This window comes from Perca fluviatilis, chromosome 6 (assembly GCF_010015445.1).
Source record: "Perca fluviatilis chromosome 6, GENO_Pfluv_1.0, whole genome shotgun sequence".
NCBI lineage: Eukaryota > Metazoa > Chordata > Actinopteri > Perciformes > Percidae > Perca > Perca fluviatilis.
Window position 1 is genome coordinate 26,458,016 of NC_053117.1, and position 60,948 is coordinate 26,518,963.

A 60,948-nucleotide genomic window follows, 5' to 3' on the forward strand; every position below is an offset into this window, starting at 1 on the left:
TGAAAAAGACTTAAGGTGGGGGGTTTAGCCGGGGGGCTATTGTAATACCATTTCAAGACATCTGTTCTTTTCTTTTATTCAGATTGACCCTCCCACTCCCCTCCACACACACTCACACACTCTTTAATGTCAACAATGCCCTCAACTCTTCATCTAGCATCTAGCATTCAGTTTGCATCAGCACCACCATGGCTGAGATTGTTTCCTTTAATAGAGGCATCGGCAAGATTAAACCATAAACTTTCTATTTTATCTGAGTAGATTCCTCTGTTGCCCTCCAGTGGTGTGGAGTGGGACTGTCACATCCTGTACGTGGCAAACTTTGGGGAAGGAAAAAAGAGAAAAAACAGGTCATTTATTTCAAAGAACATTTAAGCTCTGCGGCCCAACATCATGTATGAGCCAGACACACCCACACGTACACACGCACCACTGACACATCTGGAAGCAATCGGCTGCAAGTTGCAACCTTTGCCATGAAATGTACCTCGTACACACACACACACACACACACACACACACACACACACACACACACACACACACACACACACACACACACACACACACACACACACACACACAGTGAGCTCCTTTACTGTACATCCTTTTCATTACAGGCTAGACCAGAGTGATTGATTGATATAAACGTGACATATGTGAATCTAACATCAGTATAATAGGAATTGTTTGACTGAATTTTGTCGAAATATGTTTATTTGTGTGTGATGAGAAGATTAAGACATGATGGTAGGTTGATTTGGTTACCTCCGGACAGAGCCAGGTTTCCCTGTTTCCACTTTTAGTGCTAAGCTAAGCTAACCGGCTGCTGGCTGTAGCATCATATTTATTGTACACAGATGAAAGTGGTATAAATTTCTCATCTAACTCAGAGCAAAAAAGGGAATAAGAAATGTTTTTCAAAATATTAAACTATTATTTTTAATCAAATATGGATTTTCAGATAAATATTAGACCTAAAATAATGTACAATTAATACAAAATGCATGATAATTAGCTAAAGTAAAATAAATACAGATTAGTGTATCAGAACTTCCATTAGTTTTATATTGTGACCCTTTGGAGCCCTATCTTAGGAAGAATTGAACTTCCTTACTTTATATAAGATATAGGGGCCATTTATTTGCAGAACAAGACTTTACTTTTTACTTTTGTTAAGTACATTTTGCTGTCAATAATTCTGTACTCACTTGTTTTATTGGTACTTTTACTAAGAAAAGTATCTGAGTACACATTGATTTAGTTAATTTACTTGTTAATCACACAAGTAAGTTAATTTACTTGTTAATCTGATACGCTCACTCTACAGGCCTTTATCTCCTGCGTTTGTGTCTTTATCTGTTGTTTGTTCTGCTGCTTTTGTCACAGTCAAGTTCGAACAAGTTATTTTTTGCATCTAAACTTTCTGTCTGTTTCTTTTCGTTCTGCATTTCTTTGCGAGCTGGTTGTCATTTCTCTCAGTGTAGAGTTTTAGAGCTGGGGGAGGGAATACAGGCTGAATGAATGAGTTTCTTTTAGAGGTTCGCTTCTTCCATCCCTCCCTTGTTTCCTCCCTCAAATTGCCACCTCTTTCTTACTCCCTCTCTCCATTTCCCTCCCTCTCAGTGAGAATTCCTCCGTACCTGTCTGAACAGGGAGAGTCGGACCGCTGTAGGGCAGAGGAAAGAAAGAAATAGAAAGAAAAGAAAGGGAATCAGGAGAAAGAAAGTAGGAGAAACAAAAGGCACATATTTAAAGAGCACGGAATAGAGGTGTGTTAGAGACAGTTTTGGAACGGACACAGAGCGAGAGACGAGTTTATCAAGGTCTCGAGGCTTCACATTTGCTTTTTTCCCTGCTCCCTGCTGGGCTGTTTTTCAACTTTCTGAGACCCGTGGCTATTTTGGTCCGTCAGTGTCGGAGTGGTTTGGGATGGATGCCATCATGCTGCAAGAAAAACTGGTGGAACGGCTGCTGTGCCCACGAGTGAGAACAGCCAGGCAGAAGGTAAAATAGTTGCATTTATTTGGGTAAAATAGACAAAAAGAGTGGAAAATTATCAGGAAAATTTCAAAATAATGAAAAATATAGAAACAGATTTCAGGATTACTTTACATATACATAAACAAGAAGCCCTATCACCTGTGGACTCACTGCCAGCATCTTTTGGTGCTATCTCTGCTTTTCTGTGGAGATGTGTGATACCTCCAGTGACAGATTTACTGCTGAGGTGAAGTGTTTTTATGATTACTCACTGATTTATCTACAGCTTTTCTCATTCTCACATCTCTGGCTTTCTGACAAGTGTGTCTGCCATGCACTGATTGCACCGCCTGTGGTTTTTGTGTGTGTTTTTGTAAATGCGATCCTCACCCGAGAAGGCTGTCGGAAATGCCTATGACAAGTTATGACAGCTTATAAGGGCTCTGACTGTTTGTTTGGCTCTGTGTTTGCAGAGTGAAAAAAGAGCTTTTCAGGTCTGTTGAATGTAGCTTCTGTCTGTGTGTGAATGCTCTCGACGGGCATCGAGTGCATATTTATATCTACACATGTCAACACGTACTGTCGGGTAAAGATGACGTTCTGCCAGATGCAGCAGAGAAAACCTGCAGGACTGAGAGCTACTGTGTGACACAGTGAGCGACTGGTATCCTGTGGCTCTCTTTGTGTGTTTATGTGAGAGTTTTAGTGGAAAATCTGAGACGCTGGTTTATTCTCAGCTGCTCGCAGTGGAATGCTGTGCACATGTTTTTCCATGCAGTTGTAGATTTTCTGTATTGTATTATATTTCTGTCTGTCTGGTGAGGTCATTTTTATTACATCAGGAGCTGATAGATACATTTAGTTTTCACATTAGAAAACATATAAGCACTATTACAGTTATTTGGTGTCTGCTTTGCTTATGATTTTTAAGCTGTTGGCTTTTGATGTTTTATTGTAGACCTGGAACAATTAGTCGACTGTTAAATTAGTCAAAATGTATTAGAAACTTTTTTGATCATCAGTTAATTGTTTAAATAATTTTTCAAGCAGAAATGTAAAACAGTCTCCGGTTCTAGTTTCTCAAATGTGATAATATGCTACTTTTGTTTGTCTTTTGCAGTGGTGGAAGAAGTACTCTGAACTTTTATTGTAAAACGTAAAAGTAGCAATACCACAGTTCAGAAATACAAGTTACAAGTTATAGTCCTGCATTCAAAATTTGACTTAAGTAAAAGTGCATTAGCTGCAAAAAATACTTAAACTACCTTAAGTAAAAGTACTCATTATTCAGAGTGGCCCATATCAGAATAATGTGTATTATAATATTGCATTGTGCAACTTTATACAATAAAGGGTTATACGTATAGGACACCTACTAAGTAGGCTAGTTCTGGTCAAACTGTCTGTTCACAGTTCTAAATTAATGCCCTGAATAAAAAGACAAAAAAGAAAAACAGAATATCTTGTTAACAACACTGTCTAGTCCTTCAGTGCCTTGTTCTCTGAACACCACAGGATAGCACTAACACACAAGCTGCAAGAATTATTTTACAGCGATCATCTCTCATCCCATTCACTGTTCACATAATGTGACTGCAATGTTGCTGCAATTAACAATTATGTTCATTACTGATCCATCTGTTGAATATTTTCTCTGCTAAAGGATTAACTGTTTTGACTAAAAATTTCAGAAAATAGTGAAAAATGGCTGTCAAAATGTCCCCTGACTTGTTTTGTCCGACCAACAGTCCAAAACCCAAAGATGTTCAATTAACTATCACATTTATAGAATTTAATCTTCACAGATGCGAAGCTGTAACAAGAACATTTTGATTGTAAAATGAAACAATTACCGGTAATCGATTATCAAATTAGCTGCCAATTATTTTTCTATCAACTGATTGTTTGACTAGTTGTTTTAGCTCTACAATGATTTTCAGATACATTGATAATAAAAAAAAATCATTAGTTGCAGCACTATGATTTGATACTTTCCTCCTCAAAGCATGACTTCAAACTAAACACCTCCTTCTTTTGTGTCTCTTCTTTTTCTGTCCCAGGAGAAACAGTATGTGGGTTTTGCAACTCTGCCCAACCAGGTCCACAGGAAGTCGGTGAAGAAAGGCTTCGATTTCACACTGATGGTGGCAGGTCAGTTTGTTGTCAAAGATACAAACATGACAGAAAACCTACTTGTACACCTAGCTAATTTACCTAATAAATCGGCTTCTTAGTTTATTTGTAAATTGTAAACATTGTGACCTTCTGTCCGTCTGTCTGTCTGTCTGTCTGTCTGTCTGTCTGTCCGTCCGTCTGTCTGTCTGTGCAGGAGAGTCTGGTATGGGTAAATCCACCCTGGTCAACAGCCTGTTCCTCACAGACCTCTACAAAGACAGGAAGTTACTGAATGCTGAAGGTGAGTCTTTATGATGTATTATCTCTCTGCACCAGTCATAATGAACGCACTGCTCTGGTATTATAGTAAACCAGACCACCGTTTGTCTAACATTTAACTTTGTCACTCAGCACCACTGAAGAAGTCCAGTTTAGTTTGTACATTTTCTAATTGATTAACTGGCAATTAATCTGCAGACAACCCACACCAGTAAAACTTCATAAATGTCTCAGTTAGTAAGGCCTTTAGTAAACCTGTTACTAGGATACATCTGTGGCCAATCCTTTGTGAATGTAGTTATGACTTTGTTTTTATAGAGGTAGTAATATTCATGCAGTTTAGAGTGAGGGAAATATCCGATTATCCAATGTAACCAAAGCTACTCAGTTATTTAGTCTGACATTTCTAGTTAATTATTTTGTAATATATTGTGTGATCTTTGGGAAATGTAATTTAAAATTTCCCCCGTTTACAATGTAATAACAGATTAGATGTGTTAGCAAGATAACGTTGGTTTTATCAAGTAGTTCAGTTAGCTATGCAATAGTTACACCAGGCACTTCATGGGTGTAAATATTTAGTGACACCTAATCTCTACATAAGAGGTAGTAGTTTAGTTAAGTGTAACAGGTTTCAACTCAGGACCAGCTGGTGCACCCTGCTCTAGAGCACCAAATATCTATCAATTTCTTGCTGAAAATAGTCCCCAACAAATGCACTATTTAGTCTTTTAAAAGAATTAAATATATTAATTACCTGTTTGGTAAAGATTTGTAGTGTAGTATTGAAAAGGTCTTTTCATGGGATTTGTTCAAAACCCTTATCCTTTATGCCAGATGCATTTGTAAAGCAGCTTTGTAATAAGTTTAATAATGTCTATCAATCGTGTCACTATCGCTGAGGGCACACCCCTCAATTACTCTATCAGGGCTTATGTTGCACCATTCCCTGTCATGTTCCACTTTATCCCTGACATGCTGTTTCAGCTGCTTCACCTCATTTTCTCCCCGTCTCCTTCTCTGTGTGGGTGCTTTGCAGAGCGTATCAACCAAACTGTGGAGATCATAAAACACACTGTAGACATTGAGGAGAAAGGAGTCAAGCTCAAGCTGACCATCGTCGACACGCCGGGGTTCGGAGACGCAGTCAACAACAACGAGTGGTGAGCTGAAAGACCTGCTGCTCTGACATGTGCTCGATTTAGCCTGCACGCTTGAATTCACAATGCCTAGAGGAGCTGTTAATGTAGTCTTTGGTGTGTGTGTGTGTGTGTGTGTGTGTGTGTGTGTGTGTGTGTGTGTGTGTGTGTGTGTGTGTGTGTGTGTGTGTGTGTGTGTGTGTGTGTGTGTGTGTGTGTGTGTGTGTGTGTGTGTGTGTGTGTGTGTGTGTGTCCCGGTTAGCGCCAATCACAGACTACATAGATCAGCAGTTTGAGCAATACTTCAGGGATGAGAGCGGGCTGAACAGAAAAAACATTCAGGACAACCGAGTCCACTGCTGCCTTTACTTCATCCCTCCATTTGGGCACGGGTAAAAACAAACACACACACACACACACACACACACACACACACACGCACACACACACATAAAACAATGTTTAACGTCAGTGACCAAGTGGAATAATGTATCATGACAATTCCAAAATATTTTCTACCTGTTTTAATTTGAAAGACTTTACTCTTACTTCACTCTCATTCTCACTCTGGATTTCTCTCCACAGGCTGCGTCCTGTGGATGTTGAGTTCATGAAGGCTCTGCATGAAAAAGTGAACATAATTCCTCTCATTGCAAAAGCCGACTGCCTCACGCCCAACGAGATAAAAAAGCTCAAAGACAGAGTGAGTCCCATGACTGCAGCTCCACAGTGAATTCAGCATGTTTTACTGTATGCAGATTGTTCACTGTAACCATTAATCGGATGTATCTTTAGATACGAGAGGAAATAGACAAGTTTGGGATCAAAGTATACCAGTTCCCCGAATGTGACTCAGATGAGGATGAAGAGTTTAAACAACTTGACAAAGAGCTGAAGGTGAGTCAGTCAGAGACCTGTGGCAGAGTTCTGTTGGTTCACTGTTAAGTGGAAGTCACTGTAACATTGGCCACAGATTTAGGTCTTTTCACTTCTCTGGGGTGAAGGAAAACGCTTTCTCACTCAGTGTCCTAACCAGGATTAAGAGAACACAACCTCTCTCTGAAAATACTTACAAGACACCAAAAGAAATGTTTTTATATGTTATTTGTTCAGCTGTGTGGTCATATTTTCTTCTAAGTTTTATTTCCCAACATACAGGTCTAAATGCTGTTATAAAGCCATCATTTCACTACCAGGAATACAATTCTGTTGTGCAAATAGTACATTTCTTTATTTTGTTGGCTAAAGAGTAGTTCAAAATAAATATATTGAGTCTAAAAATACTGCAATCAGCTGATTAAACACACTTCTGCTGGGGGCTAAAACCTCACTGTTCTCAATGGAAGCTACAGCCCTTCCTCACTTACCTCCTCGTGGGATGTCCAGTCTTCCAGCAGTCCCGATAATATCAGTTTTATGTACCAAGGTTTTGAGAGGTCTGACTTAATCTTCACTTACAGTGGAAGTGATGGGTGGTGATGGCGCAGTGGATATGACACATACCTTTGGTGTGGGAAATCTGGGTTCATTTCCCACTGCGATACATCAACCACTGTGTCCCTGAGCAAGACACTTAACCCATAGTTGCTCCAGAGGCGTGCACCCTCTGACATACAGTGCCTTGCGAAAGTATTCGGCCCCCTTGAACGTTTCGACCTTTTGCCACATTTCAGGCCTCAAACATAAAGATATAAAACTGTAATTTTTTGTGAAGAATCAACAACAAGTGGGTCCCAATTATGAAGTGGAACGAAATTCATTGGCTATTTCAAACTTTTTTAACAAATAAAAAACTGAAAAAGTGGGCGTGCAAAATTATTCAGCCCCTTTACTTTCAGTGCAGCAAACTCTCCTCAGAAGTTCAGTGAGGATCTCTGAATGATCCAATGTTGACCTAAATGACTAATGATGATAAATAGAATCCAGCTGTGTGTAATCAAGTCTCCGTATAAATGCACCTGCTCTGTGATAGTCTCAGAGGTCCGTGTAAAGCGCAGAGAGCATCATGAAGAACAAGGAACACACCAGGCAGGTCCGAGATACTGTTGTGAAGAAGTTTAAAGCCGGATTTGGATACAAAAAGATTTCCCAAGCTTTAAACATCCCAAGGAGCACTGTGCAAGCGATAATATTGAAATGGAAGGAGTATCAGACCACTACAAATCTACGAAGACCCGGCCGTCCCTCTAAACTTTCAGCTCATACAATGAGAAGACTGATCAGATATGCAGCCAAGAGGCCCATGATCACTCTGGATGAACTGCAGAGATCTACAGCTGAGGTGGGAGACTCTGTCCATAGGACAACAATCAGTCGTATACTGCACAAATCCCCTCTGGCCTTTATGGAAGAGTGGCAAGAAGAAAGCCATTTCTTAAAGATATCCATAAAAAGTGTCGTTTAAAGTTTGCCAAAAGCCACCTGGGAGACACACCAAACATGTGGAAGAAGGTGCTGTGGTCAGATGAAACCAAAATCAAACTTTTGGCAACAATGCAAAACGTTATGTTTGGCGTAAAAGCAACACAGCTCATCACCCTGAACACACCATCCCCACTGTCAAACATGGTGGTGGCAGCATCATGGTTTGGGCCTGCTTTTCTTCAGCAGGGACAGGGAAGATGGTTAAAATTGATGGGAAGATGGATGGAGCCAAATACATTCTGGAAGAAAACCTGATGGAGTCTGCAAAAGACCTGAGACTGGGGCGGAGATTTGTCTTCCAACAAGACAATGATCCAAAACATAAAGCAAAAATCTACAATGGAATGGTTCACAAATAAACATATCCAGGTGTTAGAATGGCCAAGTCAAAGTCCAGACCTGAATCCAATCGAGAATCTGTGGAAAGAACTGAAAACTGCTGTTCACAAACGCTCTCCATCCAACCTCACTGAGTTCGAGCTGTTTGGCAAGGAGGAATTGGCAAAAATGTCAGTCTCCGATGTGCAAAACTGATAGAGACATACCCCAAGCGACTTACAGCTGTATCGCAGCAAAAGGTGGCGCTACAAAGTATTAACTTAAGGGGGCTGAATAATTTTGCACGCCCAATATTTCAGTTTTTTATTTGTTTAAAAGGTTTGAAATATCCAATAAATTTCGTTCCACTTCATGATTGTGTCCCACTTGTTGTTGATTCTTCACAAAAAATTACAGTTTTATATCTTTATGTTTGAGGCCTGAAATGTGGCAAAAGGTCGAAAAGTTCAAGGGGGCCGAATACTTTCGCAAGGCACTGTATATAGCAATTGTAAGTTGCTTTGGATAAACGCATCAGCTGAATGAAGTTCAGTTTTTGGTCCTCAAAGCACTGAAACATCCCATTTGAGAGACCTAACAGCAACATACTGTATCTGTCCAGAAACTGTTTTCTCAGGAATTACTTTGTAGCAACAGGAGAGGTCTGTGGACTGAGTGTTGGAAAAAAGACAGTGCTTTTTAAAAGTGATTTTTTTTAGTGCTACAAACACCACAAACAAAGAGAAATCTCAAGACACATACCTCATAACCTTGGCAGTGGGCACATAAAACTATCTGCATGGCTAGATCACACAGTTTGACTTGTCAAACAGGTGTAACAAGTGACTGCTTTGCATTGTGATAACTGCAGCCACGGAGCCATTGTTAATGTTGTGACATGAATCCACTGATCAGCTGGGAAAATATGTGCAAGAAAAATAAACAATTATTACGTGTCTCAACAATTACAGTCACGCCTCTCTGAAGCCGCTCAGTAAGCTTTTGTGAATGTGTATAACTCTGAATATGAACCAGGGCGCAGCTTACTCAGTCAGCTCTCCCTGGATAGATCAGGGTAAGAAAAACAAACCCACCCTCATGTCTCTGTGTGCAGGAGTGCACCCCGTTCGCTGTGATCGGTAGTAACACAGTGGTGGAAGCTCGAGGGCAGAGAGTGAGAGGGAGACTGTACCCCTGGGGAATTGTTGAAGGTATGTTTGTATGTTCACTCTCTGTGCAGCTGTCATCAGCCTGCATCACAGTTTGAATGGCATCATTTTTTAGAGATTATTAATTGATTTTAAGTATTTCTTTTCTCAGTGGAGAACCAGTCGCACTGTGACTTTGTGAAACTGAGGAACATGCTGATTCGTTCACACATGCACGACCTCAAAGACGTGACCTGCGACGTCCACTACGAAAACTACAGAGCGCAGTGCATACAGGAGATGACCAGGTATGTGGAGACGTGAGAGAGAGGATGTTTTGTAAGTATCTCAGATAACTGCAGATGTTTACAGATTTCAGTACAGTTTTGTCTGCTTCACCTCTTCTTCTTCTTCTTCTTCTTCTTCTTCTTCTTCTTCTTCTTCCTTCTTCTTCTTCTTCTTCTTCTTCTTCTTCTTCTTCTTCTTTTTCTCCCCAGTAAACTGGCTCAGGACAACCGTATGGAGAGTCCCATACCCATCCTGCCGCTGTCCACCCCGGATGCGGAGACTGAGAAACTAATCAAAATGAAAGATGAAGAGGTATGTGTTTTGATTTCAGTTTGAAGATGTTCTATTTTTCATGAATGTATCCCAGATGAGTTACAGGTCTCACTGGAGGGGTAATATGATTTCCCTGTCTCAGTACAAGATGGCCGCTAACTTAACTGTGAAATGATTGCATGAAACTCAATCCCGACTGAGGGAATAGTTCATTTAACTTTTACAGCCATTTAAAGATCCAACTAGTAACATGTTATGTGACTAAAAGGCTGTTACTTGAAATTAATGACTTAAGTTCATTAAACTTATTTTCTCTAAAGCCATATCACATCATCATTTTAAATTAGAACTACTAATACGTAAACTGTTCTGTGCTACTTCAATACTTTATATTCAAAAGAGAGTGGGTTAACTCATTTTATAGTGTTTTACTATTATTCATTTCTAAAAAATAAAAAAATTATATGCATAATTATATCTAAAAAACACTTTTATATATTCACATATTGTTGTCACTGCTACAGATATGTACATACCGCATACAATTCAATTCAATTTTATTTATAGTATTAAATCATAACAAGAGTTATCTCAAGACACTTTACAGATAGAGTAGACCCAACAATTCCAGTAATTCCCCCAAGAGCAATTATTTGGTGCAACAGTGATGAGGAAAAACTTCCTTATAGGCAGAAACCTCAGACAGACCCAGGCTCTTGGTGGGCAGACATCTGCCGGTGCCGGTTGGGGGTATGATGAACAGTGGCAATTATAGTAACAATAAAGATAATGGAACTATGAGAAATAATAGTTGTAGCAGTTCAGGGCGTAGCAGGGCGTAGTAGGGCACAGCAGGGCGTAGTAGGGCGTACAGAACTGATTAGTGTGGCTAAAACTACAAATATGTTGCAGAACATCTACTAAAAATGAACAGCCTGGTGTGGCAAATACTTGTAAATTCGCATACAACTATTATCAAAGTAGTGTTCAATGTTAAAAAACAATGAAAGAAATACACCCTGTCAGTCATTAACCTGAACAACTCAAAACAATTACACAATCTGAAATGTCAACATCATCAAAGTCAGTCTTGTACATGTGCTTTTACAGTACACATACACACAATACCTCTTTATATTGATATATATCAAATTGTTTCTCCATTTCAAAGTATATTGTTCTTTTCTCTACCTATTATTATACCATTGTGAATCCAACAGATTCTGCTACATCTTTGGACTTACTTAATATGTATAATTTGGGACTAAAATCCAACCTCTCATCAATAAAATCCTGACTGAAATTATGTATTTAGTGCCAGTATTATTGGTCAGCCCCAAAATATGTGTCCCTGCCATATATTTAAAATCCACAGCAGTGATTATTATCTTTAAGCCAGTCTGTATGAACTTTAATCTATTTTAGAATTAAACACACACTGGCATTAGATACAGGATTTATTTATGAGTTTAACCAAACATCCTCTCTGTCTGCAGCTGAAGAGGATGCAGGAGATGCTGAATAAGATGCAGCAGCAGATGCACGACAAAGACTAGTCTCACCGGAGCAGAGCTGGGCTGCAGCGCCACCTGCTGTTTCTCCCCTGACCGACAGTGAGACCTTCAGACATTGAACATGGATATCGCGTGTTAGTGGCAACTCTGGCTGTACATTTATCCTCAGTTTGGTGCTTTGTATAGTTTGTCTGCCTGGACGGTTGTTTGTCAGAGCATTTTTTTTTGTCTCTGAAACCATCTGTTTGCCCAATTTGAGCCCCTCGCTGTGGTTTAACAGTCTTAACATATATAATATAAATGCGTAATTTAAATTACTACTCAGTGTGTCTAATTTATAAATGCAATGCTAAACTTTTTGGATATTTTGTCAGGGTATGATGTGTACAAGATGTTTTGTAAAGAAATTTAGTTTGTTGGTAATGTTAAGATTTGATGGATATTGTTTTTTATTATGTGTTTGTGAGTTTGTGTTTGGGTGCGTGAGTGTTTGTATTTCATGACATTTCCTCCAGGTATCCGTCCATAAAACTCCATTTTATTCACAGTGACTATCCTTTTTTTAATCCAACTTTTGCTCTTATTAATTTGCTCTCTGATTGTCATAAATACCTTCATGTGACATTTTTTCCACATATGGCAAGTCAAAATATTCTCTCCCAGCAGTTTTATATGTGCTGGCTGAGCTGAAAATGCACTTATTGCCAGTGGTTAACTGTGAATGGCGATCCTTTGACATAATGTGAGGGTCAGTGCGTGCAGGGTGCATGTACAGGCATGCTGCCATTACTCATATACGCTAAATGCTGTGGGCCTATTTTTACTCCTTTATAGCCGATGCCCTCTGCTTGTATTAAATGCATCATGATCTACAGTATGTTGCCGCTGCGGTAAAAATAGATAAATAATGAGGAGTGGATACTGTGTCCATGCTTCGGTTTTAAATGTCTCTTTGGAAGTGAGGTGTGTGTGTGTGTGTGTGTGTGTGTGTGTGTGTGTGTGTGTGTGTGTGTGTGTGTGTGTGTGTGTGTGTGTGTGTGTGTGTGTGTGTGTGTGTGTGTGTGTGTGTGTGTGTGTGTGTGTGTGTGTGTGTGTGTGTGTGTGTGTGTGTGTGTGTGCTGAGGAACGTACTTATTCTGCCTGAAAGCTGAGCTCAGCCTGTGCCCCATTTATAAAAGTGTGACAAATAAACTCTTATTTCTCGTCGCTCTGCATAATTTCTCTGAATATTACAGAGTTGTACATTAAGGTCCAGTAAGCGCAGCTTTGACTTCCGGCTGTCACTCTCAACGGCAGCGCTCAGAGCTGGAGCTGCTGCAGGAAAACATTATCTGCTGATTCATGTTTATCTCCTGAAGCCATTCTTCCTCTGCACTGCACACAACGTCTTCTCCCTGCCAATCAGAGCAGACACAAGCCGACATAACATTAGTATGAATGATAGAAATATCTGTATTTTCTTTAGGAGGACTTTGACACATCCGTGTTTGTTTTATATGTAAGATTCATTGGTGGAATGAGCACTCACATACACTCACCTAAAGGATTATTAGGAACACCATACTAATACTGTGTTTGACCCTATCCTATCAATATGGGCCAAAATGTCTACAGAATGCTTCCAGCATCTTGTTGAATCAATGACACAAAGAATGAAGGCAGTTCTGAAGGAGAAAGGGATCCCCCACACCATTACACCCCCACCACCACCAGCCTGCCCAGTGGTAACAGGGCATGACGGATTCACGTTCTCATTCTGTTTTCGCCAAATTCTGACTCTACCATCTGAATGTCTCAACAGAAATCGAGACTCATCAGACCAGGGAACATTTTTCCAGTCTTCAACTGTCCAATTTTGGTGAGCTTCGTGCAAATTTTTGTAGTGCATTTTCTATTTTCCTATTTTTAGTGGAGATGAGTGGTACCCGGTGGGGTCTTCTGCTGGTGTAGCCCATCCGCCTCAAGGTTGTGCGTGTTGTGGCTTCACAAATGCTTTGCTGCGTTCTTCGGTTGTAACGAGTGGTTATTTGAGTCAAACTTGATCTTCTATCAGCTTGAATCAGTCGGCCCATTCTCCTTTGACCTCTAGCATCAACAAGGCATTTTCGCCTCCCAGGACTGCAGCATACTGGATGTTTTTCCTTTTTCAGACCATTCTTTGTAAACCCTAGAAATGGTTGTGTGTGAAAATCCCAGTAACTGAGCAGATTGTGAAATACTCAGACCAGCCCGTCTGGCACCAACAACCATGCCACGCTCAAAGTTGCTTAGATCACCTTTCTTTCCCATTCTGACATTCAGTTTGGAGTTCAGGGGATTGTCTAGACCTGGACCACGACCATGTGATTGGTTGATTAGATCATTTCGTTAACGTGAAATTTAACAGGTGTTCCTAATAATCCTTTAGGTGAGTGTATTTTACTTAGTAAAATGAATACCACAGTGTAGAAATATTCTGTTACAAGTAAAAGTCCTGCATTCAAAATCATACTTAAGTAAAAGTACAAAGCATCAAAACCGTCAAAATATACTTAAAATACTGAAAGTAAAAGTACTCATTATGCAAGATGGGCCATTTCAAAATGTATATAATATAGATTGTATCACTGGATTATACTAATTGATGCATCACTACATCACTAATGTAGCAGCAAGTAAATGTGGGGCTAATTTTAAGTACTTTATATACTGTTAGGTAGCTTGTGAATTCCCCCTCTGAGATCAATACACTTATATTATTCTATTGTATTACCTCATAATTTATTCATTAATTGTATGTTATTAATCTGAATATGCAAAGTAACTAAAGTTATCAAATAAATGTAGTGGTGTGTGTGGCCGGGTTGGCTCAGTTGGTAGAGCAGGAGCACATATACTCAGAGGTTTATACCTCAATGCAGAGGTCCAGGGTTCGAGTCCGACCTGTGATGGTTTTCTGCATGTCTTCTCTCTCTTCCTTTTCTCACTTAGCTGTCCTATCCATTAAAAAAGTGTGGAAAAGCCCAAAAAATAATCTTAAAAACAATGTAGTGGAGTAAAAAGTAAAAATTTTGCTTCTGAATTGTGGTAGAGTAAACTAGCAATTAATTAAAAAGTATGTATATTTTGTAAGCGTAATAATTGAGCACTGTCTTTATTTAACTTTTAGTAAGTAAACAATTATTTCCAGAGAACTTCCAACAATATAAATGTATTAGAAGTGAAGGATCCCTAAGATAAAGAGTTACTGAGATACTTCATGTCCTGTTAGACATCTGTGCTTGTGCGTGTGTGTGTGTCATATTTGTAAGTGGTCTTTATCAGTGTGGGCCAGCTGGTAGTAACACACACACTCGGCCTCTCAGAGAAGAGAAACACACGTCTTCTAAAGACACGCAGCACTGAAGGTAAATTACTCTCCTCAGATCTTATTAGACTTTTTTGTTCTGTAACTCTCTTTTACATTATTAACATTTAGACATTGATTCCTGGCCCATCGCTCTGTTTCTTGCTCTCAAAATATCAAAGCAATTAGAAAGTTATCAAGTTGGTGTGTGAAGTTCAGTTTGGCAGAAGTACTCTGTTTTTAAAAGCATGAAAGAAGCTTGTAAAACATACATTTCAAAGTTGTTTTATTTTAATGTAGTATCAAACTAGCAGACATGATGTACAGGTAGTGCACTGGATAACAAAACATTGTAAAATGTATTAATCTTAGTTATATCAATACATAATATGTTAATACTATGTTTTGTATGTGGTACATTAGTAAATTGTAACATGTAGGCTACGTTTTCGGTACTAACGTGTTCCAAACTGTTTTAGATTACTCAGTACATCACATGTATAGTACCACATTTTTAATTGTTTAAATGTGTATGAAATTCACCATACATAGGCTATTATATTAATTTAAGACAAATTGCACAAACAGTGTCTGATCATATACAAAGTACACAAAGTGCACACTCCAACAGCACTTAAATGTGCATCAAATTAAAAACGTAAATTGTATTAAGATGGTAATTACTGCAGCACTCTTGTTGGATTGCATTCATTTTTATGTTCTGATCATTTTAAATCCAAACAGCTCTTGAAAATTCATTCATTCATTTTTTTCTCTCTTTTCTTTTCTTTATTTTTCTTCTTTTTTTGTCCTGTCCTGTCCTCTCCTCTCCTCTCCTCTCCTCTCCTCTCCTCTCCTCTCCTCTCCTCTCCTCTCTCTCCTCTCCTCTCCTCTCCTCTCCTCTCCTCTCAGTGATTGGTAACCATGAAGGGGCTTCTGTTCCTGTGTCTGCTCCCCTTGTTTGGAGCTCAAAGGTCATCAGCATGCCCCCACCTTTGTTCCTGTCATGGCAGTCAGGTGGACTGCAGCAGCAAGTCTCTCACCTCCTCCTCGCTGCCCACCAGTTTCCCTGCAGGAACCACCTCCCTCCTTCTCCACAACAACCGGCTGACGAGCCTCCCCAATGGGCTCCTGGATGACTTGACCTCCCTCCAGTCTGTCTCCCTTCATGGTAACCCCTGGGATTGTGACTGTGGCATCCTCTACCTGCGAGCCTGGCTACTGCGTCAGCCTGCCACCCTCACATCACACCTGGGCGCCAACTGCAGCTTCCCTCCTGGCCTGAGAGGGCGGCTGGTGGTGTATTTAACAGAGAAGGAGGTCCTGGATACCTGCCATTACTGGTACTGTGACTTGGCTCTGGCCTCGCAGGTGTGTCTGTTTGTGTTTGTTGTGGTGCAGGCGGCTCTGCTGGTGGCTCTCATCGTATTCCTGAGGAGGTTCGAGAGGCTGTCCAAAGAGGCAAGGAGAACCACGGAGGAGAGCTTCACAGCAGGGGAGAGTCTGAGGGACAATGAGTACGCTCCTTTGAAGGACAGCAGCATCTGAGATGGAGCTGTAATGATTTTTAGATACAAAAGAAGAAAAAGAAGAGCTGTTGTTATTTGCACATTGGAGAGAAAATGTCTCTCACATGCTTTCATGTTTCGGACTATAAATAAATAAATAAATAAATAAAAGTTCATTTTTATGCACAATCAGGTGACAAATTAAAGGAAAACCCTGAATAAATGAGTAGAGAAAGAATAAATGCAGATGCTTACAAACAGGGAACCAGTGGACAGGTTTGAGAAGTATGTAAATAATAATGTATCAAATCGTACAAACTGAGCACCTATAGGAGATTTGTGATGGCCCAACACCTCACTAAGACAGTTTATGTTGGTTTTTCTTTTAATTTGTCAGCCATCTGTTTAACACCATAGAATAAACTAAAAGAAAAGATAGATTAAACGTAACATACATTAGAGCCTGTCCAATATTGGAGTTTTGAGGCTGATGCCATTGTAGTTATTTGAGAGTAAAATTTCCAGTAACAATATACTGGATGGTATTCATTTTAATAACATTGACAGTTTTGGTAAGAATCCTTTCAATGTCGTTATTAAACAATTGTGACCCAAAATATGTACTGAGCTATTGAAAAATGAACTTGCCAGCGTTGTGTTGTGTAAAACTCTGTAAACTTCTATGAACACATCACTTTTTTACTTATCAGCCATACGTTCATACAGATTTATCTGTTTTCACATCAATTGATAATATTGCACATTGGTTGGCCTGCAATGCACATTTGTACTCATTACACTTGCTCACAATAACCTCTTTTTATGGACATGATAATGATGATCACATGAAGAAACGTCAAATTTCTATGTAAGGTTTGACAAGACAGATCCTTTCTGCCATGTGGTTGAAATATCAGATTTAAGTTTTCTATTTTCAAAGGCTCATGTGTTTGAAAACTAATAAATAAAAATGTGTTTTAGCACCTTGACATGCTTTATTTGTAATTGTGGTTTGAAGATGGTTATGTCTGAAGCGTACCTCCTATGGGGAGATTCTGAGGCTAACAAGTCATCGTTTGTTAATCAGAATTTTTTTTTAGTGTTTGTCCCACATACAATTTTAGACATTTGTTTTTTGGAACTGTATTCTGATTTTATAAATACAAAACAAATGTTACAGATTAAATAAAAATGATACTCACATTGTATGGCAAAGTTGTGCATTTCTTATTTAATTCATGCATTAGGCCTATGAATTTTTTTTTTTTACCTTATTTAACCAGGAAGACACTCATTGAGATTAAAAATCTCTTTTCCAAGAGTGTCCTGGCCAAGATAGGCAGCAGTACAACCACACATACAATACATACAAACACAAAATACACAAAAACACTAGAAATATAAAACAACTGAAACAGCAAGTCCTTCAAAGTCAACCACAATCCTAAACACATCAGGCAAAACATGTACAGACAGATGTGGCTGCCTCCAAGTCAATCAACATCCTCTTAAAAGTTTCATGGATTTCTGTAACTTGTTCCATGTAGAGGGAGCAGCAAACTTAAAGGCCTTTTTCCCCAGCTCAGTTCTAACCAAATCAATTCCGAATCAGTTCTAATTAAAACATAAATGTAACGAAAAGATGATACTATGCACTTCTTTATGAGTAAGTTGATATTTTTTGTGAGTGAGTTGATATTTCAGTCTAACTTTAATGATTTATTTAAAAAGACACACTTTATCTGGTATATTGTTCTTTTCAACAGCTTACAAAACACCTCTGTTTATAAATTATTCTCAACAAACAACACAACGTGTATAAAACATAAAATACTAATTGGTAGGTATTGGGGAATGTGTTTTCGCTCTTTGTAGCGGAACCTTTCTGTGGAGACAACGTTCAGCGCCGGACAGTTTTAACTGATGGGCCCTCGAATGTTTACACGTGAGGTTTGTGCAGGGCTGTATTTTGTAACTTAAAGTGTTTAAATCTCACATGCCGTTCTTTAACCAATTAAAATAAAATGTTTTTATTTTATAATATTCATAAAGATGTAGTTGGTTGTGTAAATTACGTTTTTATTTTAATTTTTTTTACCGTAGTGGTTAATCTACAGTTAGCTAGTTAGCTCTTGTTACGTTTAGCTGTTTCGTGGTGTCTAACGTTACAAGTTATCAGATGGTGGTTTTGAATACATTGTTTGTTATTTATTAGTTTCCAGATCTCAGTTTAAAATGGGAAAACAAAGGAAGAAACACAACTGGAAGGGAAGACAGCAAAGTGACACCCAACAACCAGCAGAGGAAGAGAAGACAAACATCGTTGTGGAACTTCAAGGTAAGAAATGGGAGCCATAAACTGGTGAAATGATTTGGTATTTATTGCCTCATAAATGTCTTGTCTGTTTGGGTTGTAACACCTGTTTTCATCAGATGGGGCCAGGCTAAAAGGTGTAGACCAGAGCAACGCTTTGGTCCTCCCAGCGAACAAAGCCAAGAAGAAGAAAGCCTCAGTGACACCCGTCTCCTCCAAAAAGCCCCTCACCAAGAAGCAGAGGAAAGAGCTGCAGAAGGTCCTGGAGCGCAAAGAAAAGAAAGCTCAGGTGAGACACAGTTTGATGCAGGTTTACACAAAGCTGTGAAGCTTTAAGAAGAAAACTATCTGTTTATCAAGGATAACACAACTTTCCACTTCATACTATGTACAGTTATGACCACAATAATGTATTTAGCAGTGCTGAGATTTACAGTCAATTAATGGTTTAGTTCATTGACAACAGTGAGAAATGTATTTGTCAAAAACATATTGTTGCTGCTTTTCTCTGTTTTGTTCCACTGTAAATTGAATATATTTGGGTCTTGGACGTTCAGTCAGGCAAAACAATTTTTTTTTTTATTACAAAGGCTGGGTTTCAAAATTTGGGTTCAATAAAGGTTTATTTTTCTCTTATCAAAAACAGCTGAAAGATTAATTGAAAATCCCAAATTGTTAGTTAAAGCTGTAATCTTGAGCATTATTAAATATACATATATCGGGATTTAATGGTAAAATAGTGATTCCTAAAATACCACATCTTTTGAAATCTGCTAAAAGGTATCCAGGCTTTAGTCAGATAGTTCCTGATTTACATGAAAACACTTTTTAACACTTTATTTAGAAGGTTTTGTGCAGCTACTTGTGATAATACATCATTTAATTTTGGTTTCTTTTGTTAAATGAACTTTCTTTTTAATAAATTAACATGTTTTTTATGACCTGTTGACATAAGATGTTCTTTTGGGGTATTTTTATGTTTTTATTACAGACCGTAGAGTGATGACAGTAAATGAGGGAGAGAGAAAAAAGAAGACCGACAAAAAAAAAAGTAGTTGTTTTGGTGCTAAAACTGAAATGTTATTATATGACACCTAGCCCTAGAGACAAGATTGAACCAATTTATTCCTACTTAGTTATTCACAGTAACTCTTCCTGCATAGAATCATCAGGTATACTGGATATAAATTGTTAAACATTTAGTAACCCACTCACCTGTCCTGCTGTCTGTCCCGTCCAGAGAGCAGACATCCTGACCAAACTAGCTGAGGTGCAGCTGCCAGAGTCTGAACTTAAGCTGCTGTACACCACGTCCAAACTGGGAACAGGAGAAAAACTTTATCAGACCAAACAGTAAGTGCTCATATGCAACATATAAGCTAAGAAAAGCAAAGGTATATAGATATAGGTATATATTTCTCATTGGAAGATATGAAGAAGGTGGAGTCAGTGGCCTTAATATGTTTGGGTTATTTTTAGTTTACCAGAGGAATTAACAGATGGAGACTCGGGAGCAAAGATCAGCAGTGTCAGTGGAGCGAACAGAAAAAGAAAATGGAAAGAGGAGGAGGATGAAGAAGAGGAACCAAAGGGCGAAGAAAGCAGTGATCTGGACACCTCTTCTGATGAGGAGGAGGATCAAGAAGAAGTTAATGAGACCACAGAGAAGGAGGACAAACAGGAGGTGAAGAAAGAACAACACAAAACAGAACAAAATGGACAGAATGAGAAGATTTCAGATCAGGAGAAAGTCGAAAACAAGACACCGTCGCAGCCGGCTAGTCTTCATTCCTGTTGACAGATCACCTGAAATACAGGTGTGTGAAAACTACAGGTGTTTCATTCAGACAGATGTGTTTTTTGTGAGCTTGCTTTAAGCGTATCTCAATCTGTTGCTGCAGGAGGCTCGTCTGAAGCTGCCCGTGCTAGCAGAGGAGCAGGTCATCATGGAGGCTGTGAGAGAGAATCCCTGTGTCGTAATCTGTGGTGAGACAGGAAGTGGAAAGACCACTCAAGTACCTCAGTTCCTGTATGAAGCCGGCTATGCCAGGTAGGTCATCCTCCTTATAGTGGTGATATTTACCTAGAAAAATGGCTTACATGTGGATGTGCATTCATACATGATATCATGTAGTTACTGTTGTCTTCTTCGTTCTGATTTCCTTCAGTGGCAGTGAAATAATTGGAATCACAGAGCCAAGAAGAGTGGCAGCTGTCAGCATGTCCCACAGAGTGGCCAAAGAGATGAACCTGTCCACACGGTAACATTCAAAGAATTTCACATTAAATAATTTCAAATCCACTCGCAGAGTATAAAGACTACTTTGTTTTTGAAACCTCCTTGCGACAAGCTTGGGAAGAGAAATTATGCTGATAATGGAAACATTTTGTAAACTATATTGTACATGTTTGTGCGTCTGCGTTTAGGGTGGTGTCATACCAGATTCGATACGAAGGGAACGTGACCAGTGATACTAAGATCAAGTTCATGACAGATGGTGTTCTACTGAAGGAGATTCAGAAGGTATAGTTGTTACTTCCAATTAAGTAATTTAATAAAATATAATAAACATGACAGACTTTGGCCTAGTGGTATTTCTGATTTCATTTTTACCATTGAGCTAGGCTGTGGAGAAACATCCAGTTCACTACTGCTTTCCTTTGTGACTACTGAGGGACAGACAGATATCAACAGGGAGAGTGTTGAATGTGTGATAACATTTTATGCTTAGTCTGTTAGTCTGTAAGAGGAACCAGATCTTTCAAAAAAGTAAATGATTTGCATCCACTTTTTCAATTTCAGCTCAGTGGGTTTAACCTGAAACATTTTTCCTTTTTGCTCAAGGCTCCTGAGTGCTCGTATTGTTGCTCACTAATAAATAATGTTTGTGACAAAAAAATCCTGCTCATATAGTAGTACCGGTACTACCATATTAATAGTGCGCTTTAATCTTTTGAAGAATGATGTGAGAGATTAAACACCCTCATATGAGGATGGTGAGACACAGTATTTGAAATCTGAAACTTAACTCCAAGTCTTCTGAAAAAAAATTACCATGAGGTTGTTTTTGTAGAAGTGTTTTCAATATACATGAGTAAAAACATTTTTTTTTTTATTTCCTTTAATTACCTTAATGTTTCTGCTATTTATTCAGTGCCTCTGTCTTGTCTCATAGGATTTCCTGCTCCAGAGATACAGTGTGATAATCATAGACGAGGCGCATGAAAGGAGTGTGTACACAGACATCCTCATTGGACTGTTATCTCGTATCGTCCCGCTCAGAAACAAGGTAAGAGACTGCTCTTCGTGTTTTGGGTGTAAAAACTTTAAAGAATTTTTAAATCCTGAATTACAGCATGCATGATATTATCTAATCTCTATATTCATTACCATGCTCCCACTCTTCACGTCTCTGCAGAAAGGTATGCCAATGAAGCTGCTGGTCATGTCGGCCACTCTACGAGTGGAGGACTTCACAGACAACACAAAGCTTTTTCGGACGCCACCGCCCGTCATCAAAGTGGACGCTCGCCAGTTCCCAGTCACTATACATTTCAACAAACGCACTCCGATGGAGGATTACACTGGAGAAGTTTTCCACAAAATCTGCAAGATCCACCGGATGCTGCCTCCAGGTGCACATTCACACAACCCATTTCTCAGATTTTGTACTTTCAAGTATTAAAATTTGTTTACTACCAAACTAAATTGACATATAGGGTTGAAATCAAGATAATAACAACTCAACACAACTTTTTATGGTGAGTTTTGGCTATTACATTACATGCCCTAAAATATGGACTTTTATTCATTTAGGAAAATGTGGGGGAAATGGTTAAGTCTTTTTAATTCATACAGATTCAGGGAGACTTTTTTGCGTTTGTTGAGATATTGTGGTGGAATGCATGAAGAATTTCACATTGTTCGTTAATATTTAACAGTGTAGTTTTTTCAAATGTGAACTGAATATTCTAGAGAGTAATTTGCAGTAAGTAAGCAGGACAAACCGTAGTTGATGGAATTTAACACACACACACACACACACACACACACACACACACACACACACACACACACACACACACACACACACACACACACACACACACACACACACACACACACACACACACACACACAACACAAAACCACAACCACTCTGATCCCATGCCTCTGTCCTTCAGGTGGTATCCTGGTGTTTCTGACCGGTCAGGCAGAGGTTCACAATCTGTGTCGAAAACTGAGAAAAGCTTTCCCCTACAGAAAGGGTAACACTGGTGAGTCTAACACACACATTTTCCCCCTTCACACTCTGGCACATCTCTGTGTTTGTATATTGTTAATATTTACATGTTTTGTGTTCAGGGGAAGAAGAGGACGAAGAGACCTCAGAGACGATGAGGAAGTTTAAGAAGGCCAAACAGAAGAAGACTGTCGTAAGTCCACTTTTAGTGAAATGCTCTTAAAAGCTTCTGTAACTTAAAAAAGCCTTTTCTGTGTGTTTTTGAGATATGATTAAAGCCAACTCCAACCTCAACAGATATTTCTTGTGTTCATATTTTAAAAGTGTTATCTCTGTCTCCAGTCTCTGCCCCGAATCGACCTGGATAACTACTCTGCTCTCCCGGTGGATGAAGGGGACGAGGACAGAGAGGCGGGAATCGGAGACGAGGAAGATGAAGGCTCTGACCTGGATATTGGAGACGATCCCGCCAGTACAGGCAAGCTACTCCAAATGAATAATAAATGAGTAATTCTTTAAATCAAGTTGAATGTATTTCAGATAAGTGCTTTTACTAATTCTGCCCCGTTTTGTTTCTGCAGAGGAGAAGGCTGACCCCTCTATTCCTCTCTATGTTCTCCCTCTGTACTCTCTGTTGGCCCCAGAGCAGCAGGCTAAGGTGAGATATATATATATATCTTATGTCAGCACAAAACTGCTAAAAAAATAAGCTAGCTTAATATTTAGCAGCTGGGCTAGAAAAGGGAATGTCTTGGAAAGGTGGCCATGGTGTGGATGTGGGTCCATTTTATTACATAATATATTTCAGAGTTATGCTGTTCCCCCGATTGGTTCTAGTTTGTAGCCCAAAGCACATTGAGGTGTAAATTAAGAGGAAACAGCTCAGGTGTTTGGCTATGGTTTGGCTACAACTACACAAGTCCATAAACTAATTAAGTGAAGTAACTGTTAAATCTATAATGAAACAGGATTTTGAGAATATTCAATATCTTGACTTAATATTGAAACAGGATATAAAGAAAATGGAATAAAACTTTGACTGATGACAGGCAGTTTAATTTGATGAGTCTTACAGAGGAATTAATTAGGAGTTAACTATTTTCCAGAAAACAAAACAGTTTGATCCAAAAATACAAGAAGATAGATATATTGGCATTAAATGTTGTTAATGTTTAAGTTGTGGTGTGAAAGAGTGATTTTTATCATGTAACTACCGTCTGTTTTATTAGCCATTTTGTAAATCCGATTTATTAAAAAAGACAGTGGTGGTTTGATAATCTAAAATGATAATAAGCTCAAAGGTGAAATAATCAGTTCCCAGTCAAAATGGCAGATTGTAGTTTTAGACAATAGCTGAGTTTGAGTCCATATAATGCAGTAATATAACTTTTACTTTGATATCCTGTATGTGTTGGTGTCTCATGGCTGCAGGTGTTCAGGCCATCTCCACCTGGAACTCGTGCGTGTGTGGTAGCCACCAACGTGGCCGAGACATCTCTGACCATCCCCGGCATCAAGTACGTGGTCGACTGCGGTCGAGTTAAGAAACGTTTCTACGACAGAGTAACCGGAGTGTCGTCCTTCAGAGTCACATGGACTTCACAGGCCTCAGCCAATCAGAGGGCAGGTAGAGCGGGACGAACAGAGCCGGGACACTGCTATAGGTCAGGACTTTTAAACTGTGATGTGTCATCACATGGTTGTTTTCTGTACTTGAGGCTTCACTAATGTTTCTATGATGTTTCTGCAGGTTGTACTCGTCTGCAGTATTTGGAGACTTCAGTTTGTTCTCAGAGGCAGAGATCACTCGCCGGCCTGTGGAAGACCTGGTTTTACAGATGAAGGACCTCAACATAGATAAGGTCAGTAAAAAGTGAACAACTCAAACATAACACCAGGCTTCTGAGTGAAATCTTGCATCCCTCCAAAAGAATAAACGCTTCATATTTTGTGTTTGTGCAGGTGGTCAATTTTCCCTTTCCCACGTCTCCCTCTGCTGAGGCTCTTGTTGCAGCAGAGCAGTTATTAGTCTCGTTGGGAGCTCTGAAAGAGCCGCCTCGCACCGGAAGGTAACTGCCTGTCAATGGGTGTCCCTGTCTTTACCTGCCTTGACCAATACAACTATTTATTAGAACAGTTTTGGTAGTGTTGAGGGAAATTTGTTTTTGCTTAAACTTAGATTGTTACAAGGAAGTCTTAAAAATTAAAGTGACATCAATGAAAAAAGGGGTTATTTTAATATAAAGTTATTTGAGAGCATATTCAGTTAATCAGTAGCACTCACTAAGATTTTCTTCCCTTTTATGTGGACATTTAAGAGAATAACAGCCTTTTATATTTTATACATTACAAATTGAGCTAATTAGTAGTTCTATCATCTGTCTTGAACGGTTTATTTATTTAATTTTTAATAAGGGTGAAAGAGATGGAGCAAGCGAGGCTGAGCTGTCCCATCACTCCCCTGGGCAGAGCAATGGCTTCGTTCCCTGTGGCTCCGCGTTACGCTAAAATGTTAGCTCTCGGTAGGCAGCAGGATTGCCTACCTTACGTCATTGCTGTGGTAGCAGCCATGACAGTTCGGGAGATCTTCGAAGACCTTGACAGGTAAGGACACACCTTTGTTCTTATGGGGCGTCTTTGGCACACCGATTGGTAGCCGCCGTCTACCAATCAGAAGGATGGTGGTGTCGAAGTGCTTTTGGGCAAGATACTGAACCCCAAATTGCTCCTGTTGGCTGTGCCATTGGTGTCAATGTTTATCTGATGAGCAGGTGGCACCTTGTATGGTAGCCTTGGCCAGTGTATGAATCTGAATGGGGAGAAGGGTGCCTGTAGTGTAGAGTGCTTTCAGTGGTCCATTTTCCATTTACCTTAATATCTGTTTTATAAATCTGTTGTTCAATGTTCAAAACTGGAATAGGGGCTTCCAGGGTCTTGCTTGTAGACTAACTGACATAGATGTTTACTTCTCATGCTGCATACTTTCTTTTGTTTCTATTTTCTCAACCCATTTTTGTGTCTCATTAGACCTGCGCGTAGTGAAGATGAGAGCTCCAAACTCACTCAGCGTCGAGCTCGGCTGACCCAAATGAGGAGGTTGTGGGCTGGGCAAGGAGCATCGCTCCTGCTGGGGGACCTCATGGTCATGCTGGGTAAACTTGCGTTTTGTTATTAAGGTTCTATACTGGATAGTTTGACTGTTGACATTTTTAAAGTCCCCAAGACATGTCTTAAAAAGAACAACATTTTCAAAGTAGGATTTCAGGGTGAGACTTAAAGGTGCAATATGGAATACTGACAGCTAGTGTTTAAAATAGTTACTGCAGTAAAAATTCAAAATACTGGAGAGAGTCGTCTACCTGCCCCACCTCCCCAGACTCAAAGCTCACGTTGGTTGCCAGGCTGAGACCGGAGCATTCAACAATGTTGCTAGACGCTTGTCTCTCATAGTCATACATTACTCCACAGCACAGTGGACTAGCTAACGTTAGATTCTGGCTATATTGACAGTCATAAAAGCCTGTGCTTACGCTGAGCTCTGTACCCAACTGACAGACGGCTTAGAATTATAGTAGGAACCGCTAAAAATACCACTACCTTGCCGTCCTTTTCCACCCGACTGAAATACACACTTTATTGGCCTTAGAATTACGGCAACAATCGCTAAACACACTGCAAACTCAACGTCCTCTCTTCTCACTTTACTGGCTGTGTCTCAATTGTTTTTACTTTAGCTATATAATTCAATGTGAGTACACAAATGTTGAAATTACATAAAATGCCCGTCCCTTGTAGCCGTGATAAATTAGCCTGAAGCTAATGCTTACCTGTTCAGGAGGAAATTAGCCAACTCTGCGTCCTTCTGGGTTCTAAGTGGTCTACATCTTTCAAATACATCTCCAATATTTACCCGGGGTTGTTAGTCTCTGGTCACGCAACTGTTAGAAACATGCTGTTTTTTAATGTTGGATAGAATCTATCTCCGTTGATCCCGTTTATTTGTTTGCTGCTTTCATGGCTGTCCTACCGTTACAGCTGTAGCGCGCTTGTTTTACGTTTTTACAGGTATATCTGGCAACCCAGCCTGGCTGTCAAACTGGGCCGTTGATAACAACACACAGATCAAAACATAAACATAAATTCCGTCACAGAAGGAAATTTCAAAAGGAGAAAATACTGGCATTAGCATTGTTGTCAGAAAAGATAGTATTTCAACTTAGCATGTTTCCTTAATATCTGATGACACATTGGGGTCATTTTTGGATTTATTACAGTAAATATATTACATATTGGACCTTTAACATCAGAAGGCATTTGATTTGAGGGATCTAATTGAGACTTGGTTGAGGAGGGGTTAATTCATTTCAATTTTATTTAATGTTTCAAATCATAACAGACGTTCTTTAGGAAACTTAACCGATAAAGTAGGTCTAGAACACACACTATAATTTACCAAGACCCAACATTTCCTCCCAAGAGCATGCATTTGGTGGGACAGCCGCAAGGAAAAACTTCCTTTTAACAGGCAGAAACCTCTGACCTGGCTCTTGGTGGGCAGCCATCGCGCGACCGGTTATGGGGCCATCAAATTCTACAACCACATTTTGTGACAAGATGCGTCAGCAACATTTTTTTAACTTTACAGAGTTAAAGGTGGAATTTTTGAAAGATATAAAAAAAAAAAAAGCATATAGACAAAAACAGTTGTTATTGTACAGAATGTTTGTATTAACACAATTAATGGGGTTATACTATATTTCTGTACACATTTGACAACAGGTGCTGTTGGTGCTTGTGAATTTGCTGGTTGTACTCCCAAGTTTTGCGAGGAGAACGGCCTGAGGTATAAAGCCATGGTGGAGATCAGGAGGCTCAGAGGACAACTTACCAACGCAGGTACGCAAACACACACAGAAAACCTAACGCATAATGTGCTGCAGAAACAACACGGGAAATCATTTGTCTTCTCTCATCCCAGTAAATGCAGTGTGTCCAGAGGTGGGAGTATTTGTGAATCCCAAGATGACTCCGCCGACAGGGCACCAGGTGGTTTGCTTGCGGCAGATTGTTCTGGCCGGACTGGGAGACCATCTTGCAAGGCGTGTACAGGCAGAAGATATACTGGACCCAAAATGGAAGAATGGATACAAGGCAAGTTGGTCTGAACACTGTAATTGTGATTAAGGAGGCTCTACTATCGCTCTCCTTCACCTTCTCACCTTTATCTGTTTTTGTTCATAGACTCCTCTTCTGGACGACCCGGTGTACATTCATCCCACCTCCGCGCTGTTCAAAACGCTGCCGGACTTCATTGTCTACCAGGAGATCATGGAGACCACTAAGATGTACATGAGAGGTAAATGAGCTTTGTGAAAACTGGGAATCGATTTCCATCAGCCAATCATAACTCAGACTTTTTGCAGGTGTGGCTTTTATAAGACGCATATTTTTTTTCGAGTGACTGCCTGTGTGCATGTTATGTATTTGTATCTTTTTTCTTATTGTGTATCTCCTGTAAATTCTGTCGACAAGCCGGATTTCTAAACTGTCATATTATATAACAAAGTACCTCTTGTATTGTATGAATTGAAAAGTCTAAATTTGCAGGCTGGTTGTCTCACCTGGTGAAATGCCTTCATTTCTGTCTCCGTCAGGTGTGTCAGCAATAGAAGCAGAGTGGATCCCTGAACTCCTGCCTCAGTATTGTCATTTCGGCTCCCCTCTGGAGTCGCCCTCACCGTGGCTCTGTTCATCCACTGGCACCATCAGATGTCACCGCTCAAGCACCTTCTGTAAGTTTTCTACAGCTGAGCACCATGGCTCTGTTTGTGCTAAAAAGGTGTCTCTGCCTACATTTGTGTAAGTGTTGTGTTTGTCCTGCAGTCCGTGTAGGTTGGCAGCTGCCAGCAGTGGAGATGGAATATCCAGACGACATCGAGCGTTATAAACTGTTTGCCAGGTTTCTGCTTGAGGGACAGGTACTGCAGCAAAACCAAACAAAAAAGTTATCCATCTCTGTTCAGTCTTCATTCAAGTTTCAGTTAGTTGAACCTGACAATTCTGCAATACTTGACAGTCCTGATCAATGTTAAGAGGCCAAAATAATTCTGATATTCCTCAGTATTGGTAGCCTTGCATTGGCAAAAACTATTCTTTCTGGGGTTCATATTACACTATACAGTATAATAAGCAAGTATTACATTTACACTCCATACTGTAAATACAACAGTTTACACCACTACACCCAACCCAATAAAATTACATCAAAACCATAAATAACCTTGCCTGACGTGGTCATACTCAGATTCTAGTCAGAATGTGAACTTCCCGACCTTGAATGTTGTGGGCGGGTCTAAGTTTGGCTGGCATCCAGGCTAGAAATAACCATCAATATTAATCAAATCAATTCACAAATGTCAAACATGAAGTTTACATTTTTAAACATTAACTAGTCCATACCTTTGGACACATTTTCGTCTGAATAAACTTTATATACTGATGTGTTGTTCCATCTGCATTGTTCTCTGTGTGCCAGTCCAAATAAATGTGTATATTATATGTAGGAAAAAGAATATTAAAAACCTCAAATCTGAAATTCTTTTCTTAGACATGAGTAGGGGGGGCACCAAGGAAAAAAGGTTGGGAACCACTGGCTTAAAGTATGTCTGCACCCACCAGGAACTTGTAAGTCTGCGTAGTAATGTTGACTTTGTATGGTTTGCAGGTTTGTCCTAAACTAAAGAAACACAGTGGTTACCTTCTCTCAAACCCCTCCATCATGCAGAAAACCTGGGCAAAGTAAGTTGGTACTCACACACACTGATATGCCTTCTTTGAGGCATTTCTGTTTTTGTCAATCAACAAATTAACTGTTTTAAAGAAGGACTTTTCTCTTGCTGTTGTGTCTTTGCTGCTTTAGGCTGCAGCCCAGGACAGAGGCTTTGCTGGGAGTGCTGTTGTCAAAAAGGGTTGACTGCAGAGATGCCCTCCTCTCTGTCTGGAAAACTGAAGATAAATGTGAGGATTTAATGTGCTTGGCATGATTTTCATGGATTCTTGTCATTTTATTTTGTTGTGTGATTTTGTATTTTTCTCCTCTTACAGTTCTGTTGTCTGCATACTGCCAGTGGTTACCTGAAGCCATGCATCAAGAAGTAGCCAAAAGTTGGCCTCCGATATGAAGGCTTATATCAACAACAAAAAAAGACAGAACATTTTATTACACGCTTGATCAGACTTGTGTTAATCTACAGATTCATCAAACTCTCTTCCATCATCATCAACCCCTACTATTTAACATCAAATGGCTTCTTCAGACTTTAGGATTTTTATAATGTTCTCTCAAAGTGCAACTACAAAATCACAACACTGCCTTTTCTCAGTTTTGTATTTTAAATACTGTATCTGTGACTTATACAGTTTTAAACTAGAGCTCTAAAATGACTTCAGTTTACTGCTGTAAGTTATGTCTGATTTGGTCTTCATAAGACTCATTAAAACTGGCTCTGATTAAGGCTGCTGTGTGATTTATTCATTATGTATGTATGTAAACTGTGGTCGGTAAATATTAAAGGGCAACTCCACTGATTGTACACATCAATGTCATTTTACTGGCCATGAGGAGTATTCATCATCCTGTGAACACAGATGTTTGAGACATAATCTTGTCTTGGGCATGGAGATATAAATAGTTTAACAGAAAGCCTGTGTTACAACCCGTTGGAGAAACAAACTAATGAGAAAATAGAATTGGTTGAGATTGAATGTTAATTTTTAATACTCACCACTTAGTCCATTAAGTAGCTGTTCTGGAGCTTTTGATTGTTTCACATGATGTTCCTCAGCAGATGGATTTTGCCCTGTTGTCAGAATATATGTTAACATTTTTTTTTTTAACACTTCACAGACTTCACATCCATGTTTTCTTAGAAGTTGAGACTGAAAGTTTAGAAAGCCATTTTGACAAAACAGCTGAAAGTTCCTTAACTGCTACTAAATGGACCTTTGTGGTGAGATATGAGTTAGATTAATTCAAGACTAAAAGTCAGAATACAGCCTCTGCTGCCTCTTCCATTTTAACCTTTTTATTATTATTATTTCAATCAAATTTTATAGCTTAGCATGATGGAATTTTTTATGTTCTTTTATGTTAGAAGCTTAAAGGAAAGTTTTTTCACCTCAAAATGCAGAATCGTCTGTGATTCCGGCACACTTTGCACTCTTCATTGCACTACTGCCTCAACCTGTCTATATTGTTTCTGTTTATAGTGTGTATATATTGTTTGTTTTTGTATAAGTAAGTACATTGTGAGCATTGTATAATCCAAAGCAAAATTCCTCGTATGTGTCCTCATACCTGGCAAATAAAGCTGATTCAGATTCTGATTTTACAGGAATCAATTAGGCTGCTGTGATTGGCGAACGTATGTCGTGTCGTCATTTCCTACCGTCACCTCGTACACTTCCGGAAGAAGCGGAAGACAACAGTGAAAAGTCACAGCTTATATGCTCGCTATATGCAACGTTTTCAAATAGCAAAACAGACATTTTGATTTGAGTCTTTTGACAACAAAAGAGCTAAACTGTCGCCATGGTGAGTAACACTCCGATGTTGTCCAACGTTGACGACACATTTATATCAAAACAGATTGTACTTACAGCAGTTTGGCTAACGCTATCGAGCGAGCTGCTAACAACAACACGACAGCAGCAGAAAGCTGCCCTGTCATGATGAAATTAAAGTCATACGTGGATGTAACAAACTCACGTTAAAATATCGAAAAGGTGTGTTTTACTAATAGGACTTGGTTTATTCCACAGTTTTCCTTCCACGTATTTGACCACCCGATGTCCCGGGGGTTTCAGAACCGCTTCTCCACTCAGTACCGCTGCTATTCGGTGTCCATGCTGGCAGGTCCCAACGACCGCTCCGACGTGGAGAAAGGAGGCAAAAGTAAGTATTATTGTCGTATAAGATGTCCGTGTACTTTCGACACTGCCAGTAAAATCTCGAGAATTATACTGTAAACTTGTAGTGAATACAGAAATGTGTTTGGGTCCAGAAAATGTCTGAGGATCTAGGTTTGTTAATTTTTTGTCAGTACATGCCTTTTCCCATTTCTAAATGCCTTTTGATAAAATAAGCCACAGTGGTGAAAGATACATTAGCTACGTTTTCAGCAGTTTCTCTGTAATTCCCCAGAATAATTATTTTAAGGACCAGACTGGTACCATCCTGGTATACCTGTATCTTAAATGTTCTTCTTTTTTGTGTTTAATAAACGGTTAAACGGTTTCTTTTTCAGTAATAATGCCACCTTCAGCTCTCGACCAGCTCAGTAAGTCAAAGTTAAATCAAACAGCTCTTCATCATAAAAGCCCTGTATGAACCTTCCATGAATCTTACCTTTCTGCTCCTTTTCCTTGTACAGGCAGGCTTAACATCACCTATCCAATGCTGTTCAAGTTGACCAACAAGAACTCAGACAGAATGACCCACTGTGGTGTTCTGGAGTTTGTGGCAGACGAGGGAATCTGCTACCTGCCGCACTGGGTTAGAAACAGAAACAAGAAAATCCGATATATCGGCCAATATATATATTTAAAAAAATAAATAAATCCAGAAACGTGTAACAAGACAAACAGATTTTTCTTACATTAGTTATTTGTAGTTATTTGTGAGTCCTCACTAAAATGATAATGCAGTTTAAAAATAAACTTGTTTGTTTTATTGTCACAACAGAACAGAGGAACATCAAATATATATTAAAGTTCTGATAAATAAAATTTATAAAAATACAAACTGAAGATATGAAACTTAAAGTCCTTGAACAAAAACACAATAACAACAAAAAAAGAGTGTTGCCACCAGGGATGTTGTAAAGCGCCCTCTGGTGGACAAACAATGCAACGCCAACACTCAGAACATGGTTGAAGGGGGTTTCCTCTGTTTTATATTTTAATTTTTAAATATTCACTTATCAGAATTATTTATTTGTCATTATAAATGATCGTTCGGACTCTAGTCAGAATCCAAATGTGCTCTGCTAATTAAATGATTTTAAAGCCACTTTGTAAGTATCCATCAAGGCAGAACTGGTATTTGCTTTATTTTTTTTGCTGCAGATGATGCAGAATCTCCTGCTGGAGGAAGGTGGCCTGGTCCAAGTGGAAAGCGTTAACCTTATGGTGGCCACCTACTCGAAGTTCCAGCCACAGAGCCCCGACTTCCTAGACATTACAAACCCCAAGGCAGTGTAAGAAATATCAGTTGGGAACATTAAACTGACCTTTTCCCATTGTGTTTACTATAGTGATTAACAAAGGTATCACTTTATTACAGACTGGAGAATGCATTGAGAAACTTTGCCTGCTTGACAACTGGTGATGTCGTAGCTATCAACTACAATGAAAAGGTAAACTAACTTATTCAAATTGGTGTTGGATTAATATGCAAGAATGGTTTTTGTCTGTATTATTTTCTACTGATACCAGTGCTAATAGAATCTGTGTTATTGTTTCAGATATATGAGCTGCGAGTAATGGAGACCAAGCCAGATAAAGCAGTGTCCATCATCGAGTGTGATATGAATGTAAGATCCTCTACATTATCACAGACAACAGTGAATTATTCTGTTGTTCTCCACTTTAAATGTGTTGCGACTTTGTTTCTCAGGTGGATTTTGATGCTCCTTTGGGTTACAAAGAGCCTGAACGACGACCTCAGCACCAGGAAGAACCAACAGTAAGGACCAAACCATAAAGGTAGCTTTACAATTTGTGCTCTGAACAGTTTGATAAAACACATTTTTTCACAGGAGGAAGAAGCAGATCCCCCCAGTTACGAAGACATGGACCTGGGATTCAGAGTGAGTAAATGTTTCTGTGGGTTGGAGACAAATACATTCCCTTACCGCTACTGATAACCATAATAATTGGAGCTAATGTCACTTCTAATTTGTTTCTTATCCTCAGGCTTTCACTGGCTCTGGCAATCGTTTGGATGGTAAAACAAAAGGGATTGAGCCCAGCCCTGCCCCTCTTGGCCCAAGTGACATCAAAAGGTGATGCTCAGTATTTTATACAAGTACGCATGAAGCGGCCTAAATTCATTAATTAAATTAAATATTGTAACACAATGGTTTAACTATTCATCATGATAACTTTGCAACATTATCATGTTCCTCCTCTAAGATTTTTGGCATTTTATGCCTTTATTAGACAGCAGACAGTAGAGAGATGACAGGAAATGAGGGGGGAGAGAAGAACTGTGATCTTGATCTGAGGATGTTGCAGTTTATGGTCAACACCTTAAGCTCTAAGCCAACAGGCCCCCCCACACTATGTATTTTTTTGGCTATCTTAGACAAGATTTCTCAGATAGGACTACGTTTTTTTATAGGTTAATCGGTTGGTGAGCTGAATTTGAACATACACTGTGACGGGAGGCACAGCAAATTGTGTTGTAGACTCTGACAAAGTTCTGGAAGTGTGAGCAATTTTGTATCATATTCTCGCTTTGTTGCTGCTGCTACCTATTGCTATAATTCTATATGAGTGTGACCACTATGGTACAGTAGAGCATGGCAGGAAATGGCTATGATGTTTGTGACACAAAGCTGTAAATACTGAAGTGTAACGCCTGTTGTCTGTCACTACTAAACCAAGACTTTGTCTACACCCTTCTAATTTTACATCTTGGGTTTCTCCGGGCATTAAAATTCTCTGCTGTTTGTTGCTCGCTTGTGTCCCAATGTCATCTTGTTTTGGTGTCACATTTCATGGTCAGCTTGCAGTCGTAATTCATAGTTTGGCCATTGATTGCAAGATGTAACAATAGGCACACCTTGGCTTGCAGAATTTGTCAGCTAGTCTGAGATAGTCAGTCAGTTTTGCGCCTGTTAAATCTTTATTTAACTACTCATCAGTGACCATTGAAGTATTCTACCAGTGTTTTAGCCTTGAGTGTAAATTCCTAACCTTCAACTCAAATCTTTAATCTCACAGAGGTATTCCCAACTATGAATTCAAAGTTGGCAGGATCACCTTCATCAGAAACTCGAGGCCTCTGCCCAGGAAAACTTTAGATGACGTAAGAAGTGTAACGGATTTTATCATATGTTTGAACATATTTAACTAGCCTGTATTTACAGTATTACAGTGCAGTTTTTCATATTATTTTCCCATACAACCTTTTTGTTAATAGCACTTAAACTAAATAATTTCATTATGTGATTCATTCTATTTGTTTTTATTGAATTGCTAAGTACATTTTCTCATGTAGCACGTGTGCTAATATTTTCCAATTATAACTACTTTTAAATCTCTTAATCCTCCCAGGATGATGCAATGAACAGATTCATCGCTTTCTCTGGAGAAGGACAGTCACTACGCAAGAAGGGCAGAAAGCCTTGAAGGATTTCAAGTGCGGAGACTGGCTAGTGTACACAGACTCACCGTATCTATTGTCACATTCAACAGCAAAGTAAAAAAAACTGGCCTTCAGATGCATTGGGATTTTGTCTCGCTGTCTCTTTGAAATAGGATTTTTGCTGTTGAGTTGGGATTATATGTAATTGAAACTCTGACAGTAATATCTTGATCAGCTGAAGCTGAGCTCCATAAAATGCTGTCTGTAGTTTGTGGGATAAATAAAAATAAATAATATCACCACACCACCAACACAAAGAATAACTTGTGGAGTATGGTTGTGATATTAGAGCTTTTTCCCCCTTTTTCCATAATTTTTGCATTTTTACAATTGACTTTAAATATATTATAATCCAGAGGCCCATACTTATGATAAAATGGGAGCAATAATCGCTCAATACTTTTGTTTTGAATAATAATGAAAATCATTTTCTGTTTGAGTTTTTTTTCTTTTTTAGTTATATGAGTAATTTGGAATTTCTTTTCCCGTTTTTTTCTTGGTTTATTTTTAGACTAATAAAGGACTGTTTGAAGTTAATTAATTGTGGCTAATAGTTATTTTTGTAATGTATAAGCATGTATATGAACTACCAAATGAAACTGGTATGTGATAGGATGTTACTATATTCATGGCATTTTTTCCAACTCAAATTAGACACATTTATTTAGGAATAAGTAGATGCTTTATTTTTGATTGTCCAGTTTTAGTTAGATAGTAGCAGGATAAAATCACAAGTAATAAGTGCTTTCTAACACCAATACATGATAGAAAAACCACAAAGAATAAATGTCCATATTTGTCCAAAGTAGGTTTTGGATTTATCAAATGCAGATTAGAAATTGGTCACAATTATGGGATATTTTGTTAGTCATCATTACTTTTAGACTAGTAGTATTAGTTACTCATATTGTTGTTTCTTTTTTACGTTTGCTGAACGCCTTAAGTAGGTATTTTCAAAGTAATGGTTGTAAAACTGTGTGTTAGCGCTTTTATTGTGAAATGAAATTAACCGGAAGTATTGCTAGCGTAGCTAGCAATGGACCGGTCTGGAGAAGCAGCGTGGAGGGTAATTTATCGTAACATTATACTGTAAATACCGTTCTTGACTAAAAGTCCTGATTTCATTTAATCTACCTGGTTTTTGATAGTCCGGATAATGAGGAAAAAGTGCCAAATCTGACCCAAATAATTGGCAAGGTGATTAGCTATCGTTGCTAAATTGCCGAAGTAACCTTAACGTTAGCTAGCAATGTCAGTTAGACGAGGAGGTTTTATCAGAAAGCATTCTGTGTCAGAAGCTCTGTTATTTATCTTTAAACTTGCTTTGAAAACTAGCTTTGCTAATAACATTTTAAACTAAATGTAAATATAAATATAGATGTAACGCTAGATCAGCTACACTGAGCGACCTGAGGGAGGTGCTGTCAGACAAGTCTTTGTTTTCACTTTCTCCTTTAAGTCAACACTATCGCTTGTTAGTGGATGATTCATTATAATGTATCTGGAAACCCAACGTTTTAAATAAAGAAGACATAATGAAATAAATACTCATGAATCATAGACTAAATAAATGCTAGAAATGGTAAAATAATTCGGATCATTGGTATGACATTATTGAATCCTGCTTATTTTTTACAATAACTATTGCTATTCTTTCTTTATTTCCAGGATTTTTAGTTTCAGAATGGACTTTTTCTAGTCTTAACAGTGCCGTTCCCCCCCCCCCCTCCCCAATAAGTTTTATCTAATAATGCCTTTTTTTTTTATTTCCAATTAAGTAATTCAAGACAGCCTTGAATGAGGTTGGAATTCCAACCTTTCTGAAGCAAAAAACATAGTCAGCTGCACAAGTTTAGCACACCCTAAGTTGACCCTTTATATATTAAATATAATGTATACAAATTGGTTTGGTGGTGATTTCTGCCTTTGTCTGTTCGTACAGCCGCCCCGGTCCTGTGATGACTATTGGAGTGAATTCAGACATTGCAAAAGCTTGAGGAATTGTTTTCACCACTATTACACTTATGGTACGTCCCCATCTTGCAAGCAGTGGAAAGAGGACTACCATAACTGCAAAGAGTGGGAGAAACACAGAGGCGCCGAGGCCAAGGTACAGCAGCAGGAAGTCACATTGTTTAAAGACCTTGACTTGTGATCTTTCTGACAATATTCATGGTGTCTAAAAAATACACTTGAAAGTGAAATCAGCCATTTTGTACGTAATGTATGTGTATTGCAGGACGCCTTGCAGAAGAGTGAAAGGAACAGAGTGGCAGAGCAGAGAAACTTCACCCCAGTATGGGAACTGAGGCGAGACCCTCCCAGAGACTGGCACATGCCCTTGAACCAGGAAAAGCCTCAGGACTCCTGAACTGTCACTATTAATCTGCCATCTGTTCCATGGTGGCCAAAGTAAAATGAAGATTTGAGAATTTAACAAAATCGTTGAGAGCCACTTGCTGGAGAGACAGGGCATCACTCATTGCCATCTCAAATTGTATTTAGTGAGCTTCTGTTTGAAAACAGATGTTAGCGGCAGCCTCTAGTGGCCAATGATGAGTATGACAGCATCTATTCAACCAGAGAATTACAAAGGCAGTGTTGTTTTTCCCGTCATAAATTATTGGTTCTCCAAAGCTTGTGTAAACTGAAGCACAAAGGCTGACTGCACATACAGACTCACTGTAAATGAGTTTTAAGATTAAATGCCTTTTTTTGTTTAGTCTAAGAAAAGGAATATTAGGTTAAAATATGTGCAATGGAAACATTTCATGTATTCCATCTAAGTAATGAAGGACCTGTCATGTGTTGTTTTGATAAGGGTTAAATTAAAAATTGCTGTTTCACAAGAATGTACTAACACCTTTGATGGCATCAAGCAGGAGAGTTGGCCCTAGGACTGTAAAAACCTTATTCTCTTTAACCTGTGCTGTTGATACTCCTCTGTGATGAATATATTAAATATATTATTGATGCAATAATGACAAAAAATGGCTTTACAGTTTCAACCCATACAGAGTTATGCATTAGCAGTTTTCTGCCTTATGTAATTGATTATGGCTTTAACCTTAACACAACTGAAATTATTCTAAACAACTTGGATCAATTAAAAAAAAAAAAAGTAGATTTTTATTTTCAGCTTCAGTTATGTGTTATACAGAGATGTGAATGTGGGGGGGGGGGGGAGAATTTAATTCATAATTTCCATGAATACAGAGAAACAACTGACGGGACTATACAGTTCAAGAAAAAAAAAAGGGTCAGCAAAGTGTCCTTCACACCTACACATGCAGGCTTTTAAAAGGCTGCATCTTGCCTTATTGGATCATGACAAATGCAGGCTGCCCCCGCAGCCCTTCCCTGTCGATCACTGTGTGTAGACTTTAGTGATGTTGTTGTATTTCCCATCAGGAGCTTCATACTTGGTCTTTGGTGGTGTGTAGGCAGGACCTTCATGAGTGAAGGGAAACAGAAGGGGGTCTGGCTTTAGTGCTGCCTGGTACAGCTCCTCAGACTCTAACTTCAGCTCCTCCAGCGCCTCCCTCTGTGCCTCTAGAGCAAGTTCAACAGCCTCCACTTCAGCAATGTGCTGCTCCTGCAAGAACAAAGACCGAAGAGCACATCAAATATAGCCCATTAAGTGTAAATGATGAAGGGCAGAGGTCAGAGGCAAGATTTTCAATAAAAGCTTAAGTGATGGAGGTGTTATAGGTAAGTGGTGACCTGTTTGTATCGACACCACTCCTTAAGTAGCAGGGCTCGACCCTCACTTTCTTCAAATGACAGCCTTGGCGCAGAGCGTTCCCTTTGTAAGAGTAAGAAAAACCAATTTATAGCACTTCAAAGTCAGCAAGCAAAGAACAAAAGGTACAGTAAGTCAAAGAAAGACTGATATATATAAAAGCATATCCATAAAAAAATGTTTGTCTGCAGGCGTTAATGCCAAATGAATGTTTGGAACAGCCAATAGGGGCCTTTCTGCGATCTTGTTCAACAAGCGTTACGATACAATTTATGTCAAATTCATCCGAAAACCCCTATCCTAGAGATGATCAATAGAAATGTAAAACTTGACTGAAGAACAATTCAGATGGCTAGGATTTTGGCTATCATGAGTTGGGAACCCCCCCTAAAAATAGATTTTTTTTACACATCAGATTAAAACCAAACTCATGAGAATTTCGAATTCTGATGCAACTGAATCTCTGGAGAACAGATCGAGATTAGGTCTATTTGCGGAGTTTGGATTTCCAGCATTTGTTGACAAGAAAAACATTGAATAATGCCAGCTTTGTTCTTTAATGTATGTTACCAGCCTGCAGCTGTGCCTGAACTCAAATCTAACCTAGTTACCTGCAAATGGCCGTATGGACAACACTGAAATGAGCTGTACCTTGTTTCATCCAAGCATTTGGCTGGAGTGATGAGGTCCTCTATGGGGATAAGCTCAGGTGGAACCTTCTCCAGCTTCTTCAGCTTTTTTCTCATCCTCTCTCTCAACATCTGCTCCCTTCTTGGGTCCACTTTCTTTTTCTTTTTTGGCTCCGCTCTTAAACACAAAGCACAGCACTTTGTGAGCATACGCAAGCTATATTTTGAAACAGTCCTGGGAAATAAAAATAAAAATGTTATATATAAAAAAGCTATTACAATTAATCTTTTTTTCATAATCTAAAAATCAACAAATGCCATATTGATATCATTTTACAGTTCTATAGTTCGACGTGAGTAGCATTACATTACTGAGTTGACAAATCTAAACTGACTTTATAAGTATCATCAACTCTGATTTAGAGCTTTTTTGTTTTGCTAAGAAGTAAGAATACACCTTAGCTGTACAATATGGACTAAAAAGCATTAAACCATTGGTGGATTAACTTGTAAGGAGTCCGACTGACCATCCACCCCTACCTCCAGCCCACCGTGCATTGTGAACAGTACCCTGCCACCTCCAATTTCCATTAAGTGCAGTGCACACAGAGATCCAGAAACCAACTATTGCTGAAATGACATTGGCCCCCTGATTTGCTGTGCCACACAGTTTGTTGAACTTGTGTTGAAATTATTAGGCGAGTAATCGATAATTTGTTTAACCGAAACTCAAGCGCCAACCTTTTTGATAGTCCGCTGTTTGGATCATCGGTAAGCAACAATGACATGTCATTGTCATTCTCTGGTTTCAGCATCTCAAATATGAAGACTGCTTTGCTTTATCTCCATTTTATATCATTGTAAATTACATTTCGGCAATATGTAGACTTTGGATTCTTGAAACTTGATGTTCACATGATAGAAAGTTTTTAAGCAATAATTGATAAACAAAGAATAATCACCAAATGAGATACAAAATAATAATAAAGAGTGCAAAAATAAGTGTAGATTTTGGCACATGTCTATGTAAGACAGGGCCACTCGATTAGCAGTTTAATGCAGGATCTGTTTTAGTTAACACTGCATTTTAATAGTGCGTGTTCCCCAACAAATGATTAATTAATCAAAATAACAAAAAATATTGACATGCTGGAACTTTTGAGGGTTCACTGTGGGTCCTGGACATACCTCAGTGGGGCAGATGTCTTCAGTGTCATCACTGGTGCAAACCAAGGACTCTGGACAGTATGGTGATGTTCTCCCAACAGGAAGCTGCAAAACAAACAGAATACAGGTCTAAACCGTTTATATATGTCAATGGTCTAAACCATAGACTGCATATAAAGAGATCAGAATGTGCCACATGCTGGACCCCGAGTGTGTGGCACCCACAGAACTGATTCAGCAGCATTTCTCTAGTGAATAACTTTAGCTACGTTAGCTCCAGGTAAAATGCGCCTTGTTAACTGTTCACATCGTGCTACAAACACTCACCTTGAAGGAGCGTTCTGTCGGGATAAAGCCCTGCAGAGACAGCGCGATAAAGTCACAGACATGTTGCCAATGGGTATTGTTTCACACTCGGGGTCAAAATTGTTCACAGTATCGCCCGTCGCTTTCTGAGTGACAGAACAGACGTGACGCGGGAGGATGACGTTGTCGAACAGTTACGCACACAATTTCAAGGACGCACTTTCGAGTATTTTGTTTGTGCAAATAATGAAATTAAAATCGTTAAATATAGAATACTTTGTACATATAATAAAAAATAAAACAATGCGTGACATTAATGTTTTTTTTTAAGATTTTAATAATGTCTAAGTTTGAATTTACATGTAACTTTTCTGTCGAATCTTGCTGGACGAGTGGAAAGTTAGCGGCTGCACTGTACTGCGTTCTCTCTCATCCATTATATTTAGGAGAAAGGTCGCAGTAATCAGGTCTATAATCATCACGGACAGATTCAGAGTGCCACAAGAAGACATCGGCCCAAGAGTTTGATCCTGCTGGTTTGTTGATTCTGCATTATGGCGCTTCTCAGAGGTAAACAAACACGTTTCAATTCAGCTGGAAGCAAAAAAAGCAAGTGGGTTAAATGCATAGACTGTATATTAACAGTCTATGGTTTAATGTTAGGGGTAACTTTACATTGTTACTTCTTTTTTTGTCGCAGTGTAGCTAAATGAATGGCATCGATTTAAAGTTGACTTTATGTAAATCTCAAAAGAGTTTAAAAAGGTTTTCTGATCACAATGTTACTGCAAAGTAGGTGAAAGGTGACAAGATGGTGTCAAGTCATTAACAGCTGTTTGTCCGTTGTTTCGATCCATTTAAGTGCAAATAATAATACTCTTAGTGGTGGAGGGAAAGTCTCCTTACTTAAAAAAAAAAAACTTGTGTAAAAGTACAGCATTTAAAACATTTCATGTAAAAATAAGTAAAAATATCAGAAAAATCTATCAAAAGTAAAATATCTATAAATCTATCTAGCTATCAAATCGGATTATACGATTTGAATGTAAAAACATATTTTGAAAAAAAAGTAAATAGTTGTAACAACAGATCTCAGATAAGTGCAGTGAAGTAAAAAGTACAATATTACCCTCTGACATTTAGTAGAGTGGAACTATAAAGTAACATAAAAGGGAAAAACTAGAGTAAAATACAAATGCCTCAAAACTTAAATGTTTTACTCAATGTTTACACAGGAAAAATTGCACAACACTAAACACCCCTCCTGCAAGTCAGGTGCTATAGGTTATTGACAAATGTCATGGCACGTTAAGGCATCCAGTGACTTTTGGCCCATATCGTAGGATAGCCAATAGTTTACATGAGGTGTGCATGTTTTTCAAAGCCATTCTAGGCAATTCTGGTTTAGATCAAGTTCACTAACCAGGGTAATGAAAATTATGTATAAATAAAAAGTGTTTTCGTTGTTGTCTATTAAACAGTATGTTCTTTCAAAGAAGGCACCACAATTTTGTGTAACTTGCCAATTAAAAACATCCTGTGTCACTGTTGTAATTAGATTTGTATACAGCTCTTTAATCAATAGGCATCATTTCTATATATATATATATATATATATGGTGGTTTGAAGTCCTTGTCGCTGTACTAAAATACTCTGTTCCTCTGCAGGTGTATTTGTTGTAGCTGCCAAGCGCACTCCGTTTGGTACCTATGGTGGCGTGCTGAAGGATCACAGTGCAACAGACTTGGCTGAGCATGCAGCCAAAGCCGCCCTTGCTGCAGGGAGCATTGCACCAGAACTTATAAACAGTGTCATCATGGGAAATGTCATGCAGGTACTTAAAATCCAACGGCCATATTTAACAGATCACAACTACCATCACATGAAAGTGCCTATTTTGACATGCTTATTTGTGTTGTGACTAGTGCCCTCAGTTTGGTCCTTACCTTTTCATTTATCTTTATCTACGCCCCTAATATCAGAGCTCAGCTGATGCACCCTACATTGCTCGTCATGTGGGTTTGAGGTGTGGTGTTCCCATCCCAGTGCCTGCTCTTACTGTGAACAGACTGTGTGGATCTGGCTTCCAGTCCATCATCAATGGCGCTCAAGTAAGCAATCCACCAAGAACAAAAAACATTCTGGTGGAAATACAAATGTAGAATTATCCATACTATTGTACTGTACTGTATATGTGTGTAAAAGACTGGAGATATGTCAAACAAGAGCATGGTCCATACGATAATAAAAGTATAATATTTCACATATATCAATTCAACATAATGTGTCTTACAAAACCCTGTTTACTTGGTGTGTTTGTAGGAGATTTGCCTTAGGGAGTCAGAGGTGGTCCTGTGTGGAGGCTCAGAGAGCATGAGCCAGGCTCCATATGCTGTTCGCAACATACGATTTGGTACAAAGTTTGGAGTCGATCTCAAGGTTATTATTATTTATTTCAAAAAATGTTTGTTTATTTTTGAATATTTGACATACATGTACATGTGGTCATAAAGAAAGCTTGTTATTAAGCTTTTGACGCAAAGATAAAACCTCTGCTGGTCTGCCTGACAGCTAGAGGACACCTTGTGGGCGGGTCTGACTGACCTGCATGTCAAAATCCCAATGGGCATCACAGCAGAAAACCTGGCAGAGAAATACCAGATCACACGAGAAGAAGTTGACAACTATGCATACCAGACGCAACAAAAGTGGAAGGCCGGTAAGACGGGTTTTATTCTTTTCAATATTTTCACGGTCTGCTCACCTTCCACATAGTAACACTGAAATATATTGCTTTTGAAAAATGAAAGGCTGGAGTGAGGAAGTTAACCTTGCTCATTCTTAAAAGTTAAATTGTAACTTTGTTCTATTTACAGCTCATGAGGCTGGTTACTATACAGCCGAAATTGCTCCCATTGATGTGAAAGCTAGAAAAGGCAAGGTGTCCATGGCTCAGGATGAACACCCTCGTCCACAGACAACACTAGAACAGTTAGCCAAACTGCCTCCTGTCTTCAAGAAGGGAGGGACTGTTACTGCTGCCAATGCTTCAGTGAGTTTACGCCTACGATGTTCACTTAACTTTAGGTTCTGAGGTGGTCAGTTTATTTTTTGTGGTCCGTTCTACTTTAAACAAAAAAAAGTTTATTATTTTATCTTAACAGTGTCCAATTGATGTAACATGAAAAACTGGAAACATTTAGTTGATAAAGGAGTTACAACTTGTGTCATTTACAGTGCCACAGTTTGATTTATAGTAAAATATATTGAATATAAATATCATGCAACTAATGTTACTTCTACCATGAGAAGTAGCCTACTCTTATTATTATTATTATTATTATTATTATTATTAAATCTAACACTCTTCTTGATCTCCAGGGTGTATCTGATGGTGCTGCCTGTGTGGTGATTGCGAGTGAAGATGCGCTGAATGAACACAAGCTCACTCCACTGGCTAGAATTGTGGCCTATCATGTGTCAGGCTGTGACCCGAGCATTATGGGAATTGGTAAGTGATACCACTGTTGTTGGGATGAGTTTAATCCCTTTTGAAATAAGAAGGAATGAATGACTAAATAAACAGTTGTGGTATTTGACATTGGTTTCTTTATAGTAAGAATTTCTGTTTTCCCTAAATCATTTTAGGTCCCGTTCCAGCAATCACAGGAGCTCTTAAAAAAGCCGGACTGACTCTCAACGACATGGATCTTGTGGAGGTTTGTTTTCAGTGAAACACCAATATCTGTGACTTCATCCCTCAAGGTTCAAGGTTCAAGGTTCTTTATGTCATGTGCACAACAATAACGGAGGTAGTCGATGGCAATGACAATCTTTGGCCTTAGGCACCTTCAACAAAGCTCATTAAATAACTAAAAGAAGAAGAAAAAACACAAGTAAAAGCAAAATCTGAATCCAAGACAATAGAAAATATAGTGCCTCTTAAGATATAGGGTTAAGTTATAAACAAATAATTAGTGTAGACAGTGTTGCAAATGAATAAGACTGAATGTAAAAAGGAATATAATGTATATATGCATAATGAGAAGTGTGTGTGTGTGTGTGTGTGTGTATGTATGTATGTATGTATGTATGTATGTGTTATATATATATATATATATATATATATGTGTGTATATGTGTGTGTGTGTATATATGTATATATATGTATGTATATATATGTGTATATATATATGTGTGTGTGTGTGTGTGTGTGTATATATATATATATATATATATATATATATATATATATATATATAATCCAATCACAATCACAGAGGGTGGTGTTGAGTCCCATGTCGCTGAGCTTGGTGATGAGCTTGGAGGGCACAAGTTGAATAAAGAACTATAGTCTATGAACAGCATTCTCACATACGTGTTCGTCTGGTTCCAGGTGAGGGAGGGCAGTGTAGAGGGCGAGGGAGATTGTGCCGTCGGTTGATCTCTTTGGCCTCAGATTGTGTCATACATTTTACTAGTGGTGGAAGAAGTACTCAGGTCCTGTACTTAAAAGCACCAATACAGCAATCAAAAAAATACTGCATTACAAGTTAATGGCCTGCATTTAAAAGTTTACTTATACAAAAGTAAAGTTCTAAATGGTTTTTAAATACTTCTGCACTTTATACAAAGAGTTAGTCTTCATCTGACATGTAACTTGTAACTGTAGCCGTAAGATAAATCTACATTTCAATCCTCTGAAATGTAGTGGAGTAGAAGTATAGAGTAGTTTAAAATGGAATACTCAAGTCCAATTTTGACGTACTTTCAATTATTATTATTATTATTATTATTATTATTATTATTATTATTGTAACTTTCAATTATTGTTATTTTTGAAAACTGCATTTCACATGTTTTGATTTATTTAGGTAGCTATTACTCAGTTGTGTCATTGGTGTAATTTGGTTTGCACAGGTGAACGAGGCTTTTGGTGCTCAATACCTGGCTGTTGCTAAGTCTCTTGGACTGGATCCAGCGAAAAGCAACGTTAACGGTGGAGCTATTGCCATCGGACATCCTCTCGGTGCTTCTGGAGCACGTATCACTGCCCACCTGGTTCATGAGCTCAGGTAATTTTGTCCTTTTTAGTTATTGCATGTACAGTATATCAGGGAAGATGTCTGCACATTAAGTTTAAGTAACTTTGAATAATGAACTTTGTTTTCGGTAGGCGACGAGGAGGCAAGTATGCTGTTGGCTCTGCCTGCATTGGTGGTGGTCAGGGCATCGCTATCATCCTTGAAAAGTACTGACCAAAATAGGTGCCAATATCAGAGGAATTCCTGTAGAAGAATGTCTTGTCCCACCATCTACTCGCATAAAATAAAACTCAGGTCATACATGCTAAAAAGAGATTTCCTTCACGTACAGATCAATGGCAAATCTTATCTTAACGTGAGGTACTGCTGGTCTGTTTTTCCCTGGCACACAAAGAAAACTCAACATTCATTTTTTTTGCTGTAACTCTAACTTCTTTCAGCCTATATAAAAAAAAAAATGGACAACAAATGTTTCAGTCCAGTTTTGCCTTGGAAGCCATGTGAAGATAAAGAGCTAACTCATGTTTCTGTGGTCGTTGCACCAGACTGTTTATGGATGTGCCTGAGACGCATAGCTAGTTCCTTGGTCTCATTAACTTGTGTAGCATAGCATTAACTCATAAAGTACAGTTTGTGTTGGGTTATAGTAAGGTTTAATGGAACTCTGAACTAAAAATGTTGCCATTAAAATGTTGTCTATCAGTCCATTATCAGGAATCATTTGTCTGACCTGTGATGGCTCCAGCAAAAGTTGTAATTCTGTGTCAAAGAATCTCAATAAATACATTTTCCAAAAAATAAGTGAAGTTTTTTTCTTCCGTGACCAGCCCTTGACAGCAGCCAATGCTATTTTTCCTAGATTAGCAGGGAATTAAGATTTACCAGATAACCACTACTACTTCTTATTAGTTTTAATGGTTGTTTTTATTTACAAATATATATTTTAATTGTGTCTTTTTTTTTATCTCTTTAGGAAAGTTACATTTGATTGTTTTGTTACATATACTCAAAACCATAACCTAGACCATAACCATAGAGAATGGATTACTGAATGTACTGAATGATATTTGATATCAGAGATTCATGTACTCGTAACAACCCCCTTAAAACTTTTTAAAAAGTAAAAAAAAGTCTGGAATTGATGTGTACAGTTTAAAAAAATAAAAGAATATGCAGAAAATATATTTAATGCTCTGCTGTAACAGAGATTAAGGATTGTTTAATTTTTTTCTTTATTTTTTTACATTAATTAAGAAAAGTACAAAGTTAGGAACATTGTTTGTTGTTCTTTATTTATGAAAATGATATTTTCCTTAAAGACAAATAAGCTCTATACAAGCATTAATTGTGTTTTTGTTTGTATGTGCAGATAAAATATATAGAAATACATTTGTTTAGTAAAGAAAAGTGTGAAAATGTTGTTCTTCGTTAAAAACAATTGCAATGTTGATTATCTTTCAAATTTACTGTGAGGATAAAGGCATGGATGTATTAAGAGAACGATAAAGGGAAACTATATTTAGGACAACAAGGACCACCAAATCCTTAAAACTCGACGCAATTACGTAAACGTCATCGTGCAGCGTCCTTATATACGTCACATCCCCGGATGTCGTTCTTTTTTTCATAGCAAAGGTAAGACACCATTGCCTTCGTGTTTCTGTTGGAATAAAATCTGTTTGCATCTGTGTTACAGAATAAAAACTAGAGTCTCCAAATATCAGGAGACGAATCCTTGTATTTAGACGATGCGTTAGACATCGTTATTACTATGATTCACCCGTCATGTGTATAATAATGAACAGTTTGTTCTATCTGCAGTCCTAGGCCGCCGGTTAGCCTTCGTGCTGTCCATAACGTTAGCTAGCTGGCTAATAGAAACGTGTTGTCCTTCGACAACTGTCAAGTCTTCTGTACTGTGTTACCATGCAATTCCGCTGTCAAATACTCATTTTCCTTTTAAAACATTAAATTGTCAGTTTGAGAAGACAAGTGGCTGGCTAGCCAGTAAAGCGACTCTTCTGTGCTATGTTGCTAATTTCTAGCTTACCTTACTTGTCATGCCTGTTCTGAATTGGTGATGGTTGTGGTGTTAGCACTCAACCAAACGCATCATTTTGTTTTGTGGTATGGTTGTGATCTTTTCTGCTGTTTACCAGTTCATTGTGTAATATGGTTGTGATAATCTGCTGTTTACAAATGCAGTATGTAATTTCGATTGAGAACAAGATTTGTTACTTGAAGGCTGTAGTAGTATTGATACAGTGCTAGTCGTCTGTAGTTGATACCAGAACCATAATACTATTAAACGGTATACAATGCATTATCCAATCAAAGAGACTATGGTTTGTGGTCTCAGGATTATAAAAAAATGAGCCACATCAAATAAAATCCTTTTGAGATTATTGACACTACACACTATTGTTGCAATTGGTATACTAACATGTCTTACTTTGCCTTGTGTCAGATGGCAGAGGGAGACAAAAAGGCTGCCAAGAAGAAGCACGGGAGCCGTAACCCGGTTCTGGTCCGGGGCATCGGCCGTTACTCCCGGTCCGCTATGTACGCCCGCAGGGCCATGTACAAGAGGAAGACCAAGACCACTGAGACCAAGGTGTGGACAGATCTCTTGATACCCAACAAAATGAATGATAAATGCACATAAAACTTGTTGACTGTCTTGTATTGATGATAATTTGCTTTGGTTTCAGGTGGAGAAAAAGCTTAAGGTGAAACCCCAGGCAACTGTTGTCAAGACAGTTGGTGGAGACAAGAATGGAGGCACTCGTGTCGTCAAGCTGCGCAAAATGGTGGGTAATGTGTGAATTGGGTTGTTGTTTTTTTCCCCTTATTGTTTGAGTTGGAACTGTAAATGTCATTGTGCTGACAGAGAAATGGAATTGGCACACATGGAGTCTAGGATGTGTGCCTGACTATAGGATTGTATATCAACTGTTTAAAGGATGATCAACTTTTTTTTTTTTTTTCTCATGCCAATATTAAGACTATTCTACCGTACTATCAGAACTAAGATGTGTTTTAAAAAACAAACAAAAAAACCCAGAATTTTCATCAATCACTAAAACGTAATCAAACTATTTTGCAAATTACTTGTGCAAAGTAGTACTTATTTTGTCTTCTGTTCTGAATGGAAAGTATTGGGTTTGGTCCCTCCTCTTCCACCGTAGGGAGAATTCTTTGCTTAGGCCGGTTACAGTTTATATTTCGACTCCCATGTTAACAGGTTAGAGCTTACACACTGCCTGCGTGACATGCACGTCTCAGGTGCATGTTGGAAGTGTTTCGAGGCAAAATGGGATACAAAAAGATGTTTGTCGGTAAGACATGTTGATGTTTGAAAGTCTCTAGGTTTTGCTAAAATGCAGATATAAATGTAATAAAAAATCAATTTTCTAATATTGCACCTGTCAATACAGAACGAAATATTCTGTAGCCTATTTTGCCATCAATACTGCCGGACGTTGTCTTTGCTGTAATCAAATCGGTATAGATTTGTTTATGGGAAACCTACATGTGTACAGACAAGGCTAGCAGCAGCACCGCTTCAGACACGTTTCTGGCAACACATTAGGCAATGCCACAGTCGTCTTCGTCACCGTTAGTTCTTGGCCGTCAGCTTGGGGTGTCAGGGCCATAAGTGAAAATTAATGAACCTGTTTTTTGTTTGTGTGTCTCAACTGGGTTTTTGCAGCAAACCTAGATTTAAAATGGTAATATATATTTCCATGTGCTGCTGTTGTAGCCTCGCTACTACCCCACAGAGGATGTTCCACGTAAGCTGAAGAGCCATGGGAAGAAACCCTTCAGCCAGCACAAGCGGAAGCTGCGCAGCTCCATCACCCCAGGAACTGTCCTCATTCTGCTTACTGGTCGCCACCGTGGAAAGGTGAGAACAATTTCTGGCATGTCTTGACAAGGATTTCTGATGTTCTCACAGATTAGCAGAAATGATTGGCACACACAATGCTTTGTGTGTTGGAAAAAGCTCAACAGGTGAATATGCAATACCCCTTGTATGACAGAGCAGCCATTAAATGTCATACATGACGCAGCAGTGATAAAGATTAGAGTCCAATGTTAGGGTTTCTTTATTAAACAGGATCATCTCTATTTTTTTTACAGAACTTGTTTGACTGATGTAGACTGAGGTCATAATCACAAACAAGTATTGGTAATTATAATCTGAAGACACAATCTATGATCCAGATTAGGCCTGCACGATTCGGGAAAATATGAATCTCAAATTTTTTTTTCAACAAGTGTAATGTTTATTGCACACATGAATAAAGACAAAACAAATTGGCAGTACCAAACACTTTATTTTTATTTATTTATTTTTTGGTCACCTATAGCACATTGCCCATCACCACAAGCCTGTAAACATGGATGCTTCAATGAATAAAGAAAATGAAGTACATACTGGCCATTTAAGTACAGTAGGCTACCAAAAATAGCGACATAACACATTGAACTAAATATGGCACCGATACATGCTCTATCTGAACTCCTTGAACATGTCTTTACATAATTAAAACCTCAATCAACATGCTGAAACTTCAGTCTCTAGAGAAATAGTTTGTCAATTGCCAATTTAAGTACAGTATCAAACAGTCTTTCTTAGCACACTTTAACTGCTTGTCTGCGTTGTTGGAAGACTTTTGGACCTCTTGCCTTGTACGGCTTCATCATATTGCGCTTTGTGGTGACGTTTGAGGTGCTGGTAAAGATTGGTGGTGCTGCTGCAATGAGGGCATGCCTCGCAAATCACATCAGACTGACAGTCTTCTTGCTTGAATCAAAAATACTTCCAAACCACCGAATGAGAGCCTTTTTTCGGAACGAGTTCGGTTTGAGATGGAGTGGTTGGCTGATTCTCGTCAGTAGTACCTGGGTTTTCATCAATATCAATTTTTATTTCCTGTCGCACTAGTTAGATGATGCTGCAGCCTCGAAGGCTCTCCAAACTACGGCGCTCGCTCAACGAATGAAACTCATGACTAAAAGGCGCTTTGTCATTGGCTGAGGGTGAAGCCCTGAACTTTGTGAGAACCTAGAAGGGCGAGCAACAGATTTTATACAGTCTGTTTAAAACTCACAGAAGAAAGGAGGAGCGTTTGTGATGCAGTTGGCTCGTAAAAATCGCGAACGGGGGTGAATCGAGCTCGTGATTTTATAACATTTATCGTGCAGGCCTAATCCAGATGTAAACAAAAGGATATCTCCATCAAAATGTTGACTATGATCCTGCATTTATTCCCGTTGACAGTTTTTTTTATGCAAGCTAGGCAACCTACACATGATCTATTAAATGTAGTTAAGTTTTTTTTCATACAACGTATATAACAGAAGTCAATCTATAAGTTGTGGAACAAGCTGTGCAATTTTATCTAACTGAAAATTTTAGGTTGTCAAAATAGTTACTGTTAGGACTATGAAATAATTAATCATGGTGATTAAAGATTTCCATTTGTCTTGTAGAAGCAATTAAAATCGACTGTCGGAACAGCTCAAACAGTTTGCGTTAACAGTAGTTATCGGAGTAGACGGTTAGTTATCATAGCATAGATACTGATAGTTTTATGGTTGAACTGGCAGTTAAATTAAACCCAAAATGGCACAGAATGTTTTTTTGGACAATTTTGATTTTACAATCGACAACTTATAACCTCCATAGGGGACTAATGCAGAAAATGAGGGACTAAAGGAAATGCCCATTTAGTCTATTAATGTCCGGTTGTGACACTTCACTGTACACCATCTCACTCTAACACTGACTGTAGAAGGCATTATTTTTACCGTTGTAATAGTTGGACTAGAGACAGACTTTTCTCGAACTGTCAGAAATGTCTTAAATTCACAACATGATGGCAGTGCAGTCCAGCTTTCAGACTCGTAGGACAGGGTGCCTAAAGATATTGGCCCCAAAACAAATAAGTGGTGCGTCCTTATTCTGCATGAAAAATGTATTTTCTACAACAAGCATGCTTGACGCATCACTATAATCACACACCCTCAGTACCGCAGACATTGTCCCTCCCTCCCACACTCAAATGCTACATTGGCAAGTTATGGAGGCATGCTAGTGCCCACACACACTTTGAGCAGTAGCTGACCTAAATAATGTTTCAGCTGTGAATCTGACAGTCAGAGCGCCCTACTGATAAAATCAGGATTGTGTCAAGTTGATTTATTTTTCCTCTTCTAAATAGCTTGGCATGAAAGTGGATTGCAGCTATTGAACAGTCTTATTCAAATGGCACAAATATGACTGACTATGAGCTCACTACTGGAGTTGAATAGTGCGCAAAACCCCAATAAAATAGTTTAATACTAAAGAGTTTTTGTTTTTTTTTTTTTTAGCGTGTGGTGTTCCTGAAGCAGCTCTCAAGTGGTCTCCTGCTCGTCACTGGTAAGGATGACGGTTTTTGATGGTGAAGATTGTACAGGTCGTACAGAAAGATGCTGGACATTTTTATACTCCTTTTCTAACCGTGTTTTCTTGTTTGCATACTTGTAGGCCCTCTTGCCTTGAACAGAGTACCCCTGCGCAGGGCTCACCAGAAGTTTTCCATTGCCACAAACACCAAAATCGACATCTCTGGCATGAAGATCCCCAAAACTCTCAACGATGCCTACTTCAAGAAGAAGAAGCTGAGGAGGCCCCGTCACCAGGAGGGAGAGATCTTTGATACAGAGAAAGAGGTGAACTAGCTGATATTGTCTTATATTACACTACTGTGCACATTTTGGCCATTTCTATGGGACATTGACTTCTGGATCTATGATGCCTGAGTCACTGGTTTTCTTTTCTTCTCTCAATCTGCAGAAGTACCAGCTGACAGAGCAGAGGAAAGAGGACCAGAAGGCTGTTGATGCTCAGCTCCTGCCCCTCATCAAGAAAGTACCTCAGCTCAAAGGGTACTTGCGCTCTTCCTTCAGCTTGTCTAATGGTGTCTTCCCACACAAGCTGGTTTTCTAAATGTGTTGTAATAAAGAGTACCATCGTCTAATACCCTCTTTTTGCCTCGTTTTTTTTTTTCTGTGTCCGTCCGTCCGATTAACTTGCAGCCATCCTTCCTAACAGAATACAATTTAGTATTGTTCTAACAGCTGAAATGGTACGATCAACGGTTTCCCCCAGAAAAGATGCTAAGCCTAGTGGCCTGGCTGGGGCCAGTCCCATACTGATTGCAGCTTTCATGTAGAGCCCAATAGTTTCTGTGATAACTGAATCATGGCCAGAACTGCAAATTAAGAATAAAAAAGCAAAAGGCCAATATCTTAGGGCCCTATATTAAGTCAGTGCTACAAGATAACTGGAGATTTTAAAAATGTAAGTTTCCAACCGAGCCACCATACTGTAACTGTAGATAAAGAATATCGTAATACATAAATAATTCCCAGTGGCTTAGGCCTGGTGGGGGTCAACTTAGGCCCAGTGGGCCACCAGGCTTGCTATACACTGGGGGGGGGGAAACTGTTCACCTTCTAGTTATGATCTATGAATTTACCATTATCAGGTTTTATTGTCTTCTGCAGGTGCATCTAAATATAAATGCCTAAGGATATCTTGTAGATTGAACTGAAAAAGAAACTAAACCATTTGCAAGTACCATGTACGTTCAGTAGATTTGCCTGGATGTTTGTTCAGTTATTCCTTCTGTAACTATAAATGAGCATCAGAAATTCAAAGGCTAATGGTGTTCTGAAAAAGTTAACAGCTGCCTGCATAATGCAAGTGACTTGACTCATTGAACTAGACCTTAACCCTTGTGTTGACTTCGGGTCACATTGACCCGTTTTCAATTTGTTTTATATCAGAAAATATGGGACGTAGAAATAAGTGCTGAAAATTTGTAGAAGAAAATTTTAACTATTTCAAACATTGGAAAAAGCAAAGAAAATGAGAAAAAGGCGTCAACATTTTTTTTTCTCAAGGTTGACGGGAAGACAACACAAGGGTTAACATTGTGTCAAAGACACTTCCTTGTATGTCAGTGTTATTTTCCCGATGATTTGCCTTTCCAGATTGCTGAAAAATGTCATGCATACACTACCCTGGCTACTGCAAATTGATAATTCCATCCCTCTTGTTAAATGCACTGCAAATTTACAGTGTCAATACAAGGTAATCTATACATATCAAAACATGATATATCTGGTCATATTGGATTATAAATATCCTGGTTCAATTTGTGTATAATGAAGCAGTGCAATGAAATGACCTCACCAGACATTGGACCCAGACAGCTTAACAGCTACGCTTTAATAAAAAAGACATGTCTAATTTAACAAGACAAAAATAAATACAAGTGTTTCATCTCTTTAACATGGCCACGTATTTTATCCTCAAAAACAGAACAAAGTAGAAAGCAGCACAGAAAAAGGCAGCGGCCCCTTGCCAAGGAATGATAAGTGCCTTTGTCAAATCAGTCAGTACTGTATGTGTGGTCATCTGGTGTCGAGAAAATGCGTTCCCTCAGCCAGACTTGAACAGCAGGATGGCCACCTGACCCAAGTAGAAGTATATGAAATGCTTGGTCTCGTGAGTCACGTAGCTGCCAAAGTTCCTCCCAACGATGCAGTGCCAGGTCGGGTTATATTTCTTGTCAAACTCCTGTGGTACAAAGACACATTGTGTTCAAACGTTTGAGAACCAACATGTTGGGAGGTGTGAAGAAAAGAGACGGTACATTGCTTAATGCCAAAAACAAGTGACAAATCACAGATATCATTTATGGTTTTAATCACAACTAACAATACCGTTTTCTGCACACTAGATTGTTGTTGCTGGGAGAAATGAAAGTATACTTGTTTCACCTCGCAACCTCTGGAAATGATTTGACACTAAATAAAATTGAATCAAATTTAATGATGTTACTGACAGGAAATATTTTTTATATTGTATGTATTATATAAGCTAATCACTAAATTTTTAAAAGTATGTCCCCCAAACTTAGGCTGGGTGATTTAAGTCTGGGAATTTGGCCATTGTGATCAAATGTCCTTTTAGGTTTTAACAGCTAAATGACAATAACATGGTACTGTTTGCTAGCTTATTCATTTTGTAAGACTTTAAATTAACACATTTGTTTGATACATTTATACTATGAAATACTATGGCAACACATACTATGAAAGATAATATACAGCTATACCCAAGTTTTCAATTGTGTCCCTCACTAAACTGATCAGGAATGCCACAATGGAGATACAAGGTGGGAATTTGGCTTCTGCACGACAGTCAGTCCTAGGGTAACTGGTTTACTCAGGGAAAGGGGAAACAATTACAAATACCAGGCTGGGTTAACATTAATTATGCACAGTGTTGTTGGTCAGCGAGTGCAAAATAGCTTCACATCACTAGTTGCCTTCAACTGAATAGAAGTACTACATTTTGCTGACAAGTCAGTAGGTTAAAGTTACACTGTGTGAACGTACGAACTAAATGAAAGATGCCTCAGCAGTAGTTTTACCTTTTTGATGTATGCAGCGATGTCTTTCTCGATGTTGTACTTCTCCAGGGCCTGTGTGGCACACTCAACGGCGTCCTGCTGCATGTCCTCCGACATGTCGGCATTTTTTATCACTGCCTTTCTTTCAGACATGGTTGCCCTGGGAAACCAAAACACAGCGGAGGATTTATCATCATCTTCATCACAGGCGCATTGGCACACAAACAATGCAATACACTCTAGCGCATGAACATCCTAACGGTCCTCATCATCAATTGAATAAAACGATACTGCATGGAGAAGATACAGGGTCTCATCATCCAAGGGGGGGGGGGCGGTTAGTTAGTGACGAAGTTATCATTACATAATAACTGACACATAACGTTAACATTTAAACTAGCCATACAAGTGTTGCATAACAACTTCCATCAGCTCGGTGGATGCGCGCTCTGCGTAGTTTCTATGGATACGCAAGACATTTGAGATTATCGTCTCAATTTTACCCGAGGTTTCAACAAAAATAGCTACCAGTAATTTGAGGCTGCAAAATGAAAGTACATTCTCCAACTAACGCATTAAAAACATTAACGTAAGACATTAGAAAGCAGCGAAAAAGCGAGCTTTGCTTCAACATCAGGATACCAAAATAAATATCAAATTCTTACAATAATATTATAGCTAACGTTTGGTATAAATAGGACTTAACATTATCAGATTTTAAAGGGAGAAGGGTTTTGCCACAGGCATATTCAGCGAGCTGTTGATTTGCTAACGTTAAAGCGCGTTAACTAACGTTAGCTGCTCATTCATCCCGCAAAAAGAATAACAGTTAACGTTAAACAGTAAGCACAGATGTTACCGTTCGACAATACTTAAAAACTGAATCAATTAACCAACCGATAATTTTCAACATGCGAAATGTTTAAATTTACCTGCTAGTCTCCCGTATAGTGTTTGGCTAGTTTTTAAAGAGATGACCGCTCCTGTTGTGACAACTCCCGCGAAGTGGTTGACACAAAAGTAATGTGGGTGTGTAGCGTAAGAGACTGCTGCCTTGACGTGTTCCCATTGGCTGGTATTAATGCACAGGGCGCTGTCATTGGCTGATTCAGGACTATCTTTCTGGTATTTCTGCCTGCATTTTATTTCAAACCATCATGCCTTGCGACACGATTGCTGCCGGAGCGCGAAAATCAGTGCAAAAATAAATGAAGTGTATAATATATGTCTAAGTTAACATCTCTTTGGTACAGTTCGATGTTGTCTGTATTGCTTTTTGTTTCATGTTTTCTTTTGTTATGTCTGATATTGTTGTTTCATGTATAAATATAAGATGTTAAAGTGGCAAGATTTCAGTCAGTGGTTGATTTATAATTTATATTTGAGTGAAATCAATGGTTAAGCAGTTTGGAGAAAAAACAAAAGCCTGGTCTGATACATGCTTCAAGTTTTCAGAATTGTGTGCATAGTTAAATTTTTTGTGTATATGCAATGTAGAAAAACTATAAGACTGGATTTTTTGGGGAGATGCCACGCCAGACATCCACTTCGTAATACTGCAAATATATATCCCTTTCATCACTGGGCTCAATAACCAGAATGTTACCTGCTTCAGATAGTGACTTAACAGACAAATAATTTAAATGAAAATGTGTGATGAACTGACATGTATCTCCTTGTATTGTAATATTTCAAATATGTTGATCAAAAAGATAAATAAAAACCTATCAGTGTAATCTTTCTGGAGCGAGATGCGGAACTGGCTCCAGTCCAGGGAGCAAAATGTCTACAATGAAAAAATGATTTGGCTTAAGAGACTACTTCCTTTTATATTTTTAAAGATTCCAACTTTTAAACATATCTGACAGCTTTAGAGAACTTAAAACTCAAAAATGATAAATTGGCCATAAAAAAAATCATTGTATAGTATGTCATAAAAAAGTCATAGTATAGTTTGCCAAAAAAGTCAAAGTATAGTATGTCATAAAAAAGTCATAGTATAGTATGCCATAAAAAAGTCATAGTATAGTACGTCATAAAAAAGTCATAGTATTGTATGCCATAACAAGTCATAGTATAGTATACCATAAAAAATTGTAGTATAGTATGCCATAAAAAAAGTCATAGTATATTACGTCATAGTAAAGTACGTCATAAAAAAGTAATAGTATAGTATGTCATTAAACATTTGATAAAAAAGTCATAGTATAGTATGTCATGAAAAAGTCATAGTATAGTACGCCATAAAAAAGTCATAGTACAGTATGCCATAAAAAGTCATAGTATTGTATGCCATAACAAGTCATAGTATAGTATGTCAATTAAACATTTGATAAAAAAGTCATAGTGTAGTATGCCATAAAAAGTCATAGTATTGTATGCCATAACAAGTCATAGTATAGTATATCATTAATTAAACATTTGATAAAAAAGTCATAGTGTAGTATGTCATTAAAAATATGAAAAAAGTCATAGTGTAGTATGTCATAAAAAGTCATAGTAAGTATGTCATTAAAATATGAAAAAATCATAGTGTAGTATGTTATAAAAAAGTCATAGTATAGTATGTCATTAAAAATATAAAAAAGTCATAGTATAGTATGTCATAAAAAAGTCATAGTATAGTATATTATAAAAAAGTCATAGTATAGTATGTCATTAAAAATATGAAAAAGTCATAGTATAGTATATTATAAAAAAGTCATAGTATAGTATGTCATTAAAAGTATGAAAAAAGTCATAGTATAGTATGTAATAAAAAGTCATAGTATAGTATGTCATAAAAAGTCATAGTATAGTATGTTATAAAAAAGTCATAGTATAGTATGTCATTAAAAATATGAAAAAGTCATAGTATAGTATATTATAAAAAAGTCATAGTATAGTATGTCATTAAAAATATGAAAAAGTCATAGTATAGTATGTTATAAAAAAGTCATAGTATAGTATGTTATAAAAAAGTCATAGTATAGTTTGTCATTAAAAATATGAAAAAGTCATAGTATAGTATATTATGAAAAAGTCATAGTATAGTATGTCATTAAAAATATGAAAAAAGTCATAGTATAGTATGTTATAAAAAAGTCATAGTATAGTATGTTATAAAAAAGTCATAGTATAGTATGTTATAAAAAAGTCATAGTATAGTATGTCATTAAAAATATGAAAAAGTCATAGTATAGTATATTATAAAAAAGTCATAGTATAGTATGTCATTAAAAATATGAAAATGTCATGGTATAGTATGTTATAAAAAAGTCATAGTATAGTATTTTATAAAAAAGTCATAGTATAGTATGTCATTAAAAATATGAAAAAGTCATAGTATAGTATGTTATAAAAAAGTCATAGTATAGTATGTTATAAAAAAGTCATAGTATAGTATGTCATTAAAAATATGAAAAAAGTCATAGTATAGTATGTTATAAAAAAGTCATAGTATAGTATGTTATAAAAAAGTCATAGTATAATTATGTCATTAAAAATATGAAAAAGTCATAGTATAGTATGTTATAAAAAAATCATAGTATAGTATGTTTTATAAAAAAGTCATAGTATAGTATGTCATTAAAAATATAAAAAAGTCATAGTATAATTATATTATAAAAAAGTCATAGTATAGTATGTTATTAAAAATATGAAAAAGTCATAGTATAGTATGTTATAAAAAAGTCATAGTATAGTATGTCATTAAAAATATGAAAAAAGTCATAGTATAGTATGTCATAAAAAAAGTCATAGTATAGTATGTCATAAAAAAGTCATAGTATAGTATGTCATAAAAAAAGTCATAGTATATTATGTCATTAAAAATATGAAAATGTCATGGTATAGTATGTTATAAAAAAGTCATAGTATAGTATTTTATAAAAAAAGTCATGAGTATAATTATGTCATTAAAAATATGAAAAAGTCATAGTATAGTATGTTATAAAAAAGTCATAATTATGTTATAAAAAGTCATAGTATAGTATGTCATTAAAAATATGAAAAAAGTCATAGTATAGTATGTTATAAAAAAGTCATAGTATAGTATGTTATAAAAAAGTCATAGTATAGTATATTATAAAAAAGTCATAGTATAGTATGTCATTAAAAATATAGAAAAAGTCATAGTATAGTATGTTATAAAAAAGTCATAGTATATTATAAAAAAGTCATAGTATAGTATGTCATTAAAAATATAGAAAAAGTCATAGTATAGTATGTTATAAAAAAGTCATAGTATAGTATTTTATAAAAAAGTCATAGTATAGTATGTCATTAAAAATATGAAAAAGTCATAGTATAGTATGTTATAAAAAAGTCATAGTATAGTATGTTATAAAAAAGTCATAGTATAGTATGTCATTAAAAAATATGAAAAAGTCATAGTATAGTATGTTATAAAAAAGTCATAGTATAGTATGTTATAAAAAAGTCATAGTATAGTATGTCATTAAAAATATGAAAAAGTCATAGTATAGTATATTATAAAAAAGTCATAGTATAGTATGTCATTAAAAATATGAAAAAAGTCATAGTATAGTATGTTATAAAAAAGTCATAGTATAGTATGTCATTAAAAATATGAAAAAGTCATAGTATAGTATGTCATAAAAAAGTCATAGTATAGTATGTCATAAAAAAGTCATAGTATAGTAAGTCATAAAAAAGTCATAGTATAGTATGTCATTAAAAATATGAAAATGTCATGGTATAGTATGTTATAAAAAAGTCATAGTATAGTATTTTATAAAAAAGTCATAGTATAGTATGTCATTAAAAATATGAAAAAGTCATAGTATAGTATGTTATAAAAAAGTCATAGTATGTTATAAAAAAGTCATAGTATAGTATGTCATTAAAAATATGAAAAAGTCATAGTATAGTATGTTATAAAAAAGTCATAGTATAGTATGTTATAAAAAAGTCATAGTATAGTATATTATAAAAAAGTCATAGTATAGTATGTCATTAAAAATATGAAAAAGTCATAGTATAGTATGTTATAAAAAAGTCATAGTATAGTATATTATAAAAAAAGTCATAGTATAGTATGTCATTAAAAATATGAAAAAGTCATAGTATAGTATGTCATAAAAAAAGTCATAGTATAGTATGTCATAAAAAAGTCATAGTATAGTAAGTCATAAAAAAGTCATAGTATAGTATATTATAAAAAAGTCATAGTATAGTATGTCATTAAAAATATGATAAAAAGTCATAGTATAGTATGTTATAAAAAAGTCATAGTATAGTATGTTATAAAAAAGTCATAGTATAGTATGTCATTAAAAA

At 37.7% G+C, this 60,948-nt stretch overlaps 9 protein-coding genes across 9 annotated transcripts; 7 read left to right on the forward strand and 2 right to left on the reverse strand.

Annotated features, from left to right (window-relative positions):
* Positions 1–1,610: 1,610 nt before the first annotated feature.
* On the forward strand, positions 1,611–12,687 carry sept5a (septin 5a). The gene is made up of 12 exons (XM_039804406.1): positions 1,611–2,007; positions 4,044–4,134; positions 4,313–4,399; positions 5,417–5,537; positions 5,628–5,635; positions 5,779–5,908; positions 6,102–6,219; positions 6,312–6,413; positions 9,373–9,469; positions 9,579–9,714; positions 9,904–10,006; positions 11,464–12,687. Exons 1-12 carry the CDS (start codon positions 1,933–1,935, stop codon positions 11,521–11,523), a joined length of 1,128 nt encoding a protein of 375 aa, XP_039660340.1. The 5' UTR covers positions 1,611–1,932; the 3' UTR covers positions 11,524–12,687.
* Positions 12,688–14,758: 2,071 nt separating this feature from the next.
* Positions 14,759–17,303, forward strand: gp1bb (glycoprotein Ib platelet subunit beta). The gene is made up of 2 exons (XM_039804407.1): positions 14,759–14,867; positions 15,719–17,303. Exon 2 carries the CDS (start codon positions 15,731–15,733, stop codon positions 16,352–16,354), a length of 624 nt encoding a protein of 207 aa, XP_039660341.1. The 5' UTR covers positions 14,759–14,867; positions 15,719–15,730; the 3' UTR covers positions 16,355–17,303.
* Positions 17,304–18,172: 869 nt separating this feature from the next.
* dhx37 (DEAH (Asp-Glu-Ala-His) box polypeptide 37) lies at positions 18,173–30,386 on the forward strand. Its single transcript, XM_039804408.1, is given in 28 exon segments — positions 18,173–18,264; positions 18,530–18,652; positions 18,748–18,917; positions 19,869–19,981; positions 20,108–20,408; positions 20,410–20,445; positions 20,530–20,678; positions 20,797–20,889; positions 21,056–21,152; positions 21,805–21,918; positions 22,048–22,264; positions 22,814–22,906; positions 22,995–23,065; positions 23,215–23,350; positions 23,454–23,530; positions 24,304–24,536; positions 24,623–24,734; positions 24,835–24,941; positions 25,288–25,476; positions 25,900–26,024; positions 27,652–27,768; positions 27,851–28,023; positions 28,114–28,228; positions 28,527–28,664; positions 28,756–28,850; positions 29,597–29,670; positions 29,792–29,889; positions 29,977–30,386. Coding segments are annotated over 27 exon segments (3,423 nt in total). The 5' UTR covers positions 18,173–18,264; positions 18,530–18,549; the 3' UTR covers positions 30,054–30,386.
* A 919-nt stretch (positions 30,387–31,305) lies between these two features.
* Positions 31,306–35,549, forward strand: ufd1l (ubiquitin recognition factor in ER associated degradation 1). The gene is made up of 12 exons (XM_039804409.1): positions 31,306–31,465; positions 31,693–31,825; positions 32,178–32,210; positions 32,304–32,425; positions 32,998–33,128; positions 33,215–33,287; positions 33,396–33,464; positions 33,548–33,616; positions 33,690–33,740; positions 33,847–33,935; positions 34,879–34,963; positions 35,212–35,549. Exons 1-12 carry the CDS (start codon positions 31,463–31,465, stop codon positions 35,284–35,286), a joined length of 933 nt encoding a protein of 310 aa, XP_039660343.1. The 5' UTR covers positions 31,306–31,462; the 3' UTR covers positions 35,287–35,549.
* Positions 35,550–36,268: 719 nt separating this feature from the next.
* c6h22orf39 (chromosome 6 C22orf39 homolog) lies at positions 36,269–38,293 on the forward strand. Its single transcript, XM_039804411.1, has 3 exons — positions 36,269–36,368; positions 37,245–37,412; positions 37,542–38,293. Exons 1-3 carry the CDS (start codon positions 36,339–36,341, stop codon positions 37,671–37,673), a joined length of 330 nt encoding a protein of 109 aa, XP_039660345.1. The 5' UTR covers positions 36,269–36,338; the 3' UTR covers positions 37,674–38,293.
* Positions 38,294–38,406: 113 nt separating this feature from the next.
* mrpl40 (mitochondrial ribosomal protein L40) lies at positions 38,407–41,316 on the reverse strand. Its single transcript, XM_039804410.1, has 5 exons — positions 41,168–41,316; positions 40,862–40,945; positions 39,696–39,851; positions 39,026–39,107; positions 38,407–38,897 (listed from the first exon to the last, which is right to left on the reverse strand). Exons 1-5 carry the CDS (start codon positions 41,227–41,229, stop codon positions 38,670–38,672), a joined length of 612 nt encoding a protein of 203 aa, XP_039660344.1. The 5' UTR covers positions 41,230–41,316; the 3' UTR covers positions 38,407–38,669.
* A 241-nt stretch (positions 41,317–41,557) lies between these two features.
* Positions 41,558–46,989, forward strand: acaa2 (acetyl-CoA acyltransferase 2). The gene is made up of 10 exons (XM_039804369.1): positions 41,558–41,716; positions 42,815–42,981; positions 43,130–43,258; positions 43,470–43,586; positions 43,719–43,866; positions 44,024–44,199; positions 44,529–44,658; positions 44,796–44,866; positions 46,068–46,222; positions 46,324–46,989. The coding sequence occupies exons 1-10, from the start codon at positions 41,701–41,703 to the stop codon at positions 46,403–46,405; spliced, it is 1,191 nt and encodes a 396-aa protein (XP_039660303.1). The 5' UTR covers positions 41,558–41,700; the 3' UTR covers positions 46,406–46,989.
* A 1,640-nt stretch (positions 46,990–48,629) lies between these two features.
* On the forward strand, positions 48,630–53,230 carry rpl6 (ribosomal protein L6). The gene is made up of 6 exons (XM_039804313.1): positions 48,630–48,806; positions 48,904–49,002; positions 49,956–50,099; positions 52,574–52,622; positions 52,731–52,915; positions 53,040–53,230. Exons 1-6 carry the CDS (start codon positions 48,636–48,638, stop codon positions 53,190–53,192), a joined length of 801 nt encoding a protein of 266 aa, XP_039660247.1. The 5' UTR covers positions 48,630–48,635; the 3' UTR covers positions 53,193–53,230.
* Positions 53,231–54,449: 1,219 nt separating this feature from the next.
* dynll1 (dynein, light chain, LC8-type 1) lies at positions 54,450–56,730 on the reverse strand. The gene is made up of 3 exons (XM_039804314.1): positions 56,601–56,730; positions 55,690–55,828; positions 54,450–54,830 (listed from the first exon to the last, which is right to left on the reverse strand). The coding sequence occupies exons 2-3, from the start codon at positions 55,819–55,821 to the stop codon at positions 54,693–54,695; spliced, it is 270 nt and encodes an 89-aa protein (XP_039660248.1). The 5' UTR covers positions 55,822–55,828; positions 56,601–56,730; the 3' UTR covers positions 54,450–54,692.
* Between the last annotated feature and the right edge of the window lie 4,218 nt (positions 56,731–60,948).

What these genes read in the sequence shown, in the direction of transcription:
- sept5a (XM_039804406.1), top strand. Translation starts at nt 1,933, where the DNA reads ATGGATGCCATCATGCTGCAAGAAAAACTGGTGGAACGGCTGCTGTGC. An exon ending in TTTCACACTGATGGTGGCAG is followed by an intron (nt 4,135 to 4,312) that starts GTCAGTTTGTTG and finishes CTGTCTGTGCAG; the next exon opens with GAGAGTCTGGTATGGGTAAA. An exon ending in CCCCTGGGGAATTGTTGAAG is followed by an intron (nt 9,470 to 9,578) that starts GTATGTTTGTAT and finishes TTCTTTTCTCAG; the next exon opens with TGGAGAACCAGTCGCACTGT.
- acaa2 (XM_039804369.1), top strand. An exon ending in GCAACAAAAGTGGAAGGCCG is followed by an intron (nt 43,867 to 44,023) that starts GTAAGACGGGTT and finishes TTCTATTTACAG; the next exon opens with CTCATGAGGCTGGTTACTAT. An exon ending in TTACTGCTGCCAATGCTTCA is followed by an intron (nt 44,200 to 44,528) that starts GTGAGTTTACGC and finishes CTTGATCTCCAG; the next exon opens with GGTGTATCTGATGGTGCTGC.
- ufd1l (XM_039804409.1), top strand. An exon ending in CGTGGAGAAAGGAGGCAAAA is followed by an intron (nt 31,826 to 32,177) that starts GTAAGTATTATT and finishes TTTCTTTTTCAG; the next exon opens with TAATAATGCCACCTTCAGCT. An exon ending in ACATGGACCTGGGATTCAGA is followed by an intron (nt 33,741 to 33,846) that starts GTGAGTAAATGT and finishes TCTTATCCTCAG; the next exon opens with GCTTTCACTGGCTCTGGCAA.
- gp1bb (XM_039804407.1), top strand. Translation starts at nt 15,731, where the DNA reads ATGAAGGGGCTTCTGTTCCTGTGTCTGCTCCCCTTGTTTGGAGCTCAA.
- c6h22orf39 (XM_039804411.1), top strand. Translation starts at nt 36,339, where the DNA reads ATGGACCGGTCTGGAGAAGCAGCGTGGAGG. An exon ending in CTGGAGAAGCAGCGTGGAGG is followed by an intron (nt 36,369 to 37,244) that starts GTAATTTATCGT and finishes CTGTTCGTACAG; the next exon opens with CCGCCCCGGTCCTGTGATGA. An exon ending in ACAGAGGCGCCGAGGCCAAG is followed by an intron (nt 37,413 to 37,541) that starts GTACAGCAGCAG and finishes TGTGTATTGCAG; the next exon opens with GACGCCTTGCAGAAGAGTGA.
- mrpl40 (XM_039804410.1), bottom strand. Translation starts at nt 41,229, where the DNA reads ATGTCTGTGACTTTATCGCGCTGTCTCTGCAGGGCTTTATCCCGACAG. An exon ending in AAGACATCTGCCCCACTGAG is followed by an intron (nt 39,852 to 40,861) that starts GTATGTCCAGGA and finishes TTTGTGTTTAAG; the next exon opens with AGCGGAGCCAAAAAAGAAAA. An exon ending in AAATGCTTGGATGAAACAAG is followed by an intron (nt 39,108 to 39,695) that starts GTACAGCTCATT and finishes ACTCTTACAAAG; the next exon opens with GGAACGCTCTGCGCCAAGGC.
- dynll1 (XM_039804314.1), bottom strand. Translation starts at nt 55,821, where the DNA reads ATGTCTGAAAGAAAGGCAGTGATAAAAAATGCCGACATGTCGGAGGAC. An exon ending in TCGCTGCATACATCAAAAAG is followed by an intron (nt 54,831 to 55,689) that starts GTAAAACTACTG and finishes TTTGTACCACAG; the next exon opens with GAGTTTGACAAGAAATATAA.
- rpl6 (XM_039804313.1), top strand. Translation starts at nt 48,636, where the DNA reads ATGTCTTACTTTGCCTTGTGTCAGATGGCAGAGGGAGACAAAAAGGCT. An exon ending in CTGGTCGCCACCGTGGAAAG is followed by an intron (nt 50,100 to 52,573) that starts GTGAGAACAATT and finishes TTTTTTTTTTAG; the next exon opens with CGTGTGGTGTTCCTGAAGCA. An exon ending in TCTTTGATACAGAGAAAGAG is followed by an intron (nt 52,916 to 53,039) that starts GTGAACTAGCTG and finishes CTCAATCTGCAG; the next exon opens with AAGTACCAGCTGACAGAGCA.